Source organism: Mytilus galloprovincialis, chromosome 8, assembly GCF_965363235.1.
Source record: "Mytilus galloprovincialis chromosome 8, xbMytGall1.hap1.1, whole genome shotgun sequence".
Classification (NCBI taxonomy): Eukaryota; Metazoa; Mollusca; class Bivalvia; order Mytilida; family Mytilidae; genus Mytilus; species Mytilus galloprovincialis.
The window spans coordinates 69,628,616-69,700,704 of NC_134845.1; the positions used below are offsets into that span (position 1 = coordinate 69,628,616).

The 72,089-nt window shown below is 31.1% G+C and overlaps 2 protein-coding genes and 2 long non-coding RNA genes across 5 annotated transcripts in view; 2 read left to right on the top strand and 2 right to left on the bottom strand.

Annotated features, from left to right (window-relative positions):
- Positions 1-25,519: 25,519 nt before the first annotated feature.
- Positions 25,520-28,191, bottom strand: LOC143043496 (uncharacterized). Its single transcript, XR_012968425.1, has 3 exons — positions 28,100-28,191; positions 27,394-27,558; positions 25,520-25,950 (listed from the first exon to the last, which is right to left on the bottom strand). It is a non-coding gene; the product is annotated as an uncharacterized LOC143043496 (long non-coding RNA).
- A 2,613-nt stretch (positions 28,192-30,804) lies between these two features.
- LOC143043497 (uncharacterized) lies at positions 30,805-34,029 on the bottom strand. The gene is made up of 3 exons (XR_012968426.1): positions 33,725-34,029; positions 31,663-31,977; positions 30,805-30,926 (listed from the first exon to the last, which is right to left on the bottom strand). It is a non-coding gene; the product is annotated as an uncharacterized LOC143043497 (long non-coding RNA).
- A 6,049-nt stretch (positions 34,030-40,078) lies between these two features.
- LOC143042466 (SLAIN motif-containing protein 2-like) lies at positions 40,079-57,298 on the top strand. 2 transcript variants are annotated; one of them, XM_076214763.1, is made up of 9 exons: positions 40,079-40,467; positions 43,080-43,225; positions 43,813-43,959; positions 44,595-44,780; positions 46,484-46,522; positions 46,919-47,005; positions 51,750-51,857; positions 52,150-52,459; positions 53,139-57,298. In XM_076214763.1, exons 1-9 carry the CDS (start codon positions 40,187-40,189, stop codon positions 53,209-53,211), a joined length of 1,377 nt encoding a protein of 458 aa, XP_076070878.1. In that variant the 5' UTR covers positions 40,079-40,186; the 3' UTR covers positions 53,212-57,298. The 2 variants fall into 2 exon arrangements, with proteins under 2 accessions (XP_076070878.1, XP_076070879.1); XM_076214764.1 differs by lacking the exon at positions 46,919-47,005.
- A 9,588-nt stretch (positions 57,299-66,886) lies between these two features.
- LOC143043768 (cyclic GMP-AMP synthase-like receptor 2) overlaps positions 66,887-72,089 on the top strand; it is an 8,794-nt gene continuing 3,591 nt past the window's right edge. The window contains exons 1-2 of the mRNA XM_076215945.1: positions 66,887-67,000; positions 67,202-67,770. Coding sequence (XP_076072060.1) covers positions 66,887-67,000; positions 67,202-67,770 — 683 coding nt within the window. The remainder of the gene's footprint in view (positions 67,001-67,201; positions 67,771-72,089) is intronic.

The window sequence follows — 72,089 nt, forward strand, 5'->3', positions numbered from 1 at the left end:
CCGTGTACATGTCTCCGCTACGCGTCGCCAGGTAAACTAAATTTGCGAAAGTAAAACTACCGATGGACGTCCTTAAAGCTTCAAATACAATACAGATCTCTCTAAATTATGCCAACTGAAGATTTGTAAGATTGACCTGTAGGGATGTGATAACCAAAACGATGTTTCTATAAATTACAGATTTCTACACTTTCCGAATATTTGTATGATCGATCATGCATTTATTGGAAAATCCATTTTTTTGACAAATCAATTTAAATTAGTTGAATTACAACACTTCAACTCTACTACATTTTTAACAGATAAATGAAAATGTAAATCAAACGGAAGTTACCCAACTATTATTCATAATTATTGTTACTGCAGTTGTTGAATTTACCTTTCTCCATAAGATGATTTAGATTAAAATTTAAAACTCAATTCAAGATAAGAGTACATACTTGTTCTATATGGACCATGTCATGGAAACAAGGCTTGCATGAGACGTTCATTTGAATATGAAATAGTTCATGTCGATAATTCAGAATTAGTTATCAAAATATATAACAGGCAAAAATGCAATACCAATTAGATGGTGTCCGGTTTATTGGTCATAAATATATGTCACATGTGCTATATATATCATTAGTCTGACAAGAAATTAGAATTTTGGGAATGAATGCTGTGACAATCGCATATTACAAATACAAAAATAATTTCATTTCACATTCGCACGTGTAAAATGTCATAAACAAACTTACGAAACAAATATACAATGAAAATGAAAATTATTTAAATCGCGTTTTATATGTGAAAAAAATATTTTACTTTACATTTGCACATGTAATATTTTATAGGTCAAGTTATGAAACAGACACAAAAAATTGTTAAAAATGTTAGAAAATGTTAAAATTGTGTTGTTTTATTAGAAAAAATAACCAATTGTATGTATCTCACAATTGCACATATGTAATATTTCATTAGTCTTTAGAAACAGATAAACATGGGACATTAAAACGATTGAAATCGGAAACTATTCTAGTACAAAACATTAAAACTATTTTACATAATAGTAAACCCATATAAAAATCTCTGTCTTTGACTTGGTATTGATAGATCCTGTTTTAAGACAACTTTATGAAACATCTTGTGCTTTATTTTTCTTTGAAGTACAGATGTAGTTAACTATAAAACATTACAACGAATAACATCAGCGTTATTCAGTGTGTTAATAATCTCTATCCTTCGTTTCAGACTGAAATGTGATTGAAACTTACAAGTTTTGATAAAAGACATATTCGATTTTTTTTAAATAAGACATTAAATAATAACTAAAACAATATTTCAGTTTTTAATAGCAAATTCCTACCAAGTTGTGTGTTTTGTCACAGGTTGATCGCTATAATTTAAATGGTCACAGTTACGTAAATCATTCTTTATTTTATACCACTGTATACGTTCAAATAAAAAGTGAAATATTAAAATTACCGATAAAAGGGAAATCAAAACGGAAAATCGATTATTAAGAGCTCCAACACATCTTACGAATGGAATACAACTGTCATATTCCTGACTTTGAAGAGGCATTTAGTTATGTAGAAATAGTGGGGAAAATCTTTTTTTTTTAGCCAGCCAACCCTCTGACATATATGGCTGTCGCAATGAATTCCAGTGTATTGACTACAATCTGTGAGAAAAGCAAACAGACACATTAAGTAAAAATATCAAAAATTAGGGTACGACCGTCAACATTATTGTAAAATCTTAATCACAAAACAGACAAATAACAGTTTTACCAATTGAAAAAAGTCACAATAGCACAATCAAGGGATGTATAGCCACAGAGTCACGGCAACGGTTTATATTAAAAAATGAACTAAACAGTAAAGGTTAAAAAAATACAAGGACAAAACTAAGAATCTCTCACACGTTATTAAGAAAATAAAAACGCCATTACTGATTTATTGACCTTTACATAATATCTGTTTCATATTATGACAACACATATGTTCAAATTGTCGTCCCCCCAATCCCGTGCATTTTTCCTTGATTGTGACCTACCGAATTAGAAATGTATGACCGGGACTGCACTCAAATGAGCAACACGACTGGTGTATAATGTGTAACATGATCTGTTTATCCTTCCGTAGCACCTGAGATCACCCCTATCCCGGATCACTTTGATATTTTGGCTGGATTGTTTTCCTCAGTCTTTAGATTTGTATGTTGTGTTTTGTAATCCATTAATTTTTATGATTTCTTGTCTTTTGCCTTGCTATAACGTACTATATTGATCATCCTTCGAGTTATAACAATATAACAAGGTATAACAATTATATATCAATGTAAAACAATAATTTCAGAGATAATTAGGAAATGCGTCTGTATCGGTGTTCCGTTTGTCAAAAAATTACTTCCTTTCTTTCATTAGAAGATTTTTGATTTATTGTTTTTATTAATGTTATGTAACATAGTCAAATCAAGCAAGAAAAGGATTTAAAGATGTTCGCTGCTCTCAGTTATGACTTTTTCACAGATATTCCGAATCATGTAGCTTTATCCATGTAGTGTCAATAAAAATATCTTGGCTGCTAAACTCTACTTTTCTTTTCATAATTTTATTACATATAGTTTAAAAGTTTAAAAGGCAATTTTTTAAAAATCCTTGTTAATTTTTATTGTATTTTTTAAAGAAAACAAATGTTAAATGTAAGAACAATCTAGAGAGACTTATTTACCGACACATTTTCAATTTAGGTAGATCGGACCTATTCGACTGCGCATATTTTCACGCATGAATTTACAATGCACACGAAAAGTATTTGCCGTTAATTCGATTTTTTTAATATTTTGATTGATTTAGAATTTTAAATCATTGTAGATATGTCACATAAAGAATATTTTCGTTATTATGTGTATCTTTTAAAGGCTCAAAATGACATTTCACCCATTTTCACCATTTTCTCGCCAAAATTTGGATTTTAAGGCAAAATTATTTTTTCCTTATTGGTTACCTATGTTTCTTTATTTGCTCATTCTTTGAAGCTATATTTCAGCTTTTAATATTACAATTTTGGACCAAGTGTCATAGAACGGTTTTTGATATTCCGATAAAAATATGTCAACACCTCTATTTTCCCTATCATTTCTTTGAAAAATGGTCCCTTTTACATACATATTTAAAAGTTAAATTTTGAGATTAAATGGTCCTTGACCCCCTATTTTTTTCGACCAATTTGATTCAATTTCTGTAAAGAATAAAAAACAAAAAAGTACGGCACTTCTGATTGAAACTTTAGCCACCTTAATAACCGGTATATCTCAAAAACTAGGACATGTATTCTTTTTTTTTAACTCCAGTTATGTATATACTTTCAATTTATAACATTAATCACAAATGTGCCATTGTTTTCTGCTTTGTGATTACTAATACTGTTTCAATGATGGATACCCCATATCCTTTCTTTTCTATTTTCTGGCATAAACAAAATTTTGAAAGTCTTCAGAGTGATATATTCATATGTTTCTAGATTCAATCATTGGCCAATTTGAAACGCTTGAGTATGTATTATTTGCCGATAATCTTGATTAAATACAATTCATAAGGCCAAACGGGTCCCAATAATTGATTTAGGTTCCAGACAAAAAGACAAAAATATATCAAAGACAAGCTGAAATTTTCATCAAAGGTACAGGGTTTATAATTTGAAAAGCAGATTGTTAATCAGTGTTAATAACCTTCGTTTCGTAACCATGATAACGTTGAATTCTCTAGAAACGGTCCGATAATATAGGGTGTAATGACTGATTACTGCTACTCTGGTTACTAAATGTTCAAATCAATTTTATACATATTTTTTATTAAAAAATAAAAACAACTAAATGGTATGAAATACAATATATATGAAAGTATGCATCACATTACAGTGTAGTAATTCATTAATACAAATCAAAACAATCTATAAGCAAAATATTAATAAATACAATCTTTGAGCATGATATGATTTTGAATAACTTAACAATCTAAACAATTAAGAAAAGAAAAATCAATGTAACAGATAAACTGAGCAAATCTCATTAACTCAAAACGAATCAAGTTCGAGTGCAGATTGAACGATCATCTACAAAAATTGATCCTTATTAAATTCCGACAAGGTGATACACAGTGGTATAGTGTAGTATAGTAATAGTACATGATCACTATAAACACCCATCAGGAAATCACATTTTTTGTTTTCCCTTAATAACTTGGCTGTTAATCATACTTAAACAGATTTTGTTTGAACGCTGATCTACAAACCTTTTCATGTGATAATGCAATAGCAATCAAAGTTGCTGATAAAAAAAATAGTTTTTCCTATTAATTTATAACAAATTATGTAAAAAGTATAATCACAAAAATACTGAAATTAAAAACGGAATGTCCTAAATCAAGGTGCCAAGTCAAAAGTTCAAACACATCAAACGAATGGATAACAACTGTCATATTTCTGACTTAATACAGGCATTTTCTTATGTAGAAAATGGTCGATTGAATCTGGTTTTATAGTAAGCTAAACATCTCACTTGTATGACAGTCGCATAAAATTAAACATGAAACAAAATTACCAAAACCTGTACACAAATGCAGTGGTATGTGTGAATTATGCCCCTTAGAAAACAAAGCAATCCAGAGGGATTTCTTTCAGAGCTGGTAATATTAAGAATTTTTAAAAGTGTTTGGATATACATCAAGCACACTCAATAAACATATGAAAAACGATGTACGATAATTTTAAGTAAGGAGGTTTGACATAATTTTATATTATAAAACTATCGTTACTAAAGACCATAGCCAAAGATGTTAACAATTACAAGTATTAACGTGGATAGTTGGAAGACATTGAAAACCATTATACAATTTTGAAAACCTAAAATAAACTTAAGTAAAATAGGAACTTTCGTTTGTTAGATTTGTATGAAAAATTCTCCTACACAAAGAGTCCCATATTAACTATTCGTTTGATGTGCTTCAGCTTTGTTCCTCGGAGTTTAGTAAAAAAAAATTTAGAAAAATAAATAGTTGACACAAAAAGTTAAATCCAAAAAAGAGGGGGGAAATATCGATGGGAAATTCAATCACAAAAATCGAAAATAAACTGCTGATGCCATGACAAATGAACGAAAATCGATCAAATCATATCTATAGTGTCTATTTTTTAAGGTCAAGGTGAAATGTTTGAACAATTGTTATTCAGTTTATGAATAGTTAAATAACACACAGTAAAACTAGAAACTGTGTGTTCTTTGTTCGATATGAAAAATTGGCCAATAGGAGTTTTTAATTTTAGAAGATATAATATTGAACAACTACAAAATGTATAAAGGAACACTTGACCTTCGAATTGAATTAATTTTAAATTAATAATGAAATACTTGCGGGAAAGTTCTTCAGAGTTTGAATTGAAATATAATAACAAGAGTTCACAACTTAGAAGAAAATATTTCTAAAATATCTAACCTGTTCTGTTTTATTTTGTTTTGTAAATACAAGTTGTACTGCTAAAATAAACATTACAATATTCTCAAGTATGTACTAACCATACAGATTATCAAAGACTGATGGTTTCGTCTGCAGACGAATCTGATTAATATTCGTTGTATCCGCCTAATAGTAAAAATGCAAACTATGGGATCGACGACAAAATTTATCACAGATGCACAGATTATAATTTCCTTGAAAATATACTGTTCTTTAATTTTCTTTCCAAATCTAAACAGTACCACGTAAAATATGTGCGTTACGGTGTGGCTTAACACAAGAAGGCACAACACTTTAAATGTTTCTCAAGTCTCCATTTAAGCACGGGTGTATATCGACAGTAAATCTTTACCGGAATTCTATTTGCCGTCATAGTACATTTATTAGTAAAACTTACATTGTATTTAATAGTATTACAGTTCTTCTTAATATTAACATATGTTAATCATGTTAATATACATAGTGGAATATCTATGACAAAAATACAAATAAAAACGGATGCTCCAAATATGCTCTTGACTGTTGTGAATGTAGTTCCGTCTTTCAGACATTGATCAGTTGTGCATTTCATATGTTCCTTGTAACCGAAACCTCCCATTATACTGAAAAAAATATATATAACGCAACATAGCACAATCAAAACTATTCCCAAATTTTAATTACCGCAGTGTTATGACAGTTTTAGATGGACATCGAGATGATTGAAACCGATCAATTGAAACTATAGTTGTTTGAGTTATTGACGAGATATTCGCCGTTTCAGAATCTAGTGCATTCTGGGTAATATTTTCAAAAGCACACAAAAACTTCGTGATTGGTTTAAGACGTTCTAAACAATGGAAATCTATCCAATCACGTAACGTTATTTTCATTTTGGTGTACGAACAATGAGATTACCCATAGTCCTTTAGATTCTGAAACGGCGAATTGGTTGCAAGCATAATTATTCGTCCACTTGCAAACAGTATTCTCATATCTAATGCTTCCTTCAGGCACGTATAACCTAATAGTACTCCAACTGCACTAATGATATGCATAATATTAATTGAGAATAAAAGTTTATAAAATACATTTGTTCTAAACACCTTTGTCAAGAAATAAACGGCTACTACAAAAGAATTTAAAGTTATACTTAGTATGCCAAATCCTATATTGACAAATATTATAGATGCAGTGTTAAAAATTCACAATAAGATAATGTTGAATAAAGAGAATTATTTAAATTAATCATGAACATTTCATTGCTAACAATATGACATTTGTCGTTTATGTTAAGAACTATACCCACGGATATTAGAAATATTCATCCGCCCATTAAAACTATCGTGTGTTCATTATTTAGATATTGATTTAAGCAAAGGTATAGCAAACTAATTATTTTGTTCTACTCAATGACATGAAATAACACTACACGTTGTCTGTATAACACAAAATAAGATTATGTTCTGCTTACCTCATGTACTTCTTTTATGTATCGTATGATTCATGTTATTATGATTTTTTGCGGAAAGTCCTTATTTACTGCAGACATCGTATACCGTAATATATTCAAAAAGAAAACGTTAAATAAGGCGGTTAGTTTTCTCATTTGAATTGTTTTACATTCTCATTTCGGTGTCTTTTATAGCTGACTATGCGGTATGGGCTTTGTTCATTGTTGAAGGTCGTACAGGGACCTATATTTGTTACTTTCTATGTCATTTTAGTCTCTTGTGGAGAGTTGTCTCATTGGCAATCATATCACATCTTCTTTTTCTATGGTTTAATTGGTACTATCTATAATATCCTCAACTGCAATTATCATTATTGTTCCTTAAAGACAACTCAATCATGTAGGTGTCATATAAAACATACCAACAAGTGAAACATCGTAATCACTTTGCAATTGATGATTCTGTAACAAATCATAAGGCAATAGTAGGCATCAACTATAATACATATGTTGTCAAAACTATTTAGAAGATACATTAATATTTGAAATGAATGAATGGAACAATAGTATGTCGATGTTCAATAGCCGCAACTCGACTAGGCGAACACAAATCTGGGTCACAAACCAAAACTGTCGGACTTGCATCAACTATCAGAGAAAAACAATGAAACGAAAGAAACACTACACCAGCACTAAAACAAACCCCAATATGCATAGAAACGGACTATGTGTTAACAAATGCCATATGTTTGACTTGGACCAGTAGATCTTATAGAACAGATGGTGGGTTGCACTAGTTTTATTGCTAGCTAAAATTTACAAAAAAATAAGCGTGACACACTATCATTTTCCCTTTAATGATGGTGATGTTCCTATGGCTTATTTGTACTATGTGTGTAATTCAGAACTTTGTTTCCTGTGCTTGTGTTTAAAGTGACGTTTTAGATTAAGTGTACGTGATTTATGTATAACAAGTGGTATTGAAATTTTGAACATTGATTATAAATACGTTCCGCGTTTATTCTAGAAATAATCGCAGCTATAAATTAATTTTTGAATATAGAATATACATGTCAAATTATTGATATGGTTTTATTCCCAAGATATCAACAAAACGACTTGTGTACACATAACATAGTTCACACGTGTAGTGTGAACGCTGCCTTAATTGTTGCAGATTTGAATAATCTTAATTGATTCAATAAATTTGAACATCGGTAGACTTTAGTCCCCCTAAACTAACTTTTTTGCATTATGATAGAACTGTTACCTCATAAGCATCATATTTACTCTTCACTACTTCTTACTTGTACGTATCACGTGTACATGTTTATGAATGTTGTTTTAGTTTTTACAATTTACTTTTTTCGTTACAAATATAGTCACTACTAATGTTTCAAAAGATTAATAAATAGTTTCTTTTTTAAAAAATAAAAAAAAATCATGAGCAATTTCTTGTTTTTGTGTGGTCGTAGCATAATACATAGAAAAAGTGCTGATAAGAGCTAATATAAAACAAAAAGAAGATTTGGTATGATTACCAATTAGACAACTCTCCACAAGGAACCAAAATGACACAGAAACTAACATTTATAGGTCACCATATGGCCTTCAACAATGAATAAAGCCCATACTGCATAGTCAGCTATAAAATGCGCCGAAATGACAATGTTAAATAATTCAAACGAGAAAACGAACGGCCTAATTTATTTACCAAACAAATAAATGAAAAAACAAATATGTAACATATAAACAAATGACAACCACTGCATTACAAACCCGTTGAAACCCGGGTGACATCATAGATATTCTAAAATACTTGAATGAAGGTATGTTGTATTTTGGAAATACATTTTTTTTTTTTTTGCTAAAGAAGAAAAGTGATAGAAATAACTAGTAAAAGGATTGAATGATATATCGTTGATTTCCTTTTTTTTAATTCACTTTAATGATTTTTTCATGTTTCATCTATGATAAAAAAAAATGTCCTTCAGTTCACATGTTTATGTTGTCTTTTATGTCAAATGAAAGTAAAAACCATCAATATAACAAATAATATAAAACATAAATAATAATCTCCTTCATTGAAAAGATTTTCAATGCAATAGCTTTACAATGTGTCCAACTTGCAACGGAGATGAATTGAATGTAATACTCTTAATTTTTTTTTACCTTTGATTTTCGTAATAAAATAAAAGGTTATCCATTCGATGTCTTTTCTATTAAACTTTATTTTACAGATTATTTAAATCCCTGTTCAAAGGATATAGAATAGTATAAAAAGCTTAAATTTGTCATCGTTTCAAACATCTTCTATAGGACTGCACGAAAAATGTCATTACTTGAGGATTCCATCTTAAATTTGTCCGTAGCAATGAATGTCAGTGTAGATACTGACACCAACTATTACGTTATACAAAAAGATATTGTCATCATGATCAAAAAGATATGTTACTTTGGGATAATTCCTATTCTGATATTGTCTGGGCTTATTTTAAATGCTTTATGTTGTGTAATGTTTTACAAGTTGAAAAGTAAAACATCCACTGTTGTCATTCTTGTGGCATTGGCAGCTACAGACATTTTCATATTGCTTACAGCCATTGTATACGTTATCAAAATAGTCTCTATATATGTTGGCGCTCCACTGACAGCTAACCAAATGATACAAATGCTACCTTACTTTGATGGTTTTATGGCAGCGATACCTAATCGCATTGGCAACATTCTGACTTTCATGCTTTCCGCAGAGAGACTTTTCTGTGTGCTAAAACCAATGACAGTAAAACATTACTTCACGCATAAAACAGCTGTAATCTCTGTACTTATGACATACGCCATGACCCTGATCGTGTCTCTGCCACAAGGTTTTTACTTCCGTGCAGTGAACATGTATTCAAATGATACCGGAACCATTGTTTATGTAATAAAAGCCACAAGACTCGGACAGTTTGTTGACTTTACAGACTCTTATAACATAGTGTTGACCTGTGTTTTTAAATTTGTTCCTGTCTTTGGTGTCATGTTAATGAGCACTCTAACTGGAGTAGTCGTAATTATTTCCGGAAGACGTCGATTCCAAATTACGGAAGGAATGACTAAAGCTGTAACAAGTAAAGAAATGCAAGTGACAAAAACATTATTGACAATTACGTTCACATTTACAATTTGTCAATTACCAGGAGCCATAGGAATGATGATCATATTTATAAACATGAAGCCATATAAATATACCAGTAATGTCTTTGAACTTGTAATGGCTTTATCTTATATACCATTTCTACTTAACTCTACTATCAATTTTATAATATATTACAAAACTAGTAGGACGTACAGGGATAAAATAAAATCCATTTTTATTTGCTACGGTAAGTGTAGAGAGAGACACCGTAGGAACGATAACTAGTATGGTGTACAAATATCAAATAAAATTCATTTGTAATTGCTACGTTATGTAAAGAGATGCACCAAAGAACCGGTATCTATGAATAAATTTCGTACATGTTACATTTGTTTTATTTAGGAAACACTTATTTGTACGTCACAATGTTACTTGTGAAAACAATATTGGAATAATATCCATCATTTGTATACTTTTTCTAGATTGATTGAATAAAAAGATGAAATATTTCAGTACCAAGTGCTTCTTAATTTTATATTTATATAAGTTTTCTATTTTCATCAATATGTATAGACCTATAGCATGGTCGTGTTAATCTGTTGATACGTGTTGCTTTGGTTTGTACTAGCCATGCGGGGCGATACGTATTCCACTAGTGGAGATGATCTGTTAAACATTCAAGCTCAGACGGGATTTCCCATGATTTTTGTTCATACTGCTCAAGAGATTTATATTCGTTCTTTTTTTTTTGGGGGGGGGGGGTGGTGATTGTCCCTTTGATATCTTCTGTCTGTTTCTTGTATGTGTATGCGTATAGTTATGCGTTTACTTTTCTACATTGGATAGAGGTATAGGGGAGGGTTGAGATCTCATAAACATGTTTAACCCCACCGCATTTTTGCGCCTGTCCAGAGTCAGGACCCTCTGGCCTTTGTTAGTCTTGTATTATTTTAATTTTAGTTTCTTGTGTACAATTTGTAATTTAGTATGGCGTTCATTATCACAGAACTAGTATATATTTGTTTAGGTGCCAGCTGAAGGACGCCTCCGGGTGCGGTAATGTCTCGCTACATTGAAGACCTGTTCGTGACCTTCTGCTGTTGTTTTTTCTATGATCAGGTTGTTGTCTCTTTGACTCATTCCCCATTTCCATTCTCAATTTTATTAAGGAACGCAATTTTAAGAATACTATTGATCAATTATATAGACTGAACAAAGTACCAACTTTATATAATTACAAAAAAGCCTGCAAGAATATGCAAAGTCCATAACTAGGTATCGTGTTTTTTTAAGTAAGGTTGTCTATTAGTACTGTTTCAATTGTATTCACTTTGTTGAGAAAGTTATATAAAAAAAAAATAGAATTTAATTTTTTTACTTTTAGAAGAGCATTAGTTTAGGAACAAAATCGGCTAAAAATAATGGATTATTGAGCACCTTTCTGCGAAATTGAATGCTTTAAAGATGGCGGGAAAGACTGACTCGATCTTTTACCTTACATTCACATTAGTATCATACGGGTCTCAAATCGAAATAAAAGAAATCTAGAATCTGCAGTATACAAACTCGACTTTGGAGTAAAATGCACTCGTTCTATTTCAAAAAAAAGTTCATCGGAAGGTACCAAGACCTGGTTGATAAATATTCCGTATCAACCTCACAAATAATACACGATGGTCTTGATGTATAGATTCTGCGTACCTGAGTACTGATGTTGTTTATCATCTTAACAACGTGTTTTATAGTTCTTTCATTTATCTTTGTTCTATTATTAATATTACTTTGACTGTTGAATGGTTTTATATGATATCCGTTTGACGTGGCTCGGTACTTTTTTTTTTTTATTTTTTTTATTTTTTTTTTTGTAATTTATTTTTATTTCATCTGAAAATACACCAAGTATATATTGTGATACATAATTATATAATTAATTCATAATACATATAATGATATTAAATTTTTCAATAACAGTCTAAAATTAAAAAGTTAGTTATGCTAAATGTTCTAAATTTTCTACTGGATCATACACATCCGTTATCACTCTGGATTAGAATACCTGAATATGCTGATAAGGTTAATGATTGCATCAGCCTTCTCCTATAGCCTATGGCTCGGTACTTATACATCTCGTCAATGTGTTTGTATTGTCTTTCATTTTTTGGTGGCGTGCTATGTATAAGCGTCACACAAGTCAGTGAATGTTTTCTAGATAGATGTTTTGTGTTCTGTTAAATTGTTCCTTTTAAAATTGTTATACGATGATGACTGATGTACCCATATTTTGACTATTTTATTTATTGTGCCTGTTTAGTTAACGCATCAATGTAAATATAACGGAATTTGACGAGACTGTCATCAAAGTGAGAGGGTTAGCGCTATGTATACATGCTATAGAACCAGGTTTAATCCACCATTTTCTACATTTGAAAATGCCTGTATTAAGTCAGGAATATGACAGTTCTGGTCCATTCGTTTTTGATGCGTTTTGTTATTTGATTTTGCCATGTGATTATCGATTTTCCAATTGATTTTCCTCTAAGTTCAGTATTTTTGTGTTTTACTTTTTTCCATAACGTACAAAAATCAAATGGTGGTATTTGGTTTTTTTATAAAGTCGTCTGTGCCTCTGACAGAATATGTGGTTTGTTCTCTCACTATTATAGAGAATGTTTGACTGAAACGATTAAACATGACTATTTTCCAAAACACTCATCAAAGATACTTTGCTTTTATGTTTTATGCCGACGCACATTTTGTCTACAAACGACTCATAAATAACGCTCTAGTACAAAAAAAAACAAACATGCCCAACAAAAACTATGTTGAAGAGCACGAAGGGCCAACAATTCCAAAGGGTTTGCCAATCATGGCAAAGGAAATCTATTCCTTGGGATATTAAAGTCTAAGCATCTCAAACAATTGACAGTTTTTAAATAAAGGCAGCAGTAGTATACCGCTATTCAAAACAATTAGTCTATGAAAAAATATAAAGAATGACAATTCATGTAAACCCACAAGTGCCGACTATCGAGCTTGTGACATCATCGGTGAAAAATTGTCACCAGTAGTGCAATTTGTTTTAGCAAAACCCGCGTTTTGTCTACAAAAGACTCATCAGTGGCACCATTATGAAAATAATTAACGTTCCGAATGAAGTAATAGCACTGAGGGCCAAATTCCGTAATGTTTGCCAAATACAGATAAGCAAATTTTTACCCTGGATAAAAGTACGTATATCGAATATGACTATATGAATGGTAATCCATGTTAATAAATAAGTGCAGACTACTAGGTTGGTAATTCCTTGAGGAGGGGGTCTAAACAAATAGTTAGGCCAGACAGGTAAATCATTGAATGGTTATATAAGACATATAGTTATCTGTATATAAAGGCGCACTAGCATTTTGATGTAAATTTTTAAATACCAAAATTGTTTGCTATAAAAGCAATAATTCAATATTAGTAACAAAAAATAATAGTTCTGGTCATATGTATAATATCAGCAGTTGAAACATATATCCAAAAATATTGCACATGACATATTGTTTATGGTTGCTTACATTGCTTGATTTGTCTTCAATTTGATTACTTGCTGGTCACTAATAGAAACGAATGTTCCAGATCTCTTATTCATCATTGTGTCAAATTTAGTCGGATATAAAAAAAATGTGGTATGATTGCCAATGAGACAACTGTCCACAAGAGATCAAAATGACACAGACATTAACAACTATATATAGGTCACCGTATCACTTGTCATCAAAGAGTACAAATGTATGAGAGGAAAATACATTTTAACTGGGTTAAAATGTTCTTAGAACAAATTACGATAGAAACAACGGAAACATCAACCTTGTATGTAATGGAAACCTATTTATTCCTATGTGACATAGGTATTATGAAACTATCAGACATCAAAAGACGTCTGTCTACACGACGACTTACCACCTTAATTACAACTATCAAATAGTTATCAAAGGTACCAGGATTATAAATTAGTTCAAAAACATTTTCAAATGGTTATTTCTTTAAAACCACTATATGTGAGATAATCCTTTACATTAAAACCTTTTTATGTTCAACACTTAATACACTTTAACTTTTCTTATTTGATCTTGAGACCAATCGGTTGATAGAAATCAAAATCCCATGATTACTATTTCTTTTTAAATTTCTATTGCAAAGTACTGAAATAGTAAATATATAAAAAGAGAAGAATGCAAAAAAGAAAGCCCCTAATCAAAAGCTCAAACACATCAGACGAATGGATAACATTGTAGATAATTATTTTAACTTAAAATGAAATTCTCCTTGTTTATCAATTTTGTATCTGGTATTCTTAAGGATGTATTCTTCTGACTTTTCAGTCTCGTTCAGTCTCGTTGAAATCTCGTTCTTGAATATTTCCAAAACATGTGATACAAGTGGAAAATATCAATGAATTTTAAAAATATTATAATCAAACATAACTCTGTGAAAACATTGTGTATTTAGAATGAATGGTTTTGGAGTAATCCAGTTTTCAAATTTGACGATCAATCAAGTCAGTATTTTTAGCCAAAATTTTCAGAAAATGGGTTAGGGATACAAAAAATGATTTTACAAGAATCATGTACATCCAATATCCTTTTTATTAGTCTTTTCAAATTTCTTAGATATGTATTTTTTCAACAAAAAAGCGTCAAAATATGATAAAACTTTCTTATATTAACACCTACCTATAGTTTTTTTAAGTAAAATTTATTTAGATAGGCCAACTTCATCTTTATAGAAAGTATGAAAAAAAGTTTAATTGTGGAACTGTGATTTTTTTTATGATAATAGCCCAAAAATAGGTAAAACTCGTTGAAAAATGGGAAAATCATCAAAATTGGGCATTTTTAAAGGGCCGTAGCAAAAAAAGAAGTGCACCACCCTATGATTTTTTCTTCACCAATTATTTTGTTATAGTCTTATAAACCCAAAAATCAGGTTCAGAAAAAAAGTGTAATTCTAGAAATTGTTGGCTCCTCAGAGGTGTACATCCTTAATTTAGGTTGTGAAGTGTGCTGTAATCATAAAGCTGATAATACAGAGAAGGGTTCGAAAAACGACTGTTTATAACATGGTTTACTGTCATGTTTTACCCTATTGTGACGTTACCTACTGTATTATGACAGGAAAAAGAAGAATGGTTAAGTTTTGGTTTAAAATATTAAATACTGATAACCGTATATAAATTGAATGCATGTTATGAAGATATTTTGGAGATATCACAAATTAAATTGGACATGTTCAGTCAGAGATATTTCATGTAAATACGTTTTTGTCTCGCATTTACTGAGTAAAAACACAAGACATAGGCATGTTATTTCCGGCGTCGGCACTGTCATCAATGTGTTCGTTTGTAATTAGGTCTAGTTTATGGTGAACCTAAAGTGTTAGGCAATAATATTTGGTGTGCAGTTGTATTAGCATTTGGGCATCTGTTTTTTTTTTTTTAAATTATTCGGCATTGCCCCCTCAGTCATGGTATAATGACTTAAACTTTAATTTACTTAGTTTACATTTATTAGTTTGTGATTAGGTCAGTCTATGGGGAACCACTAGAGGTAAGTCGATGACATTTGGTATGCAGTTTTAAAAGCATTGGCACATGGAGATTAATTAACTCCGCTCCCTTTATAATGAGCCTTTGACTCAGTCATGGTCTAATGACTTTGAAAATGTTGCTTAGTTTACATGTATTAGTTTGTGATTAGGCTAACTCAAGGGGAACCATTAGTGGTAGATCAATCTTAATTGGTAGTCAGTTTTATAAGCATTAGTGCGTCTCACTTCAATGGAGAATATATATCATTTGAATATATCATTTGGTGTGAATGAAACCTGTTCAAATATTTTTATAATAAAACCTAATTGGAAAACATTTTTTTCAATTTCGTATTTTCATATTTATGTTTTGGCATATACATGTATGTAATTACCTAATACGTCATTTGTTAAAGATTTTCCAAAATTAAAGAAATTCTTCGCATCACTAAGACATGTCTATAACTAAGATTCTTTAAACGGAACCCATGTAATTATGCAATCAATTATTGATTAAACCAATCAACGGTTCAGTGTAGCTTTCAGCATTTTTTATTATTCTGAAATTATAAAATATTAACAAATTTATTTTGTCGTTGCAGAAACTCGCCAACGCTCGTGTCTAATCAGGAAGAAAAAGTTTATCAATCAGCGTATACTTCACTGGGGTAAAGCTGATGACCAAACTGCATTCACGGTCATCCCAAGATGTCGGATGAAAATTAGGTCACTATTTGTATTGTCTGTTTAAGTGTTTCTATATCATTTTTTTACAAAGCATACATTGGTACGATGTAAATTTATAAAAGATTCACACTGAAATCACAAATTACTACAGAGAAATGTGTATTAAACAGGAAATTGGATTTGAAAAAATCGCTAAGATGACCATAAATCATAATTGACCATAACAGAATCAGCGATTCATAACAAGGGTGACCGTAATTGGTTAAAAGATAACCGTAATATGTAAAGGATGACCGTAAATTTTAAAGGATGAACGTCTTTTCTAAGAAATATCTATAATTGTATTCATAGCTTTTTGTTGAGTTTGTCTCAATAGGGGCTTGATTAGCGGATATAAATATATTTAATAAATTTCTTTCACTATTTGCCGTATTTTGAGTTTATGACAATGATAGTAAATTTGCATATGTCTCGTAAATAATTAAATATTTATTGATAACGACATTAATATTTGAATACAAATTGACAGCGATACGACGAAAAAGTTGAAGAAACAAAAACTCGGTTCATTAAACATATGAATATCCAGTAATCGAGCCCATGTGTATGGTTCCAGAGGAAGCTCATTACAATTTTTAAAACATCTACCAAAAAATGACACATTCCCTTTACAACACCGGATCCGATGGACCTGCAAAATTTATTTTGCATTCAGTTGGTTTTACTGGTATGTTTTTCAGCTGATAGTCCTTTTGCTTTATAACCCCTATAAATTTAACTCCCTTACCCTTGAACAGTTACTTTATAGTAATCCAGAATGCCAGCGTGTCTGGAACATATCTTATGGAGTATATTGCTGACTGGGATTAAAACCTTCCGACATCCAGTAACAAATGAAAAGCAATATGTTAAGTAAATATTCAATTACATATGGATTTCAATACGGAAAAAAAGTCTTCGTATCGCCCTATATCTTTTAGTTTTGCTTCAATATTTGGCAATAGTTCATAAATATAAAAAAAAGAAGATGTGGTATGATTGCCAATGAGACATCTCTCCACAAGAGACCAAATGTCACGGAATTTAACAACTATATGTCACCGTACGACCCTCAACAATGAGCAAAGTCCATACCGCAGAGTCAGCTATAAAAGGCCCCTAAATAACAATGTAAAACAATTCAAAACAAGAAAACTTCCGACCTAATAAAGTTCATTTTTTAATTCAGTTTGACACCCTTCGTCTACATAATAGCCTCTGACTTTTTGATATAGTTTGTTCTTCTGAATGTATATTTGGCCTTTAACCTTTTCCTTGCATTTAAGTGTAGTTACTTCAACGCCGAAATGTACAGACCGATATGCAGAATGACAAGTGTTTTCATCGAAAACTTTATATGGTGAACTATTTTTTTTTCTTCTATCTATAGGATAATGCAGTCTTATAAATACGTTTAATACCAACACGATTTACTATTTGATACAAAAAGGGGTAATACAAATACGGATATTTCTTAGAATTGATGGTCATCCTTTAAATGTTACGGTCATCCTTCTCAAACTACGGTCATCTATTTACCAATCACGGTCATCCTTGTTATATGTTACAGTCATCTTGAAAATACTTTAATCACGATTTACGGTCATCTTAGCGATTTTTTCGGATCCGATTTCCAGTTTCATACACTTTTCTCGGTGGTTATTTGTGATTTCCGTGTGAATCTTTTATGAATACACATCGTACCAATGTATGCATTGTAAAGAAAATGATGTAGAAACACTTAAACAAACAAAACAAATACTGACCTAATTTTTCGTCCGACATCTTGGGATGACCGTGAATGCAGTTACGGTCATCAGCTTTACCCCAGTGATACTTGACATAAAAGTTCTTATTATAATTGTATTCTCATAATGGTTTTCTAATTAGAAAGAGTGTTTTAAAACTCAGTTAAGTTACTTATGCAAACATTGGTATATTCAAGAATTAACAGTTTAACTATCATTTTCCTATTTATATTCTACCAACATGTACTCTAACACCATTTTCAGGTATTACAAAGTATTTCATTACTTCAGCTATAAGTGTTTGCTTGTGCAATCAAACGATGTCAAGTCAGTTTATTAATATAGCAAACCAATACATAATAATTCACGGAAAATCTTGTTTTTATTCTATTTAAAATTGAAAATGCAAACGAGTAAAGTCTCCATCAGACACAAACCAACCTGAGAGTAGAAACCCGTACAAGGTCACCAATTGGTCTTCACTGCAGCTAGAAAAAAATCCGATTTCATTGTTTGTTGATTGTAAATAAATCAATATGTTCGTTTCTTGTTCATATTGTTTCGCATTTGTCTTTTCAGAGGCTTTTATAGCTCACTATGCAGTATGGGTACTTCGCGCTGGTGAAGCCCATACTGTCATCTTCCATTTTTATTTTCTATTAAATTAGTATCTGTTGAAGAACTGTCTCATCATCATATTACATCTTCTTATCTTATATTCAAATGGCCCCTAAACAATAACCTCAGCGAAATGGACTTCGACTTTTTTTATTTTGTTATCAGTAAATTAAAAGCCAACTGAATATTATGTTTTATACATATACTCATATATTGATGTACAATCTGTCGATACTTGTATCTTGGCATTGCACAAGGTCATGTTTTCCCTTACTGTTTATGACGTCTTTACCATAAATCTGTTGGATTTTGGATATGTAATGATTGGTAATGTAGTCTTACATGCCTTAGTTGTTAATAGCTTTGAAATCATTGTCAGTAACTGCGAGTATTAGTATTTATGTCTTTTTGTTGTTTGTTGTAATTCAGTGTTTGTCGTTTGTTGATGTTTTACATATTTGTTTTAGTTCATTTTTTTTACTTAAATTATGCCGCTATTTTTTCTAGTACAAATTGTTTTACATTAGTCATTTCAAGGTCTTTAATAGCTGACTATGGGTAATGGGCTTTGTTCATTGTTTAAAGCCGAACGGTGAATAGGTATGATGTGGAGAATTGTCTAATTTTCAATCATACCATACCTTCTTTTTTAAATTCAAAATTAACTCCGAAAAATACTACAATTTTGTCTTTCGTAACTTCTGTAATGTTCTATTCAGCAAAATGTTTTCTTAGCTATATGAAAACTATATAAAAAGAAAATAACAAAAATATTTATCTCAAAAAATAACTCAAAATGAAAAGTCCTTTATCAAATGGAAAACTAAGAAAAAAACCAAACGAATGGAAAACCACTATCATATTTCTGACGTTATACGTCAGCTGTTTCTATATCTAGAAAAAGGTAGATTAAGCCTGGTTTTGTAGCAAGCTAAACCTCTCACATGTATGGCAGTCGCATAAAATTCTAACATATTGACAAGAACTTGTGATGAAAAAAACCAGACATAACAGTGAAAACTGCATGTACATGTATAAAACAGTCAACATCTCAATCAATTTAAACACAAAAAAATATGTAAAAAGAGAAAAACAAATTGGCATATAGACAAGGCTAAATAGAAAAAATAAAGACAATAATACAAAAATGACCAAAGCAATATAAAACAATGGCGGGATGTATCAGTACCGAGTTAATTAAGCAAACAGGATATTACCAAAAAAATACTAAACCGGCAAGGTTAATAATATATTATTATGTAAATAAAAGAACACTATAACACATAGCTAATAAACTACTTTTATATACATTACTTTTATGTAAAGTTGATATGGAATATTTATGAATAAAGTATCGTTATCCTCCGATAAACTTTATTTAGAAAGAGGACGAAGCTTTCTTTTTCATAACCATGGTTCATCAGCTCTCTGCTCAGAAACCGGTGTATTTTATAAAGTCTGAGTACCAGATGAAAGCTTTTGAATTGGTTGGGAAATGTATATAACCTCATATGCATGTGAAGTTAGTATATTGCTACAAAGGCGAGTGAAATTAAAATATGAGAACTCCGACTAATATTATAATAGAAAGAGGTTGACAAGGAGAGGCACATAATTCGTTTGAATTTTGAATAGGAATGCCGACAATTTATAGAAAAAGGCATCAATAACGCATAAGGTTAAGGGCTCTGGGGCCACTTACTTTATGTAATGAGAGTAATAAATTTAATTTTATAATTTGCTTGATTATACCATAAGTATTCGAAACTAATCCGATGTCAGTATTTACATTTATGCGGTTAAACCGCAGTCGTAAATGCATTAGATATTTGTCAAACAAATTAATCTCAATTCATTCTATTGTGGTCTTTCCACTGATGCTAGTTATAGATGCTATAAATCCGGTTGCAACTAATTAACATTCAAAGGTTTGTACACATGTACTTTAATAACAATTATTAATAGACATTCCAAAGTATCAGCGTCCTTTAAGAGTGAACGGCAATGTCACTTTTTGGTAGTGTTTCATTAATTGAGTTTCAAGGTTACACTCTGGGGTGTTACAACATTTATCCGAAATAAACATTTTTTATTGTTTGTTGAGTGTTTAAGAGGTGGCAAATTTATTGGAAAAGCAAGGTATGTTTATTGTGATTGCGCTGCTGCTAAACATGAACGTGATTATGAGCGGGACAGGTCTGTTTATTGATAGTTGATATATGACAAGGTATGTAATTTTGTTTTACAAAACATATGAAAAGGGTGGGGTACTTGAAGTTACTCACGCCTAGCAAAAAGTATCCCCTTCCCCCTCGAAGTGGTGGCAAGAACAAGCTGCGTGTTTTATCCATTTTGGGGAACTTTCTGATAGATTTAGGCCTTTTAAAATATATCTACCTGTTGAGCATAAAAGACTTGGTTGCTATTTTGTTGTCCTCGAACTTATGGGGAACTTGTTAAGAACCTGTCGAATGTCCTATATCTTGTTGGAACCTTCAATATGACCTGTGCCATATGGTGAACATGTTGAACTTATATGACATTGTGGAGAACCTGTTGAGTGTGATGTCTTTGTAGAAAATAAGCTGATTATCTCGTTAATTGTGAACAGCTTGTTTGCGCATCCATAATCTTGTTGATAACCTGCTGGGCTTCATAATCCTTGTCAAATACCAGATGTGTATCCCAAACCTCGAGATTATCTTGCAGACATAAATCTGTAAGCCTTGTAAGGCCAAATGTGTATCTTATACATCTTGGATAAAGAGACAAATTGGTGTCCTATGCGTTATGAACATCAGGCAGTGCATCTTAAACCTTGTCGATGTGAAAAGGTGAAAAACGTACATGTAGAGTGTTGTGAAAAAATATTATAATTCTGCTGGATAACACATTTCCTCTGTAATTTGACTTTTTGGGGGGGGATTTTTTTTTTTCAGAAGGGTTTCTTAGTTCGTTCGTTTTCGTTTGTTTTTTTTTTTGTTTTTTGGTTGGTTGTTTTTGGGGTTTTTGTTTGCATTTGTGCCTACTAGTATGTCACTGCAACAATATCCATGGTGTATACGAACTAGACAATTCGAGAAAAAAATAACAAAATAGGGTCGTGATCTTTTGTCAATTGTGTAATTTCTTTTGTATGCATTTAATATTTGAAGCTGGTGGCTAATCAAACGCCAATAAGTTTTTAAAAAAAGACGTTTAATTGATAGACCCTTTGGGAAAATATTTCGATAATAATTCACAAATAAATTAATCCATTATGAAGGGAGAGTATAAGTATAACAACCACATGGTCAGAGAAGTGTTGAGAAGAAGATATTATATAAAACCTTGTTGGATTTTATTAGTATGTCTTAAGCCTGGGGCATGTGTTTGTCACTTGTGATAGTTTGTCATAGTTAGTCTTCGTGAATTGTTTGATTACAAAACAATGTAAAAGCAGACGTTATTTTTTTGATTCATCAGGTAATCAGCGCTTCAATACAAAATAACGTACAGACCTACTGAGAAACTTGTTTAATTATAAAACAAAAAAATATGAAACTTATAGTCAGATTTCGTATATATTATAAACTAACATACATCAAGGCAAAAAATATTAATTTAAAAAAAGAAATATTAAAGAATTTCTGTTTGCCAATAAATATATCAATGTAGAAGTCAAACGGACAGTACACGGTTAGCAAAGTAAGTTAAAGGCACTCTCAACATATCCATTTTGAGCCGACGCCTCATCTCAGCTTTCAAAATTTCATTTGTTTTTTAAATTGAAGATTAAATCATTTCAATGAAGAACACATAAATTAACTTAGTGCCTATATATGACAAAACATATATATGAAATTGTATATGAAATACCTTCATTGTATAACACCAATGCTATTGTTTAACTGGTACGAATTGTATAATTCAACTGGTCTCTGTCTTTCCTACATGCATGACTCCTTATAAATCGTCATGACGACGTAACGATGGGAGCAGAAAAATCAGGTGAAAGAAGAAAAACAATTCTAACATCAAATTGGTTGTGCATTTTCACTTTAGTCGTTAAAAGTGTTTGTCTAGTGTATTTTAATCAGATGCTCTAGTTTTAATTTTTAGTAACTGTAATACTTTGTACAAAAGTCTTTTAAGTACAAAAGATGACGTTTGATTTGTATTTTTTTGTTTGTGTGTTTTTTTATTCCATCAGGTAATCGACACTCCAAACAATAGAATTAAGCTAGACCCTAATGTGATTTCTTTTTTATTTATAGACCAAAAATTATGAAATTATTAGTCAAAATAAAATTAACGGTACCAATTTTCTTGCACCAGATGCGCATTTCGACAATACATGTCTCTTCAGTGATGCTCGTGCCCAAAATATTTGAAATCCAAAGCTGATATCAAAAATGAAGAGCTATAAACCAAAAGGTCCAAAAAGTATAGCCAAATCCGTGGAAGGAATCAGAGCTTTGCATGAGGGAGATACATTCCTTAATTTATAATAATTTCTATCATTTTGTAATTTGATTTTTGTAAATTTTAATAACACAAAAAATCCGTATTTTCATGCCAGTACCGAAGTACTGGCTACTGGGTAGGTGATACCCTCGGGGACTACATGTAATAGTCCACCAGCAGAGGCATCGACCCAGTGGTAGTAATAAAATTAACGGTACCAATTTTCTTGAACCAGATAACAAATTTCGTAAATATCATATATTAACATACATCAAAAAGTAATATTATTTTGAAAAGGTAAATATTTAAGAATTTTATTTTTGTAAATATATAGAAATCAAACGGACAATGTAATGCTGAAATATAAAGTTGAAGGCATGCTTAGCTTATCCATCTTGAAACAATCTATCAGCTTAGGTTTCAAAAAGACATTTTTTTTAAATTTCGAAGATTAAATTATTTCAAGAAAAAAACACAAATACGATCTTAGTTTCGGTCATTGAAAAAAACTACTGACATCTTCATAATATAACATCAATGTTTACGTTAAATCAGTATGAATGTGGTATTGCAATTGATATATAACCTTCCTGCAATCATTACTCCTTGTTGAATCATCATGGTACATGTAACGTAACGATGGGAGAAAAAAAATCAGGTGAAAGATGAAAAAACACATTATGACATCCGATTGCTTGTGCATTTTCACTTATTTTTGTAGTCTTTAAAAGTGTATTTTAATTAGAGGCTTCAGTTTAAATGTTTAGTAAATGTGTTACTTTGAATTTTTATGTCGGATAAATAAATATAATGAAATGTACATAAACTATAAAAAAAAAAAGAAGAGACGAACAATATTCATAATTTAATTAAATGCCAAAACCAAAAAAAAACCATCAAAACGGAAAACTTATTTAGGGAATGTGTCAAAGAGACAACAGCACGACAATCGAGGAGATAACAATTGAATGCCACCAGTGGGTCTTCAATGCAGCGAGGAATTCCCGTATCCGGAGGCGTGCTTTAGCTGTCCCCGAAACAAAAATGTGTACTGGTTCAGAAATAATGAACGGCATACTAAACTCCGAAATATATAGATAAACTCATCATAGATACGAGGATTAAATTTTGTTATTACGACAGACGCGTTTCGTCTACAAATAAATAAAGGCAACATTAGTATACCGCTGTTCGAAATTCATAAATCGATTAAGAAAAAAGCAAATCCAAAAACTTAGGGAAACGCATCAAATATAAGAGGAGAACTACGACACAACAGAAACACAACACTAAAATGCCAAATAAAGTACGAAGTTGAGCAGCATTGAAAGAAACTAAAATTAAAAATCACATAAGACTAACAAAGACAAGAGGCCTTAGACTTAGGACAAGCACAAAAATACGACAAGTTTAACATGTGTTTAGAAATCTCCACCCTCCCACTTTACATTTAGCCATTGTAGAAAAAACAAACATACAACACTTCGCACAGTAAGACTACTAGCAGTTACTGAAATGCCAGCTCCAGACCTTAATTATACTGATTGAAAGATTGTATCTTCATCATATATAGATATAAGAAGATGTGCTATGAGTGTCAATAGGACAAATGTCCATTCAAGTAACAATTTATAAAAGTAAACTATTATAGGTCAAGGTCAACACAGAGCATTGGTTCACAACTAACTGCAGGCTGTAAAGGGCCCCAAAAATTACTAGTGTAGAACCATTCAAACGGTTAAACCAACGGTCTAAACTATATAAAAAACGAGAAACGAGAAACCTTTATGAACGACGTAAACAGACTACAACCACTGAACCTTAGATTCTTGACTAACAATTGCGGTTGGATTAAACGTTTAAATAATACCAAACATTCTGCCTTTTCTGAAACAATAGTATAACATCACAACATAGATAGACACACTATAAAAATGTCAATTGGAATGGCTTCTCTCAATCGAAAAACGTAGCAACACAAATTAACACACAATGAACTAATACATTTGATCTTTGATCCAATGTAAATACATAATTGATAAGAATAAGGGACGAATCTTTAAAAAAAAGTTTAATACAGCTGTGAAATGTTAAGTAATTTTAGAATACCATCAAATTTGAAAAATATTACGTCATATTATACACAGGTAAATGAAAATAATTTTGTTGTTAAGTATACTTCTTATGTCTATATAATCTTCCGTTTAGGAAAACCAAGAAATATCTTGTATGTCATTAAAACCTAATCTAAAACTTGGTACATGTGAATCCCTCTCCGTTAGTGATTAGTGTTACATCATAAAATATATGAGAAGAGCAAAACTCGTATCATGACAAGAACTTGTTTTAGAATAAATGTGTTTATTTTCCGATGCAAAGACCCTATCATTGAATGAGTATTAAAGTCAAAATAATCAATCTGTTTTGTTTTGATCATCAATATGAGTGCAGCTAAAAAAGTCAACATTGCCTGCCAATCAAAAAGTATCAATGCAAGATAAGTAAACATAAAAACCCTAAACACCATTTCTATTACATAGTTCTTTATATCATAGATATCTTTTAACCATCATCCTTGTATATTTGAAATCAACTTTTAGTTGCCAGGTCTTCCACCTTATGCCTGCTTTGTTTGGCTCGGGGTCGTATACACCATTCAGGTTAGACTGGAAACAAGACTTGTACCACCATCCTCCACGTACATTAACTGCACAGTTTCTAGGATCAATATCATTATCGTTGTCAAAGGTACTAAATTTCTGACTATTATGACTGATCAAACTGTTTCCTAAAATAGATATGTTCCTATGTCTTACGTTTGCATTATAAAGCCTTCAACTTCAACAATAAGTATAGTTAGTTTGTTATGGATATTTATGGGATTTTTAATATCAGAAATTATGATAAATATTATGTTCTTATTTTTACACTTATAGGACTTGCAGTTATCCGCAAATCCGCAGCAAGTAAGGAAAGTCATAATCACTATGCGGTGCATACTTTCAAATTTCCTTAAAAAAAGCATTTTCATTGAACATTTAAAACAATTAATTAGTTTTTGATGCATAAAAGAGCTAAAATAAAATTGACTTTAGAATGCAATTTTGTTGTGTCGCTGATGTTGAATCAATTAAAGTGCACTTTAAGACAATTCCTCACTAAAAATATATGATAAATACTACAAATCACTATTAGGAAACTATTATTTCTACAAGTTTATCGCAGCGCTGTGTCATCTATTGTCAAAAACATATTTTATGAAATTTTACAATTAAAAGTAATTTATTTCATACCTAAAACTAACACATAAATGAAATGCCTTAAATGGAACATATCCATTAACTGTATGCATTGCACTGACAATGAATCAAATTAATGATAAGAACCAATCAAGAAATCATGTGCGCAATGATGACCTTACAATATTCTAAGTTTGTAGAAGACTGATAATCCCTTTCTTCATTATGACGAACGAGCAGTTTCGTTAACGAAGAAATTGACTGATAAACGAAAACATAATTGCACGATGCAGCATAAAATTATGACAAAGGTCAGATGATCCTATTTAGACGTACACTTTAACAATTTTTAGACAATGCTAAACCTTTTTTTTAGTTTACTGCCATACAAGTGAGATGTTTGGCTTGCTATAAAATCGTGTTAAATCAACCATTTACTACATTAGGGAATGTCTGTACCAAGTCAGAATTTGACAATTGTTACCAATCGTCGGTGTCTTTGCGCCTTTGATTTTGCCATTTGTTGAATATTTTCCATTCTGTATTTTCATCGGAATTCGGTATTTTTTTAATACATTTCTTAACCATGATTAAAGTGATTAACGTGAAAACTGAATAGAAGTAAGGTTAGCAAGTAAATTTTAAAGGGACGTGATTATATTTCAATCACATACTGAATATAGGTGATCGACATTTCCATTAAACTCAGATCAAAAACTGAGGTTGACCAATTTTTCAATCAAAATTAGGTCAATGTCAGACGAACTCTTCAAAATAGACCTACCATAACTTTTTACTCTGATTATAGTTGAGCTATTTCTTTAAGATATAACCTTTGAAGAAATTATGCAATATATTGAGTCTTTCGAACTGTCACTAATAAACCAGGAACATACGATATAGCTTATCAGCAATCAGCGTGTGCTTGTATATGTGCGTATGGATAGTAGGGTAATGTTATGTCTGAACATACAGACAAAACTATTGCTCACCGGCAGGTCCTGTGCAGTCAGTTGCCTCAAGTGTGTATTTGGAATTGGGGTCTCCGACTTTAAATGTTTCGAAATCTGCGTAGGAACAATTTCCTTCCAAATCTCCAAGCTCAACACGTAGACTATATCTACCGTTGCTTGTAATGATATGTAGATTTTCATTCCCTATCAAATAAAGATTTCATCGAATTAGTAACACATAATTAATGAGAGTTAACGGTAAGTAAATTTATACCAAAAAAATAACTTTAACAAATTATATAAACAACCCAATAAACTTGATTTAAATAGAAGCATTTAATGTCATAGATAATAATACAAACTATCTCCAGTAGTCAATCAATTTAGTATTTATAAGAGTAAAGGACACTATAATTTAGTATTAACCCTGCGAATTGTTGATCCTGTCTGGTATGTATTAATGCATAAGTGCGTACAAGTCAATAGTTTTCAGCTTATAATAGATATAGGAAGATGTGGTGTTAGTGCCAATGAGACAACTCTCCATCCAAACAACAATTTGTAAAAGTAAACCATTATAGGTCAATATACGGCCTTCAACACGGAACCTTGGCTCACACCGACCAACAAGCTATAAAGGGCCCAAAAATTACTAGTGTAAAACCATTCAAACTGGACAAACAACGGTTTAAGAATGAAAAACCAACGGTATAAAAATGAATAAAATAACATAAAGTATACAAACCGAGCCAGAATTCATGATTCAAATCTCCAAAACCATCTGTGTAATTTTTCCAGTTCCGGTAAAAGTCTAAGGAACCATCTAGTCTTTGCTGAAACACCTAAATTTACGCATATCACATTAAAGTGGAAGAAAATCGTATTGAAAGACCGACCTTAATATAAGAACAAAACTCTAAAATAATTGTATAAGTTTATTTTATAGTTTTGTCATATTCTTTTATAAGCTACTAAGTTAATATAGTTTTTCAATTCTGTTTCATTCGGATTCTTTGAAAGAGGGACAAAAGACAACAGAGGGGCTATCAAACTCATATGTTGAATATTAACATAAAACGCCATGGCTAAAAAAGAAAAAAAAAGACAAAGACAAACAACAGTACTCAACATATATAGAAACCTAAATACTGATCAATATGCACCGCACCAAACACTGGGTATGATATCAGAATCTTCGAAAGGATAGGCAGATCCTACTCATCATGTGGCATTCGTCGTGTTGCCCATGATTTTACAAACCCGATAATAAGTATAATTCCGTATACGGCCACATTCAGGTATAGAACCACTAATTCAGGCCCGGTCGGAAAGAACATACGTAGTACATATTTAAAACAAAATAGTTCCTACGCATAACTGTATCTTTTTCAATATGCGTCGCCGTCAACAAACATGGATTCTTCATAGAGGCAGTATAAATTTTCAAACAAAAAAGAGCAGTCATAGATATTAGTTATGTAAGCTCAATGCCAAAGTTTGCAACAACAAAAAAAATATGCATTTATCCATACAACTATGTTTACCCTCTTTGTATGTTAATTGAAAAACAAATATGAAAAAGGAAAAATTGCAGCTTGCTTTCAATTATCATAATGGATTCTAAGTCTACATTCCAAAATCAAATAATACTTTTAGATATGTAGATATATTGGCTCTAAATAATGATAATTTTCAACATGTACACTGGAGAGACTTATCCTGCTAAAAAAGATAAGACTAACAATGACAACTGATCTTTTTTATCTTGATATCTATATCTTTGACTTAATATCAAAATTTACGATTAAAATTTTCCATTTTTTATGGTGACGTTCCCTTGTCATCTTCTACATGTTTTAATGTTCGTTCGTGTTTGTGACAACGTATTTGATATTAAAAAAGGAATCTCTGTACCAAAAATTATTACACCAGAACTTTCAATATCACAAACCCGTCAAACCATTTAATAGAGTTTATCATCGACACAAGTACATCATTCGTAAATATAAATCAACGTGCAGACATCTCATACGGTCGGATATTTCACATTTAATCTTGTGTGGTAATATTCTATATACTACTAATGCACAAAAATGACGTCATTCACCCCAAAAGGTAACTTAACCTTCAAAACAACTTTATTCAGAAGGGAAATAGTTACGATACAGCATTTTGTCATGTCAACAAAGTTGTTGGTATGATACGGGTTATGTTTGTCTTGTATATTTTAGATTAGATTTTTAGCGTGTTGACGCCACTTTTAAGCACCGCATTTGTGCTATTACTTGGCGGCCAGTATTTATTGTTGGAGGAAGCCGGAGTGCCCGGAGAAAACCATTACCTTCGATAGGAATACTGACTATCCTAGTCAATTAAGATTGCAGTCGAGTGTATCCGCACGAAACTCACAACCTCAGTGTTGAATGGCTAGTGATTACAGTAGTATCGTATATTTTATAATGGAATGATACTTAACCTATAATAGATGGAATTGTGCTTGATTTGCATGTGATGTCAACATAATCTTTCAATCTGTGTAATTGAGGTCTTGAGCTGACATGTCAGTAACTGCTTTTGTTAGTCTTGTATTGTTTTTTTTTTTTATAGTTTGATTCATTTATACATGTTATATGTTTCGGAGGTTAGTGTATCGTCCATTTTTGCCGAACTAGTAAACATTTTTTTTTGTTTATAGGCCAGATGATACCCTTATCCGGTTTTATTTTTTTCTTGCTGTGTTGAGGACACATTGGTAGCCTTGGTCTGTTCACTGCTCTGCTATAAATTTAATGTCTCTTTGACCCTTTCTCTGTTTTTATTCTCAATTGAATGTATTAGCCACTGAGTGGAGTGAAGTGATGTCGTAATCATCGATTATAACCTTAGACGAAACGCGCGACTTGCCTACTAAATTATAATCCTGCTACCTTTCATAACTATTTACACCACTGGGTCGATGCCACTTCTGGTGGACGTTTCGTCCCCGAGGGTATCACCAGCCCAGTAGTCATCTCTTTGTTGTTGACATGAATATCAATTATATGGTCATTTTTATAAATTTCTTGTTACTAAACTTTGAATTTTTCAAAAAACTAAGTATTTTCTTATCCCAGGAAAAGATTACCTTAGCCGTATTTTGCACAACTTTTTGGGATTTTGGATCCTCAATGCTCTTCAACTATGTACTTGCTTGGCTTAATAAATATTTTGATATGAGCGTCATTGGTGAGTCTTATGTAGACTAAAAAGTAAAATCACAAAAATCAGAGGAAAATCCAATCGGAAAGTCCATAATTACATGGCAAAATCAAACAACAAAACACATCAAAAACGAATGGACAAGAACTGATTGAAACGCGCGTCTGACGTACTTAATTAATTTATAATCATTGTACTTTGATAACTATTAGGCACATCACTAATTTCAATTTGAATAATACTTGCCGTCCATCCGCCGTCAGCAATGTTCATTTCACAGTAAACATCGACAGAGTAATTAGAGATCGGAGAAATCGTGTAGACTCCTGAATCCGCACACATGGGAAGATCACTACAGTCCTTTGGATAAAGTGCTGAAACGTAAATTCAGTTTTGTAGGTATCAACAATATATGTATGTGTATATTAAATTCGTGAGAGTGATTATCTTTGTAGCTTTGTTTTTTATGGGAATTAATGAAAGATTCTGGTTTATCATCATTCGAAGAAATTCAGACGATATAGTGAATAACTTCAAAGTATTGACACCTGAATAGTGGGTGTTTGTCTCTTGATGTTTACCACCAAGCACTCTTTGTCATATGATTAGGGACTTTCCAATTAAATTTTCCTCAGAGTTAGGTATTTATTTATTTTTTTTTTTGTATTTTTCGGTTTTCTTCGTAATTTCTGTAAATTCTGTATGGCTTTGTGTACATGTTATATGAGTTGTTCATATAACGATTCCGTATTTGTGCTGAATATTAAGTTCAAACAGTCTGATTATTTATTCAGGCGGTTTTGCAGTCAATGAAAGCCAGATGAAAAAGGATGATTGATTATAAGTTACTCAGTAATCATTGTTTACTTTTAGATGATGTCAATGGTCAACGTGAAATCATCCATTTAAATGTTTAATGGACGCCATCCGCGTGCAATTTACAATATTCGAATATCACAAATGCCAACGGATATGGTTCTAAGTATATTGTCTATCAGATTAAGATTCTTGTTGTAAACGCTTGATAAATAGCAAATGATAGACAGACAAATATATACAATACAATGTATACTGTGATGTGAATGATTGATATGCTTATATAAGACCTACTGATGGTACTTCCGTTGATGCTGAGGCTGGTGTTTGCACTCTGACCTACACCTAGGATGTTTGTAGCAAAACATGTGTAGTGTCCTTGGTCACACAAGGCAGCATTAATAATTGTAAGAGACGGGTTGGAAATAGAACTTCCGTTGATACCACTGGATGTTGAATTCAGTATTTTTATTTTACCATAAACGATTCTGTACCAATAAACACTGGTAACAGTAAGGCTGGAGGCAACAGCACACTGTAGGGTCACTGATTCGCCAATACTAACAGAATAATTTAGTTTCTCGATATGAACAGATGGAATCGCACCTTCTACAAAGAAAAATAATGAAATTGACATCGTTTCTTTCAATTCTTCCCCATATTTAATAGTATTCAACTTGAACCAGATTAAAACATATTATAAATATTAGTCATTTAAAATATTACTTACAAATAACCGTTACAAAATTATGCAAACAGTACTAATCTATCATAATATTAGTGGAAGAAACTTTGAAAAACATAAAATTTATATTTGACATATTTATTTTAATGAGCAGAAATTGGAAATTTATTTGGTTACCTTAAACTGTTATTCAATTTTTCATGAATACTTACATTTGTTCTGGGAAAATTGATGTGGAGTTCAGTTAAACATGGTTTTAATCTTTGATCTAGTTTACAGTAACTTCGATTAATCTTTGATCTAGTTCACAGCAACTTCGATTAATCTTAGATACTAGCAGGTGCATTGTATATTTTGCTTGATTAGTTTCTTAACGGTTATTTTTTGTCTCTGTGTATGCTTCGGGTTGATTTGATGATGTCCTTTCCAAAGCATTTTACCGTTTGCTCTTATTGTTTTACACCCCGTCCAAGTAAATAGTTGATCGCTCGGAAACCCGTCTGAACCTTCCGTATTATATATATATATGTGTCTGTCTGTCCAAAATCAGGACTGTCGTTCGTTACTGATTTTTTTCATAATTGTTTTTTCCTTTATTGTTTTAGCATGAATCAGGCGCTGGTTTTATCGTTTGAATTATTTAAAATGTTCACGTGTTGGTGCTGTGTATGTCTTACTGTACGGTATGGGTTTGTCTTTTGTTGGTTAAGACCGTGTCGCCACCTGTAATTGCTTTCATGTAAATGAGTTTAATGTGTTTACCTTGTTGATGGTTGTACCAATGAGAATTATACCACTTCTCTTAAGTTGTATATTTAGTTCAAACGTTAAGTTTTAGAATAGTTATCTTAAATCCGTAGGCGTTTAATTCTGATCACATTTTATGAAACGACACACGCGAAATCGCTGAAATATCATATATGATTATGGCGTTTTGAGATTCTGCCGCTGTGTCTGTTCACTTTTTCAAAATCTTATTTGATGTTTAACGTTTGCAAAGGTTTTTTTTTATTTGGTTGATATTTCAGTACTTCGGTTTGCAATATCATTTGAAACTTTGTGTTGGCTTTTGTCGATTTTGATCAGATTTAAGTTCAGCCCGGTTAAATACGTAGTTATTTGTCATATAAGTGAGAGGTTTAGCTAGATATAAAACCAGGTTTAGTCCACCAATTTCTACATACGAAAATGCAGGTACCAATTAAGTCAAGAATATGACAGTTGTGTTTAAGATTTTATTTTGAAAATTGGTTTAAGGTCTTTCCATTTGAAATTTTCCTCAGAGTTCAGTTTTTTTTTATTATTTTACTTTTTGCATATCATATCATTTTTCATGATTAGTTTTAGTTGAAACATATTTATTTATAGTGGATTGGGAAACAAGTTTTGCAACGGATATTAATCCCTTTCTACTTTGTGGTGCGAGTATTGCCTTGTAGCGGCAGTAGCTTGCTCTTTTTCGAAATCTACAAGGATTATCTCAGCTGATTCAAGAATTAAGTTTAGAATGACAAATACCGCTTATTTGAAACATGAACAATATTGTCAAGAATGTGGAATATTTCAATCTTTTTATGAATGCATTTATGTATAATGATATTTGTTTGTTCATAAAAAAGAATAAAAAATGTACTGCCGTGGGTTATTAATGAATTCTTACTCCAATCTTACCAGATGGTTGTCGTATTAGCATTCCATATTCTGATGTTTCTGTCTCAGGAAAAGAATCCGAGAACAATTTACATTCCCTTGTTATTTGATGGTAACTGGCTGAGTAACATGTTGGATTTTCTGAGCACAAACTAGCGCATATTATTTCTGATGACACTTTCTTTTCCGTCACCAAGTTATGTTCGTTCGTGGGTAGTGCAATCATATTCTCCTCTACTGTAAATGTTTGTTTCTTTACTTCAAGATCGAAACAACACACCAAACCTACAGTGCATATGAATGCAAACAACGTTTCCATAGTGTCCTCCCTCCGTGGGTGAGGATTTTTAATTTGTGAAATGAATAAGGGACAGTTTGGCTAACGGTATAAATAGGCTTTTCGTAATAATACCTGTGCAAATATCGAAAGACAATGCACGTACAAAAGTATATAATTATATGAGTCAAAATAAATAATGCTTGTTTGCATATATAAATAATTGTAGTTAAACTAACGATTTAATCAGACTATTAATGAATAATTTTATGTTATGAGTTCAAGTTTCACCTTTACTGACATACGGATCAGAACCAGAACAAAAATATCGAGTTACTAATATCTCTTTGTACTGTAATAATATCTTATGCATAATGATTATGCATGCAAAGCTTTAACGATCAGTCGAAACATGGATATCAACAGATCTGTTTACTCAAACACATTTTTCGTTCACATGTTGATTCATGTGTTCAATGGAAAGCTTAAATAAACATGTAATTAAAATAAAGTTGTTACCGTTCTATAGATACTATAGTGCCTTCATATTTTAGGTTATGTATGTTTGTATGTAAATTAATTGACATGGTTTAAATAATTGAGAAGCAGTCCTATTTAGACACGCCTCTATATAGATGCTAATTATATCAAGACTAATCTGAAGGCGCGCAGCATCTGAATTGTATTTCATTATAAATTGTAGTCAATTGTTTCTCAGACGAGGACTGCATGTTTCTGGGAGTATTATTCACATAGTATTTAATATTATTTAATTAGAAATCAAACTTTGTCCTGAAAATGGAGAATTCTAAAGTTACAGTTAAAAATATGGATTTTTTTGAAATCTTTATGCTTAACTATATATAGTCATTTCTACGATATTCAATGGTTCACTTGGTTCAATTAAATTTTGTAACTTTCTTTTGGACTTAATGTCTTCTACCTGAAATTTTGTAATTTATAGTGAACGTGTTGAAGGTCGTACAATGGTTTACTTTTATTAATTGTTATTTGGATGGAGAGTTGTCTAATTGGCGCTCACACCACATCTTCCTATATCTTTCAAACAAAAATTAAGATATCTATTTTTTTAAAAGTGTGTATGGTTTCATTTTGGAATAAGTATGTGGCAAACCAAATAAATTATCAGCAACACTTATAAACTACTGTTTGTGTAACATCATTTTCCTTAGACACAGGAGATCACTTCAAGATCAGTTTATGTAAACATGGTTTCCAAATGTACAAGAATGTTCCAAAATCATCGAATTTTGACGGATATTTTGGGGTTTGGAAACTTTTTGGATATTTTAGAATTTCACAATGTTTACACTTTTTTCTGTTTGAATGGTTTTACACTAGTAATTTTTTGGGCCAATTACAGCTTGCAGTTTTGTGTGAGCCAAGGCTCTGTGTTGAAGGCTGTACCTTGTATAATGGTTTACTTTTATATACCCGTCAATGGGACTTATTAGTGTATAACTTTGTCTGTAGGTCTACCATTCTGTCAGATATGGCATTGAGAAGTTATTGAACTTTCATTTTTGAAACAGCAACATGCGCTCATGGCGAAGCTGATTAATTGTCTCTTACATTACAAACTACATGACATACAATGTACAAATGTATGTACCAAAACTCAATTTTAGGCATTATATTTCAGTAGAATTTTGGATAATGTTACAAGATTATTTGGTAAACTAAGGGCTCAAGTAATTTACTATCAAATACATAAATGGGGCATATAAAAGTCAATCTAATGATAAAAGTTTCCCAAATCAAAAACATTGGTGATATATATAATATACATGTATATATCCTTCATATGTATTATCAACATTACAATAACAGGTGTAGTACATGTATCATCCATGTCAAGCTCTAAATTGTTCCTTATTATTTGTATAAACTGGGAATGAATTTAACAAAAACAGCGGTTGCCATTTATTCTTGTCTGCCAAATATTTTTTTTTGTAAATGGTTTTGATATGAAAATATGCTGTCTGTCTGTCTGTTGTCATTGATTCTTGCCTATCAAATATTGTTTTTTTGTTAATTGTTTTAATATGAAAATATATTGATTCTTGTCTGTCTTGTCTGTCTGTCGTCTGTATGTCTGTCTATCTGTCCGTCCGTCCCTCCGTCCGTAGAACATTCACACAAATAATCAGTTTTTCACCTTTTTTTATGATTGGTACAAGTATGTGTATGTACTTTTATAATGACAGGTTACATATCAAGTACAAATTTTGTTACGTCTGATTCAATCAAACATGTCTATAATACTCAGTTTTCACACCTTTTATATATATAGTTATTCATCATGCTTAAAGATATTGAATTGATATGTATTACAATACACCATGCCAAATTATAGATTATTTTAAGTATATAGCATTTTGGTCCAGTATAAAGAAATTTTAAGCAAGAGGGGACTATGTATTTCTATGCAGGATACTATACTCCGTCACCGTCATAATTATTCTCATGATTTAAATTCGTTAATTTGAAAATGAGTAAAGTAAATTAGAAATAAAATTAATCAATTTTGTTTACATTCCAATTTTAACCATGTAAACGAAATAGAAATTGTTCTCAGGGTCTCACTGCTTGAGCAAATATGATATTCTGAACTTGTGGCATGTGCAGTTAAAATTGTAATTTTTTTTTATTTTTTATTTTTTTATTTTTTTACTAAAACCAAAACTGTTTAAACCGCGGCTGCCTATCGGTGATTCAATGTTATTTGTTTTATACCAAACACCTGCTTTTAAAATGCATAGTATAATTGTTTTATTTGCTGATACTGATATACATGTGCGTGTCACTTTTATCGTTCTTAAATAATGTGTAACTCTTTTAATTTTATAAAATTAATATTTATCTGTAAATTTTCAGTTGTGATGGCATTTTTCAGTTTGATATCGCCTTTGAAAAACATGTATTTTGATGTCTAACATTTTATAAAGATCTTCAGCATAAGCTGTGATCCATTATTATCTGTCTTTCAAAATAGTATTCATATATTATTGTTTAAATTAAAACATTCATACTTGTTTTGTGCTTTATTACTTATGTTCATCATCTGAATTTGCAAAATACTTGTCTAAAATTTAAAAAAAATCAATGTGCATAACTTATATCGTCGACACAAAGTTGTCTCATGCCAATACAATTTCTATATATTAAATATTTTTTTATGAGAAAAAAAAATCGACAAAATCTCTCACTTTATACATTTGCCTTTCTCACCCATTTACAATACTCAAGGATTTGTATAGTAAATCCTTGCAGTACTGAAGTATGCTGTTTGGTATTTACATAGGGAAACCATTATATCTCCTAGATCCGGGAATTTAAATTAAAAAAATACGAATTGATGTGCAAAAAGTGGCGAACAATTAGTAGTCTACATAGATAAATACGATTTGCACAGTGCCCTCACCAAGTTAGTCGTGGTCATGTCCTTAGGTTTTCAAAATCAAATTGTCTACGCTGCTTCAAAAATCATGCCGCTTAATTCTTCTCTGAAAGTTCAATTCCTCTCAATTTTGCATAGTCCGCTATAAAAAGACTCGAAATGACAATGTAAAACAATCCAAACGAGAAGACTAATGGCCTTATTTATGTACAAAAAAATTAACGAAAAACAAATATGTAACACACGACAACCACTGAATTACAGGCTCCTGACTTGGGACAGGCACATACATGCAGAATGTGGCGCCGCGGGGTTAAACATGTTAGCAGGATCCAAACCCTCCCCCTAACCTGGGCAATGGTGTAACATTAAAACATCAGTACGAACTTACTATAAAAATCCGTTGAAAAGGCTGAACTCCTCATGATCAGATGGACACAAATACAAGTGGACGTGGCCGTGTACTTGTACATCCCAATAACAATAAGACACTAGGTACAGATCTGAGAGTATTCGCAGTTAACTGACAGCTTAAATCAAAGCCACTAACAACTAATAAAAGAATCATGCATCTAAAACGTAAAGCATTGCTGATATTATAATAATCTATACGGTAAAACATTATGTTGGACAATTACCATTGGTGTATCTAATTTAATAACTGTGTTGAATAACACTTCCTGTCAGCCAAGTTAGTCATCATGCATGGCTTAAATTAAAACATATATTGATACTAAACTGACTAGTTTTCATATAACAATACTCGTTCGTTGTCCATTCTGCATAAGTTTTATGTAATTTTAAAAGTTTAGATAGTCTCATCTGATTTCCATTTAGTTTTATGCATAGTCATATCTATAAAACAAAGATCATTGTTAACATTGAAAAAAAAATATTGATAAAAAAGCAGAAAACCGACTGACATATTCCTGATGGTATAGGCATATTTATTGGTTAGACAGATTATTTATATGAAGAAAACTTGGTGGTTTATTGTATAACCTTATTGGATCACCTGCTCAAACAAATGATCACGGACTACTTTTTGAATTTTATAACTTAAAGGTGTACTGTATGGTCATTTAATAGCAATCTATAGGTATCAACGCTTTTTTCACCAAAATCTATATTATGAATTATTGTACAAGTTATAAGTGATTGTTTGTCAATTTCTGTACAAATTGTACAAATTGTAATTTGTACAAAATGATAACTTGTACACAACATATATATATATTATGATTGATACATGCACGTCTCTGGTTTAGTTTACCGTGGCTTATGTTCAAACTCTAATACACGGAACTCTTTTGTTTGTCGCGTGAACTAATTTCGGGCTGAAAGTATTTCATATTTTAATAATATTTTTTTTTTGCATACACGTCTTTTTTCCTTATGGAGTGTCTGCATATATTTAAAATTACGTATCAGAAAATATCTCCACTCTACATAAGAAACGGTTTTCTCGATTTGCACTTTCCCTATAATGATAACTTATACAAAAAAACATAGGCGCTTGGGTATATGATACAGATTTTATTTTTTTGGTTGTTGATTAAAATATTCAATTTTCTATAATCATCATTTCGCATAGCTATCACTTCTGTGCATGTCTCACCTAGTTTTGAGTGATTTAAACGACTTAGTGAAAATACCAAATTTTACTATCCATACTAAGAAACAAATACAAAATTTTACTATCCATACTAAGAAACGTTTGTTTCAATTGTTTCTTAGTATGGATGGTAAAATTTGGTATTTTCACTTAGTCGTTTAAATCACTCGAAACTAGTTGAGACATGCACAGATGTATTTGTTTCTTAGTATGGATAGTAAAAATTTGTATTTTCACTATTATGTATGTTCCGGACCATATGCGTATTTGGACCATACGCGTATGGTCATGACCATATGCGTACCATGACTCATATGGTCCGACCGTACGCGTATGGTCGGACCATATGAGTATAATACTCGTTTGATTAATAACGGGTCGTTTATCTTTTAAAACAAGTTATGTCTTTCTTTCGAAAAGGAAAATAACGGCCACAAATCCGAATTTTGAGCAAATATACAAAAGATCGACCTCATTTAACTCAAAAAGTAGCACATGAAGGTATATTTTTTATTACATATTTGATTTTATCAGGCAAAAAATAGCCTATAAGAAATGTTCATCAAACTGTAAATACGGGATCAAAACTGTATAGTATGCCCTTAAGAAGTATTAAAAGTAAACTGTATTTAAACAGAATGTTAATTACCCCGACCATACGCGTATGGTCGGACCATATGAGTATTTGGTCATATGGTCCAAATACTAATATGGTCCGGAACATATTTATTAAGTCGTTAAAACTCACTCGAAACTAGGTGTGACATGCACGGCTATGATTAGCAATTCAGAGCCTTCAGATTGTGTTGTTTTTCAGAATTATAGAACTCATACAGACTCACTATGTACAACTTTTAAATTTTCAGTCTATAGGTCGTTTTATACATTATACTTTGGGACGATATTTCGCCATAATTCCTAACCGGATCATTTTTAATCGATAATTAATACTAATCAAGAGATCAAAGGATTGCGCACCTGCCAATGATTCATAATAAATATAGTGATCGCACAGCAATCTATGAGTGAAAATGTAAACGGAAGTTACCATTTGCGCATGCGTGTTTAAACTAAACACAAAATGGCTACAAAGATATGAAGTGTGTCCCAACTGTGTTAAATTTTGTATTTTACAAAGTCATTTGACTATAAAACTAATGTCAAATAACCATGGATAGCGGAGATTCATTGATAGACCCAGAAGCGGAAGTTCGCAAACTCCAAGATCTAGTCAAAAAGCTTGAAAAGCAAAATGAAGTGCTTCGTTCTAGACAAAAAAACAATTCAGAAAATGTACAGAACGGTGAAATTGAACATGGGAAATTGACTTTGCATCATAATAACAATATTCCCGACACCTTAAATTTAAAGAATCAACCTGTGGAATCAGGCGATGATTCTGAATTGGTTGATATCGAAAATCTTTCAATGAAAGATGAAGAAGACAGTTGGTAAGGCAAATGTAATAGAAATACATCAAAAAGTCATCATCCTGCTGTCCTGTCAAATGTTTTCATACATCAGATATTTTGTGCATCATGTTTTCATATAATCATGATAATCCATATTTCAATTGCACATACATGTAAATGCATACATTGTGACATGTTTTTCGATTTTTCTATATTCCAAACAACATGTCAACAACAACAATACAGCTGACAAATAACAATGTGCAACATATTCGAAGTAGCATTAAAAGTTCTGGAAATTTCTGAATTCGGTAACGTTAATGAATTTGGTAATCAGTCAGGGGACTTTCTTAAATGAGTGATTTTCTAAATCACTGATTCAAGTAACATTTTGTTCATAAAGGTTGAAAGTAAGAGTTATCTTTCTTTAATAATCACCTATTTAAGTAGTACAAATTTATCACTAGACTAAGTGATTTAATTTTATTGTAGTTTTAAATATAGAATACTAATGATCCAGGGACTAATTATGTTTCTAAACTTATCAGAATCAACATCTGTGTTGTCTAGGATGACCAGGTCATTTCAAGTGATGACCTTGTACTGAATCTAGGATAATGACATACAAATCACTTGTTTAAGTACCATACATTTTGTACCTCAATTTCCTTCCCAAAAATCACTTCTTTTAAGTATCATTATTTTAATAACCCCCACTAATTTCAACACCCCTGAACAGTGATTTTTTTTATCGTGAACAGTAGAATTTTATTACATAATCTGTAAGATGAAACCTTGAACTTCACAGGAAAAATACTCCCACTGCTGGGAAAAATCTTTTAAGAAAGTATCAGTTTATTATGTAAAGCCATTATTGTAGCATTTTTTCAACTAAAATAGAATTTTCAGCTAAATGATAGCATCAAAGGCATTAACCTTTCTACTTAAAAGAAGCAAAAAGTTTATTTTTTTCAATTTTAATAATTAAAAGATATTATTTTACACCTATGTGTTTAAAATTTAAAAAAAATTACAAAATCTTGATTTGTGACAAAATTTTGAATTTGCTACTCTAATAAGTGATTTAAAAATCACTTATCTCAGTAAGTCCCCTGACTGGTAATGGCTACCAAATTCTTTAACATGATTAACTGAACCATTAACGAATTAGGTACTTTCAGTGTTTATTAGGTTTTGCCAACTTTTGGCATTTATAAATAAAAAAATGGCATGCTGGGAACAACTTCATACCAAACTAAAGACAAATTTAAAGAATTATATCTGGTAAAATTAAAATCTATCTACCACAGGTTCATGAAAATTGATGTCAAATGTTCCAAAATCCTTATCATTTACTTATTTATTTATTTATAAATGCCAAAAACCAGATAAATTCTGAAGTTACCAAAATTCGTTAATCAGTCAGGGGACTTACTTAAATAAGTGATTTTCTAAATCACTGATTCAAGTAACATTATTTCCATAAAGGTTGGAAGTTAGAGTTGTCGTTCTTTATTAATCACCTATTTAAGTAGTACAAATTAATCACTAGAAGAAGTGATTTAATTTTATTGTAGCTTTAAATATAGAATACTAATGATCCAGGAACTAATTATGTTTCTAAACTTATCAGAACCAACATCTGTGTTGTCTAGGATGACCAGGTCATTTCAGGTGATGACCTTGTACTGAATCTAGGATAATGACATAAAAATCACTTGTTTAAGTATCAGACCTCAATTTCCTTCCTAAAAATCACTTCTTTTTTAAAAGTATCATTCTTTTAATAACCCCCACTAATTTCAACACCCCCGAACAGTGAAATTTTTATCGCGAACAGTAGAATTTTATTACATAATCTGAAAGATGAAACCTTGAACTTCACAGGAAAAATACTCCCACTGCTGGGAAAAATCTTTGAAGAAAGTATCAGTTCATTATGTAAAGCCATTATTATAGCATTTTTTCAACTAAAATAGAATTTTCAGCTAAATGATAGCATCAAAGGCATAAACCTTGCTACTTAAAAGTCCTAAACAAAAAGTTAATTTTTTTTTTAATTTTACTAATTAAAAGATATTATTTAAACCTATGTGTTTAAAATTTTGAAAAAAACTACATAATCCCAATTTGTGACAAAACCTCGATTTTGCTACTCAAATAAGTGATTTAAAAATCACTTACTTCAGTAATTCCCCTGACTGTTAATGGTTCAGAGATTTCCAGAACTGATACTCCTTTTTGCTATTTGTCTGCTTGGACATCACACAAGTTCCCATAAAATTTTGACATCATATACATGATACATGTCATAATAGAAAATATCTTGCACCACAATTGAAAAGTGATTGCTGTATGATGTCAAAAGTTGAAGTCAGACAGATTCTTGAAAGATTATTCAAAGACCTAAGAACAACTATGATCAAAATTACCTGTTCAACCATTTTTATTAAACACATGTCATAAAGCAATATGTATATTTCATATTGCATTAAATCATGATTATGACTGATTGCTTCAGGTCACAAAAGTTCAATCTAAAAAGAGTTACATGCCCTTGCATTTCGTAACTGGGGAGAACACTGTATAGTTCTCAACTTTATTACAAAATATTATTAACATTGTTGTTATAATTGTACTTTTATTTACAGGTTATATTCATCCCCCAAACCTGCCACGCCTTCACAGAACAGAGTTAGTCCATACAAATGGGTTCGGCAAGAATTTGAGCACCCAAGTCCAGAGGTGGAATCCGTGAAGAGGTCCTTAATTTTTAAACTTGATGAAGCTGCTAGAAGTAAGATAGTATTTATAAATATAGATTTTACATGTACATTGTAACATGTACCAGTGCATTATCAGATTCATCTATTCGAGATAGTTAAAATTTATAATTTATTATAAACTATTGAGATAAGATAAATCTGATAATCATCCACTAGTAACTAAATGTATGTAAAAATCTGTTTCTCATATTTCTTTAATGATCATAATGATTTAAAAAAAATCTTTTTTGATAAACTTAAATCCCTTTTGATTGAATTCCACAAATCCACAAAATTGTCATTTTTATCTTCCCATGTTTGCAATTTTTTTTATACAAAGGGTTAAGACAGGGTTATATTGCAGCAGAATTAGAGAATAGTCATTATAGATGATAGTGGTCATAGATAGGTGGTAGATAAATTCAAAGTCAAACTTTTATTTTTTTAGTAATAGTTATTTTATACATCAGAGTTATGCAAACCATTAAAAAAGGTAAACTTTCCCTTCATGTACATTTATTTTGTCTGCTTGTAAGAAATCGAATGGGATTAATTGTTCTTCTTTGTTGATTATATTTGTTAATCCTTGCTTTTAACTTTCAAACTGATGACTTTTCAGTGAGTAGGAGTTGTAGTACACCAGTATTTGGAAGTTACAGTACACCAAGAACTTATACTAAGATGAGTCATTCTGCTGATAGTACACCTGTCATGCCTGTATATAATAACAAACCTGTCATCAGGAAATCATTGGCAACGTCTTATGGTAAGAATTGTGTCATATTATACAGTACTCCAAAGGGTCCTCAGTGGTCAAGTGGTATAAGTAGTTACTAATGTAATCACTAGCCAGTCAACACTGAGGTTGTTAGTTCGAACCCTGCACAAACGGGTGCACTCGACTCCAATAATAATTTAATAGGATTGTCAGTTTTCATATTGAAAGTCAGTGGCTTCTCTAGCACTCAGACTTTCTCCACCAATAAAAACCGGCCTCTATAAAACAGCACAAAAACAGTGCTTAAAAATGGTGTTAAAACACCCAAAAATCAAATTAAATATACAGTACTCTCAAAAGGGGGAGTAAATACAATGTTGCAATGACATACCATGGAAAATGGAACAAATAACAGTCCACAAATTGTCTGACAAAATTTATCTAAGCTTGACCTCATTGTCATAGATCTTTCAAAATGTTTAGTGTCCATGATGCTTTCAGTAAAACCTTTATTTTTAGGACTTTTCAACGTTGAATCAATGGTCAGTAAAGAAGGCGAGACATTTTAGATTGTGCACTCTTATCTTGATTATCTGAAAGCTTGATACACAAGTAATCAAAAACTATTTTATTAAAGTGCATTTGAATTGTGTTTTGAATTTTGTTTTCATTATCAATTTTAGGAAGTAATATTGGAATGGGTAAAAATGTTGATACTGGAACATTTACCAGACCTAAACGAACCAGACCTCAAGTAAATGATATGCCACCAGATCATGCAAAGCTTCCTGAAGAATCAGACAGTACAGATAGTAAAAATCATCCAAATGTTTCAGATATAGAAAATTTAGCAAAATTACAAGAAGAGAGTAAGTCTGCATTGACTCTGCAAATATTATTTGAGTCTAAACTAATAATTTGTTGGATATGAACAAACAATTTTGAATGGAAAGTATGTTTAAAAATAACCTGTTGTGTACATGTATCATATTATTAGAACTGCTTGCTGCACACATGCATATATCATAGTTTTATTAGATACATGTTGCTGACAATATATGTACAACGATTCATACTTAAATGAAACAAAAAACAAAAGCAATTTATGAATGATAAAATCCAAAAACAGTTGTTGACACTTGTATCAAACTCTCTTGGCCTAAAATACTGCAAAAGTCACAAATTTAAAACCTTGTTCCTGAAATTAAAGCACAGTATTTTGCATTAATTTAATCGTTTTTAGTCCAGCTGTGATGAGTTGAAATTTTGTTAGACACAAGTATACCATGTTTAAAGCTTAGAGTGTTCAAACAAAGCTGTTATTATATAAAAATAAGGAGATTTGAATGTAAGCAATAAAAGGCAACTATCTTCAACAATGAAAAACCCATATCGTATGGGTGGTTATAAAAGGCAACTATCTTCAACAATGAAAAACCCATATCGTATGGGTGGTTATAAAAGGCAACTATCTTCAACAATGAAAAACCCATATCGTATGGGTGGTTATAAAAGGCAACTATCTTCAACAATGAAAAACCCATAACGTATGGGTGGTTATAAAAGGCAACTATCTTCAACAATGAAAAACCCATATCGTATGGGTGGTTATAAAAGGCAACTATCTTCAACAATGAAAAACCCATATCGTATGGGTGGTTATAAAAGGCAACTATCTTCAACAATGAAAAACCCATATCGTATGGGTGGTTATAAAAGGCAACTATCTTCAACAATGAAAAACCCATATCGTATGGGTGGTTATAAAAGGCAACTATCTTCAACAATGAAAAACCCATAACGTATGGGTGGCTATAAAAGGCAACTATCTTCAACAATGAAAAACCCATAACGTATGAGTGGCTATAAAAGTCCCAAACATGAAAAATATGAAACCATTCAATTGAGAAAACTGACTGCTTGATTTACAACAAAACAATTTGTGAAACAAATATAACAGACATGAACCAATGACAACCTATACAATGTTGTATTTTTTGTTCCAAAGTCAGACTTGAAAGATACAAAGCTTTACTCATGAATAGTTAAATTCAACTCTTTATTCAATGAACAAAAAGTAAACATGCAGAGACCGAAATATAGGAATAAAATATATGTAACAACAAAAGGACCTTTTACACTTAAAAGAGAGCCTTGGTGTAATGGTTAGTGCATCGGACTACTAACATAAAGGTTCCTGGTTCGATTCCCGTTTGGGATGAAAATTTCAGGAACTCAATTTTCGGCTCTCCCTTGACAACATCTGCGAGTATGGTCTTGAGGAAACGATGATAGCTCGTGGGAAGGGGACGATAAGTGGCTGACCCGTGTTAAGAAAGAGCCATATCTCTTGCACGTTAAAGACATCCTTGTAGATTTCAAAAAAGAGTAGGCTAATGCTGCTACAAGGCAGCACTCGCACCCGCAAAGTGGAAAGGGATTAATATAAGTTGCAAAACTTGTTTCCCAATCCACTATAGATAAATATGTTTAAACTAAAAAACTTAAAAAATGTAAAAAGTAAAGTCCTGTCTATATACTTATTAATTTATTACAACCACTGTATTTTCAGGTTTACGGCAAAGTATGTCACAGTCTTCACCAAGAAGAGGTAATAATAAAGTCTAGATAACTTTAGAAAAAAGTTTGGAGAAAAATGTAAATAATTATTTTAAACTTACATCACCATGATCACCTATAAAGGTAGAAGCAGGTCTAGAAACTTCTGTACTCAATTAATCTGTCTTAAAGAAAACTTTCATCAAAGATTTCTAAGCTTCTTGAGATGGAATGATTTAGTATTACTCATTACAGTAATGTATCTGACAACCCTGATATTCATATTTAAACAACAGATTTATGAGAATATTGAGGTTTATACAAATGTAAGTAAAAGAAAACATGTTTTTTTTTTATGTGGAAAAATTAAATTAAAATCCTTTTATTTGAAATCAAAAAGTATATATTAAAAAAAATTATAGTTTATAAATGTACTATTTTTGTTAAGCCCCAAAACCACGACAGATTCCTCAATCTGTTAACACAGAAAATGATAACCATGTGGGTAATAGATGTAGCCCAAACAAATTTGACGGTAAGGAGCATGATTGTGGTTGAAACATCTCTCTACAGAACTGGTTCCTAGATTATATATGATGACTGCATCTTCTATGTTTTTTATTATTTATAAAAAGTTTTCACTTATGTTTTAAAGTGAGTTGTTCAAGAATTAATTGCATTCGGTATGGTTGAAATGCCATTATAGTGAAGGGGAAGTGAGATTTCTGTTTTTACACAATAAGGCATTACATTTTTAATCAAAATTGTATGCATTGGAGTTTCTGTAAGTGGATATAATATACATGATATATTTCACAATGAAAGTTGCATTAAACAGTTTTGTAGACAGATATCCTGACCAATTTACATGTTGTAAGCATGGCTGTCATGCATGGTTACTTTGGAGTTGAATATCAATATGTCTGCATTATAATGATTATATTGTGTATGTGCTTGAAATGACAAAACTATGTATTGTTATGTCCATGTGCTCTATTAAGATGACAAAACTAAAATATTTTTTTAGATGTACTACAGATTATGCTTTATTTGTTGTAACGAATACACCATATTTAAATATACCATTTTCTTCTTTCCAATGAAAAATATTCATTGGTAGACTATACTTTTCAGGGCTCACACTACTTCAGAATTATAGGGAGAAGTGACTTCTCTTTTTGAAACTGATAGGGAGAAGTGGTGAGATTTGAAAGAGAAGTGCTCATTCGCGCGGTGCGCTACAATGTTTGGATTCTACTATAGTATAAAGGGTCATATGTAAATAATGTTCTTTTTATATTATTCAATTCATATCTGAGTATACAATTAAAGTAACATTTCAAATTAAAAAGTTGTTTAAGTTTTACTAAGGTTCTTGTGAGAAACTACCAACTAAATATTTAATATCTAGCACCAAATAAAAAGTTTTGTTCCTTTTTGTTTATAACAGAATTTGCAAGTTCTCACTATAGAGCATGCATGCTTGGTAGTATATCATTTTGATTGACCTAAACAATGAAAATTCAACTAATGATGTGACCTTTCTAGAAATATTAACGAAAATTAAATGAATTACATCCTATAAAAATATCAGTCTTACAATTGGAAAAAAGTATTAGAAAAATGAAACCTCACACACTGAATGATCTTTTGTGTGGTATATTTAAACATGGTGTATATAATTTTATAAATTTTTCCATTGGCATTAAATTAATTTGAGTAAGAGTTATTGCCCTTTTGGCATATTGTTCACTTGATAGTATTTTGTTGAAACAAAAATGAATTGGGGGGTTGGAAGGCAGTTTTTGTCAGCACCCGCCACCCAGACAATTGTAATTGAGAATTATAGTTCATTATAGTGTGAAAAGTTGCTCTGATACCCATCACCCATGTATTATTAATACAATGTGCCTTCCAACACCCCCATACATTTTTTTCTGGAATAGCCCTGACAGAAATTTGATTATTTTTTTGTACAGTATGGATGTGTGTTTCATGTATTGTCTACATATTACATATATATCTGTAACTAACATGTAAAAATACTTTTAAAGCTTATAAATACAGTTTTGTTTTGTCAAAATAACTTGAGGCATGTGCAGACTTTTTTCCTTTATTTCAATAAATCATTGATGTGTCATGCATATACCATATATGTATGAATAAAGTTAAAATAAGAATTATAAAAGTTTAAATAAATTTCTTATTGAAACATTCATAACAATAAGGCCACAATTAAAAATATTTCAGTTTTCCCAAACCCGACCCATGATGACTGGGTGTGGGTAGGTAGGTAGGCAAATTCTTTTTTTCTTTCTTCAGAATTTGCATGAAAATATTAAAAGATCTTGAAACAGACAGTACATCTGTTTTTGTCGTCAAACCTTTGTAGAGTCAACCAAAAGCCATGAATTTAAAACCTCTATACATAAATTAGTCTACTTTATGATTTGTATCCTGAGATGTTTATAACCCTGACAATTGCTACATGTGTGAAAGGGCTGGTGGATTTATGAAGTGATTTTCAACAGTTACATCAACACGATGTTTGTGTAAAAAAAATATCAGCTGACTATGTATTGATTTAATTTGTTTGCAGTTTTTAAACCCTAGATTAAATGTCCTAAAATATTTTAAATGAATTATTATCTACCATCCATAGTTTCTGTCTTTTTTTTTTTTTTTGAAAATTTATATTTTAATAATTACATTAGATGTATGTTTCATTATAATATTTTATTCTGATTGTTTAACTGCACATCACTATTATTCCGTAAGCAGTTGCATTGCTCAATACAACTATTCACTCATGATAACACGTAATCCAACAATAAAGTGCACAGGTGAATTAAATAATAAAATATATAAAATTCGTGTTTTCATGATCATAGCTAAAAAATTTAATTATAAGTATTGAATGCTTCTTTTTGTAACTTTATAGGGTTGTAAAAGCGTTGACTGTGCATACATTTTGAGAATGAAGCGCTTCCGCGCTTCATACAAAATGTACTTCGGTCAACGCTTTTACACCCCAATACATTTACAAAAAGAAGCATTCAATTCTTAACATTATCACACAGGTAAACTAATTTGGCTATAAATAGATCAAAGCATGTTCTGTAGAATCTCCAAACTATTAAAAAACATATTCGTTATAATTTTATTTCTTTAAATTTTTGAAAATAATCATTATTGATAAAGTATAATTGCATAAAGTTAACGTTTTCTGAAGACTATTTTATTTTTAGGTCATCAGGTTCCAGAGGCTTCCTCACAAATTTGTATAAAAATCCCACCATAACATGTGTTTACTTTTGCACATGTGAAAAAAATATTTTTGACAAAAGCCAGATTTCTCTTGTCAAAGGGGATTTATATTTATACATGTATTGCAATAAATTATTCAGAAGGAGTTACATTCAGTTAAGATTATATTCTGATTCTGTGAGCAATTATAGTTTTATCAAATTCTCCCAAACAGCAACGTACTGATCTTGTCAACTAAGACTTGTAAATTTGAACTATTTGGATAAAAAAGCATCTAATTCACATGATAAAGAAAGATTATAATTAAAGACAACAATTTATCAAGAAATAATTCCTTTTTATTTAGTAAAAACAAAATCTTCTTGCAAGATTGTAAATTCGCAACTTCCGGATCCATTTCCTGTCAGAATAACATTGAAAATATTCGATTGCACATGGTTTTGAACAAATCTACCTGAATATTCTTTTACACGATGAAATTAGCATTGAGCATATAGGTAAGGGTTTGGCAGTCAGGGGACTTACTGAAATAAGTGATTTTTATAATCACTTATTTGAGTAGCAAATTTGAGGTTTTGTCACAAATTGGAATTTTGTATTTTTTTCAAAATCTTAAACACATAGGTTTAAATAATATCTTTTAATTAGTAAAATTAAAAAAAAAAAACTTTTTGCTTCTTTTAAGTAGCAAGGTTTATGCCTTTGATGCTATCATTTAGCTGAAAATTATATTTTAGTTGAAAATATGCTATAATAATGGCTTTACATAATGAACTGATACTTTCTTAAAAGATTTTTCCCAGCAGTGGGAGTATTTTTCATGTGAAGTTCAAGGTTTCATCTTTCAGATTAGGTAATAAAATTCTACTGTTCGCGATAAAAATTTCACTGTTCGGGGGCGTTGAAATTAGTGGGGGTTATTAAAAGAATGATACTTAAAGAAGTGATTTTTGGGAAGGAAATTGAGGTCTGATACTTAAACAAGTGATTTTTATGTCATTATCCTAGATTCAGTACAAGGTCATCACCTGAAATGACCTGGTCATCCTAGACAACACAGATGTTGGTTCTGATAAGTTTAGAAACATAATTAGTTCCTGGATCATTAGTATTCTATATTTAAAGCTACAATAAAATTAAATCACTTCTTCTAGTGATTAATTTGTACTACTTAAATAGGTGATTATTAAAGAAAGACAACTCTAACTTCCAACCTTTATGGAAATAATGATAGTTGAATCAGTGATTTATAAAATCACTTATTTAAGTAAGTACCCTGACTGTTTGGTAGTACAGACAACTAGAGCGTAAAAAAAACTGTGCCACTTCACATGTTTCACTTCTTTATGTTCGTTAAGTCAGAAGATAAAAACAGAGAACATCGAATATCGATTAACTGCATCTCTGATGCGCTTTCTTTTAATCTTATTCATAGTTACTTTCAAACGCAAAGACGACAAACTTTAAGTTTTATACGATGATGGAGCGGACACGAAAAAAATCCGCAAAAAAAAAAAATTCTTCTAAAAAACGTCAAAAAAAGAATTTGAGTCGGCGTGTTTATTTTGGGTCGGTCGCGTTTGGGCAAACATACAATCTTTTTATTTTGGCCTAATTACTAAAGATATAAATGAATATAGTTATCTGACCTTAAAAAAATGAAAAAATAAGAGAAGTTTATTTTGTTCTTTCAATCAAGGCCAAAGCCAAATAGTTTACACTATATTTCATATTTCAGATATGGTATGGAACTTTTTTCTGCATTTAAATGAAATTTGTTTGTCATTTTCTATTGTCTCAGGGTTATAGTTTCAGACATGATATATTTTCATTCTTTGCAAAGTATTTTAATTTACACTTTTCTTCTTAATTATGGATAAACCTAAAGTAACATTTCATTGTTGCTTCTGTTGAGAGCCTAGAGTAATAATTTAAAAGACAGCTTTCCTCATTTTTTCTCCATCAGTCTCCTCTAGCAACATTTTACTGAACTTATTATCTTTTTACTTTAGGTGAGAGACATCTAAGTCAGAGTAATAGTTTAGGTTCTGATGCCAGTAGTCCTCCAGATAGTCCACATGCTAGTAATCAGTTTTTAAATAATTATAATAATAATCAAGGTAAGTAACTCTCTTTACCTTTCTGTAAGATTAATTCCCTTTGTTCCATAGAAACATTTTGAAGCTGATCATTTTGATAGTACTTGCAAGCTTAAATGGTCTGATTTTTTTTACCATGGTATGCATATAAAACGGTTGGTTCAAAATTTTTGAAATTTTATATTTTGGTTAAAGGGTTAAAGTGAATACTTTGACAAAATTTTATGAAAATTAAACGAGCCAAATTAATTTTAGTGAAAGTGTTGGGTACCACCCTAAATCAAATATACAATGTTTATGTGTACTATTTCAGAAAATCCAGGTTTAAGAAGAAGTTACCAAAATGTATCAAGATTACCACAGACTTCTGGACAATATGGTAGTGACCCTTATCTAGACAATTATTCCTCTGGTGGTAGTGATGACTGTGAACAAACTGTATCTCCAAAAGTGCGTCAATATTCACGCCTTCAAGCACCTGGTCGGCCAGGATCGCCTAATGTTAGTGGTTTAAGACAGCCTAGTCCTAGAGGGCCTTCACCACAAAGAACTGGTCTTCCAACACCATCTAGACGAACTATACCACGGCCTGGAAATAGCAAGCTTGCAACTCCTGTTAGAAGGTACAGGATTATCCTTTTCAGTCTTAGCGATAAACTTTTGAATCCACAAGACTGAATCACAATTTTACGAAAAATTTAAGTTGGATTCTCTTTGCTTATAGAGAAGAATTTTACAAGCCTGGGCCGTAGGACTTGTGGTTAAGCGTGAATTTTAGGTCAATTTATTTAAAAGGCCATATCAGATTTTGTCATTTGTCCTAAAACAAAAATCTTCACTTATGATGTAACTACTGAGCCCAATGTATCATATCTTTACTCAAATATTTCTGAGAGAATCATGTTTAAAAGTGGTATTGTGGAACTTGATCCATTGACAAACATGGTCAGGTTTAAATTAACTTCAAAATAAGCAAAGGAGTAAAATGCAGTTCTTGACCTTTATCTCAAAAACTAAGCAGTTTCTACAGCAAATTAAATGTTTTGGAGTTTTTAGAGTTATTGCCCCTCAAGTGTAATTAAATTTTTAAGTTTAAGTTTTATCTTGAAAACAGTTATAATTCTAAATTTCAAAAAAATATATCAACAGTAAACATAATAAAATGGCAACACACTTTGGTATGAAGTTTGGCTCTATAATTTATCAGTGACTGTTGTATATATATATATGTTAGAAAAATCAATGAAAAAGTTCAAGATTTTGATGTTTCTGATTTTATTTTAATATTATTATTTTTTTCAGAAGTGGATTACCTGCCCCTAGATCGACGTCTTCTCAACGTCATGATGACAGTTGGAAGGAAGGATGTTTTTGATGTAGATATTTCACAAATGGCATTTATTTATTGTTTAATAATGCTCAAGGCTGTATTATAAAACCTTTTTAGGAGGATATTATATCAGGCTTAGCTATTATAAATCATCAAATGTTTTGCTGAGGATTTTGAGCAGAAGTGTTTTTTTTTATTACGTCAGATTAAATTACATACATGTGAAGTATACAGTGATAAAGTTACAGTCTAGTTTTCGGAGAGAAATAAATAGCAATCGACCCTATAATTAATAGGCACTCATTGGAAGGGAAAACTATAAGCAGGTGCCCTTTAAAACATTGGTCTTATAACACCAAGGTTAAAACTATAAGTTTTCCAGGAGGATGGAATGAAACTGTCTCCATTTGTATTTTTTTATGAAAGATTTGTCAATGCATTGTCTGATTCTTATTTACAGAACTTCAGAATAATTTCTCTCGAATAAGTTAGAAAAAGGTATCTGAATAGTCACTTCAAACTTGACATTTCTTTGCATTGAAAGTAGATGTTCATTAAATCTATTCAGAAGAAAAATTAACGTATACACATTGTATTTTAGAAATGATTAATTTGATGAAATAACCTGAAGGATGACCTTCATAAAATTTGAATTGATATTTACCCATATAATAGAGCACATTGATTGAATAATATGATTTGTGTAGTGGTAAATATTTTTACACCATACTAACCAAATCACAGATTGTCAGTTCTTCACTGTCTGTATTATATATATATGGTAATTTGACTGTTTTGGTCATATGACTGATTTATTTCTCAATAAAAAACATTTTGGTCATTTATTTGGATGATCTGAGTCATACTGTGATAAAAACTTTATGTTGTCCAAGTTTTCAACTTTGACCTTGAACTTAAGGTGCTATATTATTTCTTATTAAATTTTACATGTTTCTTAGTTTTTGTTGGACATGTCTGATCTTGTGAAATGTTTGTTCCTTAGCTTGTTGATATTTGATTAAAACTTCTCATTATGTATTTACTTAGGTCTAAATAATTATTAGCTTTTCAGGCACCCCTACATGTTCCCAATGCTTTTCACATTATCAGTGTTAGCACAATCCTTAAATTATTCATTCCCTGTACAATCCAAATTTTACTCATAAAATAATTTTCTCTGAACAGTCTTGATATGTTAAAGAACACAATTATTGATATTAAACATAAAACAAATCCATTTCATTGTACTCTACTGATCAGTAGGATTGTTCAATGCTTAAATATATCATAAAGTGCTATTTATTATTTATTACTAAGACTATTCCAAAAAAATGTGTGAACAAGGAAAGTTAGGAGAGACTTTAAAAATCCACATAAAAATCCAGCATACTGTCTTTAAGTAGTGATACATACACCACATAGACAAAAAGGTACAGCCTTAAAGACTCTCAATCCATGTCTAAAAATATTTGTTTGCCCTCCCCCATTCATTGTAATGGAATAGCCAAAGGAATTATAACATCACATGTTCACATATACTATGTACTAAACCATTTCATAAATCATTCTTATGTCCTTGTTCAAAAATGAATGAGTGAAGGTTTGAAAGGGAATTTGGACAGTTTTTTTTTACGTTTTTCTCCAAAATTAAACAGTAAAAAAAACCAGTAGATTGAGGCTCCCGCAGGGTCAAAAGCAACCTGCGACCTCTGAGCTTTTTAGAGGCGACTTCCGACCTGAGGGCCTTCTAAAAACGACCTTCGACCTGTAAAATTTGGAAAAAACGACCTCCGACTGACTTCCGTTCTCTGTGTTCTGAAAAACGACCTGCGACCTGTACATTTTCCTTAAAAACGACCTCTCGACAAATTTAAAAGCGACCTTGCGACCTGAGGGGGGTACCCTGTGGGAGCCTCTAGATTATTAAGATTATTCAGGATAAATTACATACTTAATCTGTCAGTTGAATAAAAGGAATCTTAATAAGAAGATAGTATGAATATGTTCTAAAAATGTTCAAAAAGATTTTTTTTTACTGAAATAGAAAAGGTTTGCACTTCATTGTTAGGATTTTGTAAAGGATGGCCTACTGTGTATGTTATACATATTTTTATCAACCATAACCAATTATATAGATTTTTATAGTCCATGTGTTTTTTCCTTTAGTCATGTTTTAAATTTGAGTCCTATGAAGACTGGAGAGAAATGTAGAACTTGCCAAAGTATGGATGTATAAATGTGCCACATGTTGGTAAATTATTCGGTGAGAAAATGTTAGTGTTAATCTTATCAAAGCTAAAAGATGGGAATCAATGCAAAATTCTCCATGTTAATAAAATTTCAACTAAATGACAAAGATTAAGATATGTCACAAAAAAAAATAGCTGATGTTTTTTATTCTATTCCCAGGCAAATGAAATCTAGATTCAGTATGAGCAGATGATTTTTTAGGACCTGATCAAGCCATTTTAAATAGGGGTTTCAACCATATGTTCCTATACAAAAGCATGAGTTTGTCATATAAAAATTTGGGGGAAGGGGTGTTCCAAGCCATGGAACACCCACTAAATCTGCCACTGATTATTCAAGATGATTGACCTTATTTTAAAGATTAACATATAAATATATATATAGCCAAGTGGTTTTCAAATACTATCTATATTCTTCAAAGATTATTGGTAATGGTGGCACTATTTGCGTTCCATACCAAACTACATGTATATACAGTATGAAAGGTTTATTTATGCTTGTAATTTGTATAACTGGAAAAGGAACCCTGACCTCAAAATACTATTTTTGTACTTTTATTTCATTTGTAGTAATTACTATTATTGAGTATGATTTTGTTAAAAGTTAAGTTTAAGTTAATATAATTAGTTGTTGTAGTAGAAAAGTTATTTTTGTATATTTAGTTATATTTGGATTGGTGGAATTACATTTATACATAAACACCAAATTGTGATAAGTTGGAATATTATCTTTATGCTTCTTTTAATATGTTGCATATACTAGTAGCTTTTTGTTCTCAACCATATATGAAGCTGAACTAAATATGGTTTTCGTTACCAGTTCATGGTATCCTTATGTCTGTCAATTGGCAATTCATGTCAGTTATATGTTCTTATTGCAGTTAATTCCAAATTATTTCTACATTATCAAACATTCCCTCTTTTCCATGGGACAGTTCCAAGTTCATCCTGGGCCACAAACTTTACCATCCTTTCGTCATAAGAAATGAATTGTTTTCTTGCTGATAGATATTAATCATGAATATCATAACAACTGTCAATTAATTTAAAAATTTAACTAGTAATATTTTTATAATTTTTGGTGTAGTTTTCTTCTTTTCAGTGCTATATTTGGTTGAGAACTGCTGTTATACTATCAGATGCTAGAATTACTAATGTAAAGGTTTTGGTCAATAGCTTTTTCGCAGTACATTTAATGAAGGGTTGGTGGCCTAGCAATAGATCATGAAAGAAAAAGTAGTTTTTATAATGAATTGTTCATACACTTTAAGTTGTTGTGGAATGCTGTTCAATCTATTATTTTGTTAAGCTTTATAAAATGACATCCATACAACATCAATTCTATGCATATTTGTGTTTTATGTTACATGTTTATGTCATTGTTGTAAAAATGTTTTAAATACCTGTATCAACTATTTGAAATATAACTTGGAAAAAATAATATATGAAGCTTCACAAGATCACTTCTTTTTGTTATATATAGCAACAGAATGAACCTCACAATAATTAATAATTGATAATGGATACAACAAACATTTTCAGGCATGTTATGTTCTTAACAGTTAGTGCTAACATAGAATTCAGAATTTTATTTTAATCAGCAGATTCTTCTTTCATGAATGTGGACCTTTTCATTCTTGCTTATTTTTAAATAGAGGATCTTGTTTCAAATAATATGTAGAAATGTATACCTATGTTTAATTCATCTTGATTGAAAGATATGAAAGAAATGATATGAGCTATGATTTTCACCAGAGAAAATGCAAGTGTGTGTAATGAGTATTATATATATATGTGTGTAAATTTGTATGTACAAGAATACATCTTTTATATAAGGTTCTGTAATGTAGGCAAGTCCTAGGAATAAAAGAGATGCATAGATATATTTAATGTGACAGCAACCCAACAACAAATAACCTACCATTACAATTAGAAATTTGGATATTATTTTGCTAATATATAAAAGAGACTGTCATTTCGTCTGACAAATCTTAAATTGTCAACACATATTTCATAATTACATTCAGATTGAGCCCTTTACTGTTTATTTCATCAAACATATCAAATGGTCAAAACATCATCAAGGATCTGTTATCAGAATAGGTTCATTTCACAATGCTATAAAACATTCTATGGACTCGTAAAACTTCGGGCTCGGGGATCTGAACACCCCTTTTTGTTTGGAGGTCTTTTAATATCAATATTGACCCCTTGGCATTTGGAGTACAAGATTTAAAATAAAAGATAAATTGACTCTAATGTTTAATTTAAAAGAACTTGCATAAGTCGAAAAAAAATTATATTAACTTTATTGGTAAAGTAAGGCTCTTTATACATAAATGGCAATTAGGAACATTAGGGCTCACTTGTGATCTAGTTAAATGACTTCTTGAAGACAGCCATAAAGATGCAGATAGATACAGGAACCTATTTACCGTCATTTAAGATAGCTTTCCATGCCCAATTTTTACTGAAGTATAATCTTTAAAAAAAAAATTCATTCTTGTCTTGTTAACTTTTGCTTATCGTTTCATTGCATATGAACTTTATTTCGAAACAAGATACATAAGGATTCTGCTAAAAAAAAAGCAAAAATATTTTGATTGAGCTCTTCTATTTTTGCTGACTAAGAAATTGAATTGACATTGTCCCATTCTAGAACTGCCATTTATTTTGTTTTATCAATGATTAATTAATTACTATTCAACACACAACCTCATCAAAGATGTTGTAAGTTTTCATTATTCATTGAATTAAAGCGGATTGTTCTGATCCTTATCTATTGGTCTTTAAAGATTCAATAATTAAGTATTCACTCACATCAATGTGTCCTCCATTTTACAAACATGGCTACTGAAAAGCAAAACCTAGCATTGTGGGTAATAATATTACCAAAATGACAAGAGGGAGAACTGAAAAATCTAACATCAATATTTTGAGTAACAAACAGTAGATTTGCGCATAGAGGTTATGGGATACCTTTACTTTTATCCTTTCTTTTTTGCGACATATGCCTTCATTACAGATTCTGAATTTGTTTCCCAAAACTGTGGATATATATTGGGATTAAGTCCTATAGAGTTTCCCATAATTATATCATTCTCTAATGTTAATTATGGATGTTAAATTAAAAGAAGAAAAAAAAAGCATGTATTTAAAAATTATATTTTTCAATATCATATTGAACATAGATTCTTTTTTCAAAAGAGTTATATGGCTCAAACTAGAAAATTCTTTTACACTTAATTGCACTAAAATATTTGTTCGTGCAATTTTTTTCCAAATATTACTTCATTTTGTTTTCATGTTGACTGCATGACCATACAGATCACAATACTGCCTAGAATACTTCTTGATTCCCAATATTTTACAGTTGTATTATAAAGTATTAGAATATCTTGTGAGCAAACCAAACAGAAAGGGTTTTACTTTCTACATAGCTTGATGGAATGACAGTTATATTAAATATGTTGTGGTGTTGGTCTTGTACACACATTGATCTCCAGTGTTTGTCATTATGTATCCTTGTTATATGAACAATCATGAGGAAAATGTGTTATCTGTTAAAAGATAATAATAAAAATGCTGAACTATATATTCAATGTTAACTTATTCTTATACTTTATAATGAAATATTGTAAAATTTTGGAATTATTGCGTGTATTAATTGTTTCGATTTTTGTAGATGGGGGGGGGGGGGAAGAGATACTGGTATTTTTAACTATTTCAATTTAAGAAAAAATATTCATACAATATAATGATGTATATAATATCAAAATCGTTCACCATACAAGTTCTAATTGATGTGATACTCGCCAAGCCCAATTATTTGCATTAAACAGGCTATTATTTGAACTTGGAAATATTTTTAATTATGGAATTTGCAAAATTTCTTGTGCTCGCCTTGAAATTTCATGTTTATTTGGTATTATAATTTTTTGAGAGGTTCATAACACTTTTCATACAATGCATTTTGTATAGATAGTGTTGTGCGCGGCACAGTACATTCTATTGAAAATGTACTAACTTCTTTATAATAGAATGTGTTGTGTGCAGCACAGAACATTAAAGTACAGAATAGACATGGAATTTATTAAAAATTTCAAGCACAAGAAATTATGCAAATTCCATAATTAATAATAATTTCAAGTTCAAATAATAGCCTGTTATTACTGAAACCTATAGTTACATTAAATCTATTGATCACTAGCTAGCTTCCCCTTGAAGAGTTTACAAGGAAGGCTACATAAATAAATAACAAAACGTATTTTTGTTTCGCCTTGAGGGAGTTAAAAAAAGCAAGACATAATCATGCTGTTTGCAGCAGCAGTGTTTTTGTCAAAAAATGAATTAGTTTGTGAGTATGTCAACTAATGGGGAACCAGTAGTGATCTCTCCACAATCTTTGCTATGACATTATATTAGTATTGGTACTTTTCATTTCAAAGGAGATTATTTGTGTGCAACCCCTCAGACATGATCTAATTACTTTGAAACTTTTGCTGAGTATTAAACATTAGATTAGGTCAGATTATGTGAAACCGTAAGTAGTAGGGTTAATGATATTTTGGTCTGCAGTTGTATAAGAATTGCCACATCACAATTCAATTGAGATTATTTGGCCTCCTCTCCACCAGTCCCACTCAAAAGACAAATGAGCCAAACATCCAAGGCTACCGATTGGTCTTCTACAAACAAAACAATATGCACCGAAAAAATAAGTTTAAAGACTTCCTAGTACGATGTTAAAATAAGGAACCAATAAATTTGTGCAAAATGACAACGATCACAAATAGACATAGGACTACCAACAGGTACCGTCATGCACAATCTAGACCTCAAATAAACAGATGGAAAGAAAATGTCTTCATATGATTGTCTTTTTGAAATCTACGAATCGAATTTGGCGATTGAAAAGTTATTGTCTATTAGACCTAGTGTACAAATATATTTTACAATCCAACACATACAGAGGAGGACCAAATTATGACCACAATAGCGTTCAAATTGTTCTTAGCAGTTTTATTCACTCCGAATCATGGTTAATATTGAAAACATGGAGGTCATTTTAGATATTCACTAATTTAGATAACGAATTATACTGCTCATGCTAGTGTTAATGGTAGGAAAAACGTAGTAAATAACTTCAAACAGATTATTCAACAAAATCATCTGCTGAAACAATCTAGTTTACCAGAGAAAGTTAACACCCTCTCATATTCCTTATATTGTTGTGTTGTTGTCTTTTCAACATTTACTATGTTAGCAAGTTCTCGAAAAGAACGGTAAACAATACAGCAACAAGTCTATCGATACTTAACATTATGACACCATATTAAGCGTTGTTTAATACGCTGACATACACTGATAAATTCTCAAAATCAAATGTTGAATCAATACAATAACGAACAGTATCGTTTTGCAGTAAAACCAAAGGAAACTGACTACTCGATCAGCTGATATTAAGTCACGCTTGGCCTGTACCTTTATCAGTTGTCTTCTGAAAAAATGTACAACAATACTTTACGACGTGGTGGAACTTGCACTTACATTTAATTTTTACTTTACAATTTTGTTGTTGTTTTCATTGTTGAAAAAAAATTAATGTCATCATGTGACAGTTCTTTCTTTTTGTGGAGTATCATGCATATGCACCAAGGTGATATAACTTTTTTTTTTCTATGATTGTCTTCTTGCATGGTAGTTTTCTTGGTCCCCTTGCAACCAACGGAGAGACCAATTCAATCCATCGCATTAATGAATATTCTGACAAAACAATCAGTCTGTTTAAAGAATTCGTGTAACATATTAATGTTTAAATCTAATAATCTTTTAGCGAACGTTTTCCTTTTTAAACAGCTATTGTAATTAATAATTGATTTCCTTTTTAACTTTTTGTTTACAATGTTTTACATTAATTATAATATTTCTCTAATAAAATTTAAGGAAGAATTTGTACAAAAAATTTTGACAAAGCATGTTCATATAATTAGCGCAACAATCCTTTAGGGAACTTTATAAATTGAAACAATTATAATGATTTATAATTCATGTCCTGTTTAAAGCTTGCTAACACTTATTGACATTGATCAACGATGAATAAAACATCATTGAAAAATATTCATTTAGATACGAACCTGTAGAAAATAATTTTAATTGTTCAGATCTGTATCACTAGTATTGACAACTGTACATGTCAAATTGGGATAACATAATATGTATGTTTTATCAAGGATTGATGATACCATGAGAAAAGTTATGTTTAAAGTCAAAGAAAATGTATCAAGGCATATTACTGAATTAAGCCTGGCCTCTTAAGTTCATATTTCAAGTCGGCGGGCATTTACCAGAAAACGTAAAATTAAAGTTGAGAACTTTCCCAAACACGGTAACACTCAAAAATAGCTTAAATCCAATTCAAAAATGTTTTGAAAACTTTGTAGTTGCCTCAAATGTTTCCGTATGGCAGCTTTATTCTTGAAAACCAAGGGTTTTTCTATATGTCTCTCTCGCTATATATATAATGAGAGGAATACCAAGAGTTTGCATGGTTTTCCAAAATTTGTATACGCTAAATATTCAACCGATTATAGTAGGACAACCGAAAATTAATAAAAATCTATCTAATTATGGAATTAACAAAAATGTTCTGCTTATAAAATAGATAAGTCAGTCATAATATGCGTTGATGATTCAAATTTTTACTAATATCAACAAAATGGTAGTTATGTTAAGCATACACAATACTACTAAATAATAAAACTAATATATCTCATTAATTAAAATGACCTATACACTACGACCTAGCTATAAAATCAGGTTTGATCAACCATTTTAACATCAAAGAATATCTGTACCAAATAAGGAACGTGACAGTTATTTTCCGTTCGTTTGATGTGTTTAAGCGTCTGAATTTACAATTTGATAAAAGACTTTCCGTTTTGAATTTTGTTCTGAGTTCGGTATTTTTCTTATTTTACTTTTTTGTTCGTTTTAAAAACCACGATGACCAATAATTGTACCGATACATGAAATCTAATGACTTACAACATGTACAGTAGAATGACGGCTTATTCTTATAGTACAAGGGCAACAATGTTAAAACCTAAGCATTCTAATATTGAAAGAACCATAGACATTGGATCGAGTACGATTAAACTATACTGTAAAGCGGGATTTTGGTTTATATACGTTTCACATTCACATAGACTGAATATTATTTTTTTTCGTAATTCGCACTTTCATCATACGTAAGACTTCTCTGTATTCTTTTCCATGTAATATATGTAATAGTGTGGTATGAATTAAATTTTCTTTTTCTGTTTATCCAAAAAATCGCCAATTAAGATTGAGAATGGAAATGGGGAATGTGCCAAAGAGACAACAACCCGACCATAGAAAAAAACAACAGCAGAAGGTCACCAACAGGTCTTCAATGTAGCGAGAAATTCCCGCACCCGGAGGCGTCCTTCAGCTGGCCCCTAAATTGTATTTATATTTTGCGTGTAATTGAATTTAAAAAGCAAATTTGTTTCAAGTTATTGAACACAGATAGTAACACTATAAAGAAAAAGATGTGGAAAGAGACTACACTGAACAAATCCATCAACATAGAAATTATCACCTTATTGACCTTCGACAATGAACATTTTTAAAATAATAACAACATAGCAGGTACATAAATATATAAATTAAAATACCAAAACTAACGATATGATATATTTATTAAGCGATATGGTACTGCACTACGGGTTCGTGTTTCCTGATATGCACATACATGTTGTGCCGGGGTTCAAGGTACTTGCGGACATTCATAATCTTTTACATTGGATAACAGTAAGAACAAAGTATTAAATTCAGGTAAAAAGGTTTTGACTCTTTAGACCGACACAAAACACTGAAAACAACTATAAAAAGAGCCAAAACTAAAATATCAATCAAAACACATCTAATTGATTAAGTCATAAACCGTAAGAGATAAACAGAATCTTGCATTAAGTCATGAACCGTAAGAGATAAACATAATATTGCATTAAGTCATATACCGTAAGAGATAAACAGAATATTGCATTAAGTCATAAACCGTAAGAGATAAACAGAATCTTGCATTAAGTCATAAACCGTAAGAGATGAACAGAATCTTGTATTAAGTCATAAACCGTAAGAGATGAACAGAATCTTGCATTATAGTCATAAACCGTAAGAGATAAACAGAATCTAGCATTAAGTCATAAACCGTAAGAGATAAACATAATCTTGCATTAAGTCATAAACCGTAAGAGATAAACAGAATCTAGCATTAAGTCATAAACCGTAAGAGATAAACATAATCTTGCATTAAGTCATAAACCGTAAGAGATAAACATAATCTTGCATTAAGTCATAAACCGTAAGAGATAAACAGAATCTTGCATTAAGTCATAAACCGTAAGAGATAAACGCATTAAGTCATAAACCGTAAGAGATAAACAGAATCTTGCATTAAGTCATAAACCGTAAGAGATAAACAGAACCGTGCATTAAGTCATAAACCGTAAGAGATAAACAGAATCTTGCATTAAGTTATAAACCGTAACAGTAAACAGAATATTGCATTAAGTCAAAATATGGAATGGAGGACGGTAAATTTTGATATCTTAAAGCATTTATAAATTTAAAAAAAATAGTTCTCAATTTAGGCTCCGATATGTTAATTTTACTTATATCTTTGTATTCCATTTTATATTTGAAATGCATTCGTTTGTGCAAGCTATAGTTCCCTGTTGTATCATAGAAGCTTGTGCTATAAAAGGACAGGGCAGCATTTGCCATACGATGCATGTATTTGAGTTACAGAAAAGGTTTGTCGTAAAAATTTGTTCCGTTTTGCTTTAACTGCTAGCGCTATCAAAAGGTTGATGAGAATTAATGTGTAAGGCAGCTGCTTCAATAATATAGTTGATGTTGCAATGTTTGTCCTACGCTGATAAATTAAAATATATGCTAATATATAATTGATATAGTACAGTAACTGTTCCAGATAACAAAATGCATTTGATTATCAACACTGTAAGATAATGCAGATTTCATCACATTATGGTATCATGCTACATTATTTTGAAGTGAACCGGAACCATACCATTACGTTTTGAAATGTATCATTTTATTTTTAAAGGAACGGATTCTGGGAAATGATTATAATACACGATTGATTGTAAATAGAACCGAAAATACAACTTAATATTGTAACGGAGATTCAGAAATTAAGAACATGTGTTTCCTTGCACAATCTCGATTACAAATTCTATTTAAATATAATGATTTCATAAAGTGTGCTTTCATAAATGTTATGCTTCATTCTTCGGTATACATGGTATATTTGATCCCGGTTTTGAAATAAAACTAATCTTCCTAACTGTGTTATCCGTAACTCTTTATCCTTGTATCAATTGCAGAACGCTGAATTTTCCATAAGTTAGTTATAGACACGAAACTATGTTTTTTGAAAATACCCAACTAAAGTGACAAGTGGTGACCTATAAATGAACACACCTTACAGTCCAGGCTACTCATCCGATCATTTGATCTACAAAAGAAGGTTTGGTCATTTGCACAGGGAATCGCAATACATGTAAGATTTTATCTGTTGTTCATAATGTTATAGGTTTTTTTATAATTGAGGTTTCTGAAAGAGGTCAACTAACCATATAGATTTAATTTTGCATTGAGAAATAAGTAAATTCCATTGTATCATTTTTGGTTTTCATGTTCTAAATGTACATGCTGCATATACTAGTATGTTTTGCTCTAAATATAAAAGTTGTTTCGAAAATACCATTTTTATTGTTATTTTTAAATAAATTACTTTTAAAATAGCAGGATAAGTGTTTAATCTGTAACTTTACTGATTGTGTCGTATTTAACGATATTTCACAGATAAAAATAATAATGGAAGATGTGGTATGATTGCCTAAGAGACAACTGTCTTAAAGAGATCACATGATATCGAAGTAATCAGCTGAGTCTGGCAATACAAGCCAATCAGACATTATTGACCTAGTTGACGCATCAAGTATTGCCCAGTGCGATTCAACATTTGTTGATTTTTATGTTTGAACTCCGGGTACCTAATGTTGCTTCTTAAATCCTATTCCTATCTGTATGATCCAATAATATATGTCAAACATATAATTTTACTCAATATTTTCTCTCAAGTATCAAAAGACAATAACGTTTTCATTATATTGATGCAGATTCCATCAACAGAGGCAATCATTTCGAGTGAATAAAGTTACTTAACAGTATGGCAACTGGTAAGTCAAAAGTTTATATTTTGTAATTTTTATTTATGAACCTTGGTCATATTATGTCTTTAAAAACGCAATGATTAAATGTAAAAAAGGTCAAACAGGATACTAATAATTTTAGAAGTATGCTTTTGTATGTAAATGTCATTTATATAAAATCAAAATAATCAGAAAATTGACTTTCAACAAATTCTGACAATCCTTTGTTTATGTTCCACATTTTCCATGTTTTAACAACTTTCAGTTTTGAATTCGTGATTTTCCCGTAAAATGTTTATTTTCTTACGTCATGATTCAATGACCCATGTACCCCGTTTGACTTCGGGTAAATTTGTAAAAAGCATACGCAAAGAGATTATGATTGGAACAACAAAAAACTAAACATGACGTTGCCGAACAGCTGACATACAATATATTCGTATTCTACCACGGCATGAACTTAAACTGTTTGAAGAAGCTTATATAAGAATTTACATAACTATGAGGACATTTGGAAGTGCTCAACTCTCAAATATCCTTTTGAAATAAAAGTTGAACGTATTGCAATGGATATAACATTTGATAAAAGTAAATCCGACCACAACTTCGTTTAAAATTTTATTTATTATGAAGTTTGGTTCTTTTCTTTTTTTGCGACAAAGTTGTAAACAAAATAAAACAAAATCAACCCAATCAATTTATTGTATTGACGTCACACAGTTAAAATTGAAACGAACACATATTTGAATTTTAGTTGAATATATAAACAGTATTAGCTGGTGTAAACAGACATTTATTTTGTGTTATCATTTTGCCAGAACTACAAGGAAAATTCAAAACGGAAAGTTTTTTTTATCTAATGGCAAAATAAAAAGCTCAAACACATAAAAAAAAACGGATGGAAAACGACTGTTAAATGCCCGACTTTGTAACGACGTAGTCATCTTTTGTTTGAAATCTCACAAAATATTTTGTTTTTCAAGGTCCAATATTTTGGATTAAATAAATTTGTAATTACTTATAACGTTTAATCAATCGATATTAAATGCATGTGGAACAAAACTTTATTGATTCTTAATAATTTACTTTAAATCTTGGTACCTTATTTTCCTTTTAGATGACACAACACGGAGCCTGTCAATATCAGTGTATCAGTATCTATGTCAAAACATTGTTGGATATGAGGATCATGTTAAAACACTTCGAATGACAAGTAACGTGAGAGATAATATAACAAATGTTAAAGACAGTGTAGTAATCACAAGTGGTAGTTTTGGTGAAGGCATAGAAATGGAAGGTAGTGATTTAGATATAATGCTAGTATTAAACTATATGGAAGTACACGAAGACATTTCATCAGTAGTTTATGATGAACATAAGATATACTTTTCCATGAATACAGAGGACACTAAACCCGGATATAGCTATTTATTTCTAGTGTATTCTAATTATTTAAACATTTTCGAAACGTGCTTGGACATTGGAGGAAAACTATTTATTTCAAATGTATTGTTTAAACAGAGATTTATTGAAGATCTGTATTCGGTCATTCATGGTCCATGCATAACAGATAGGAAAGGAATAATGGATTTTGCATTCTGTTTACATAATAAATCATGGGTAAACCCAGCAAACCAGTGGGTAACAAGGCCAACCAATTCATGGCCTGCTGCTGAAGTTAAACGAGATATTATAGACCACGGAGTACTCTTCGTGCCGATCGGTGTTAAAGGATCAAATAACGAGGAAATAGAATGGCGTTTGTCTTTCTCAGTTGGCGAAAAACTGCTTATTTATACGTTTAGTCATACCCAATTGTTGTGCTATGTCTTGTTGAAAATTCTACTGAAAGATGTAATAAATATTTATTCTAAAGCTTTACTCTGTTCCTATTTCCTGAAAACTATTATCTTTTGGGTTTCTGAAGAATTACAACCATCAGTTTGGACACCAGAACATTTGATACCATGTTTTATGAAATGTTTTAGGAGGCTGATTTACTGTGTAAACTATTCAGTGTGTCCGCATTACTTTATTCCAGAAAATAATTTGTTTGAAAATAAGATAGAAGGAATAGAACAACAAGTGTTGTTAAACCATCTCTATACATTACACAGCTATGACTGGCGTTGCATCTTTTTTTCATCTCAGATACATCAATTTGAAATTTCCCAAATACATCACATGTCTTCTCAATCATACGTACTTAGTTTTAAACGTATCATACAATCACGACGTTTCAATTCGTTATCACCTCAGTTTTTACTGCAATATAATTACACCGAATTGAGAAGAAACTATATGCGGTCAATCTATCAATTACTTCGTTGTCAATCTTCTAGCATCCGACGAATTTATCTATTCTATATGTCATTTCTTTGTTCCAATGTGTATGAATTTGCAGAATTTATACGTATCGGTAGTCTTAGCAACAAGTGCATGTATGGTGCATACAAAACCTGGCTGAGTTACCAACTACGGAATATTCATCACGACGCTATGTCAGGTTGGCTGAATTTGGCTTCATTTTTCTACATAACACACCAGTATGAGATAGCCTTGAAAATAATTGGTTATGCATTGTCAAAGTGTACATTGGAAAAGTTGTGCGGTTATGAAGATTTATCAGATATTCATATGGAACTGCTGAGAATGAAAACCTTCCGAAAAAAGGGAAATATAAGCATACTTAAAATTCTACATTTGGATGCATGCATTTTTCAAGAACAGCGATTTTACCGATAGAGGTGCAACTAGATGAAGATGTATTGAGAAATAGGGTACCGCCACTTTTCTATGCACATTTTTTACGCATTTTATGCCATTATCGACAAAAAAATATAATACACGGTTTGGAATGCCTATTTAATTTGCATGATGTTCTGGGTTCAAAGTATTACACACATGTAGCAAACACCATCAAAGCTTATTCCCTCAATTGTGTTGGCGTAGCTGGACAGTTATTTGGTATGACTGATATGGCTAAACAAGCATTCGATGTATCGATCAAAATATCCCCTGAACCTGAGAATATTGCGCTCAAGAGACTGTCACAAACAATTGGGTGCATACCAAATATAACAAGAAGAAGGGAGAGAAATCGTACAGTGGCGTTTACTCGAAAGCACTTCGTTTATACGCCGTTTTAAATCTGAGTTAACTCAAAAATTATTGGAGACATAAAAAGTAAACGGATACTCACGTTTTACGAAAAAAGTGCGTTTTTCAATTTTGTAAATATTAAACGGGCGTGTATAATTAATTTCGCGTTTACTTCTGAGTTAACGTAAAAATGCGTGTCTTTTAATTTTGTGAAAAGTAACTGAAGGTTTACTTATAGTAGTAAACGCGCGTTAACGTAGAGAGGTATCGTATTTTGGACAGACCTACCTATCATATTACATGACTAGTTACGTAAAAATGTCTACATGTAGATTTTCGACAAATATTAAGAAGCATTATCTACGAGATATAATGAAAAAAATAGAATATAAATATGATTTATTTTTGTTCAATCATCAATGAAATTGAAATGATAATTCGCTTTTAGCAGCCAGTATGCTTAACTTAAGATAAGAAGCATCGATGATAAATGATTCACTTGCAAGTGAATAATTTGACCTCACTGAATCTGTATTTATGTGACCTTTAATTATATGCTTTAGCTATAATGAATTACGTTCATTAGGGCAGTTCATTTATTAAAAGGATAGATATGTCAACATTGAAATTGAATCAAGAGTAAAGTGACTTATTCAATCAACAAAAACTTATTTTTAAACATGTTGTACAGGTTAAATAAACCCATCATAGATACCAGGCTTGAAATTTTATATTTACGCCAGACGCTCGTTTCGTCTACAAAAGACTCATCAGTGATTCTTGAATAAAACATGTTAGAAATTCTACTGAAAGATGTTATAAATATTTATTGCAAAGATGTACTCTGTTCATATTTCCTGAAAACTGTTATGTTTTGGGTTTCTGAGGAATTACACCCATCAGTTTGGACACAAGAACATTTGATACCATGTTTTATGAAATGCTTCAGGAGGCTGATTTACTGTGTAAACTACGCAGTGTGTCCGCATTACTTTATTCCAGAAAATAACTTGTTTGAAAATAAGATAGAAGGAATAGAACAACAAGTGTTGTTAAACCATCTCTATACATTACACAGCTATGACTGGCGTTGCATCTTTTTTTCATCTCAGATACATCAACTTGAAGTTTTCCAAATACAACACATGTCTTCTCAATCATACGTACTTAGTTTTAAACGTATCATACAATCACAACGTTTCAATTCTTTATCACCTCAGTTTTTACTGCAACATAATTACGCCGGATTTAGAAGAAAATATAAGCGGTCAATCTATCAATTACTTCGTTGTCAATCATCTAGAATCCGACGAATTTATCTATTCCATATGTCATTTCTTTGTTCACTTGTGTATGAATTTGCAGAATTTATACGTATCAGTAGTCTTAGCAACAAGTGCATGTATGGTGCATACAAAACCTGGCTGAGTTATCAACTACGGAATATTCATCACGACGCTATGTCCGGTTGGCTGAATTTGGCTTCATTTTTCTACATAACAAATCAGTATGACATAGCCCTGAAAATAATTGTTTATGCATTGTCAAAGTGTACATTGGAAAAGTTGTGCGGGATTGAAGATTTATCAGATACCCATATCGAACTGCTGAGAATGAAAACCTTCCGAAAACATGGAAATATAAGCAATCTTAAAATTCTACATTTGCATGAATGCTATTTTAACGAAGACTGTATTTTACCGATAGAGGTGCAACTAGACGAAGATGAAATAAGCAATATAGTACCGCCACTTTTCTATGCACATTTTTTACGCATATTATGCCATTATCGCCAAAAAAATATAATGGACGGTTTGGAATGCCTATTTGATTTGAAAAATGTTATGTGTTCAAAGTATTACAAACATAATGCACACACCATCGGAGCTTGCTCACTCAATTGTTTTGGCGTAGCTCTGCAGTTATTGGATATGAGTGATATGGCTAAACAAGTTTTCAATGCATCGATCATACTATCCCCTGAACCTGAGAATACTGCGTTCAAAAGACTGTCACAAACAATTGGGTGCATACCAAGTATAACAAGAAGAAGGACGAGAAATCGTAAAGTGGCGATTACACGCATACTATTCGTTTAAACACCGATTTTAATCTGAGTTAACTCCACAATTATAGAAGATATACACAGTAAACGGATGTTTAACTCCACCGTGATAACACAAAAAAAGGTGCGTCTACTTATTTTGTAAACAGTAAGCGGGCGTTTACTTCCGCGTTTATTTCCGAGTTAACGTAAAATGGACGTGTCTTTTAATTTTGTAAAAAGTAACCGTACGTTTACTGATTGTAGTAAATGCGCGTTAACGCAGATAAGCATCGTATCATGGACAGGCTAAACTATCATATCACATGACTAGTTACGTTAAAATGTCTAAATGTAGATTTTCGACAAATATTAAAGAGGCCTAATTAGCTACGAGATATAATGAAAATTGATTAATATGATTTTTTTTAATAAAATTGAAACAATAATTCGCTTTTAGGAGCCAGTTTGCTTAATTTTGTCATAATAAGATGAGAAACATCGATGATGAATGATTCACTTGCAAGTGAATAATTCGACCTCATTGAACCCGTATTATGTGATCTTCAATTTAACTCCTTAGCTATAGTTGGATTACGCATAAATTAGGGATGTTCCTTTATCAAAAGGATAGGAATGTCAACACTGAAAGTGAAACCAGGGTAAACCGTTTGATTGACTTATTCAATCAACAAAAACCCATTCTTCTACAGGTCAAAACGATAATTTACATATATTTTTAACCTATAATAGAAAATCTAGTGTACGAATTAATTGCTATTTATATCTTTATTTATGTTTATATTGGGTTATATGACCTCGGCAGTCTTTGGACGTCATCTCGACATTAACTTAGATGGCATCTAGATTGAAATTCACACGGAATGTTGATACATATTTTCGAGCCAATGCATTGTTATTTATTTATTTTAGACCTTTTATAATTTTGATATACGTTTTTGTCTGTCATAAATCGAATATGAAAATTTGAGTCAAAATAGTGAACATGAATTTGACATATACTACCTATGTAACGATTACAATGAATAATATGACTCTAATCAAATTAGTCGAAAATTCAAAACTCTACATAAGTTACAAAATGATTTGTCTTCAGAAATACACAATTGATAAGTAACTTGTAAATGATAAAAGGTTTGCAATGTATTTTCGTTCAGCTACATATGGTGTTTTTTTGAAAATGATGATATATCCGTCAGTAAATTAAATGACATGTTGTTATTTTCACCTGCATATAAATCT

Bases quoted from the DNA above. Each gene is read 5' to 3' on its own strand.
- LOC143042466 (XM_076214763.1), top strand. From the start codon at position 40,187: ATGGATAGCGGAGATTCATTGATAGACCCAGAAGCGGAAGTTCGCAAA. The intron at 46,523-46,918 runs GTAATAATAAAG...ATTTTTGTTAAG, and splicing joins ACAGTCTTCACCAAGAAGAG to CCCCAAAACCACGACAGATT. The intron at 47,006-51,749 runs GTAAGGAGCATG...TTTTTACTTTAG, and splicing joins TAGCCCAAACAAATTTGACG to GTGAGAGACATCTAAGTCAG.